This window comes from Ranitomeya variabilis, chromosome 5 (assembly GCF_051348905.1).
Source record: "Ranitomeya variabilis isolate aRanVar5 chromosome 5, aRanVar5.hap1, whole genome shotgun sequence".
Taxonomy (NCBI): Eukaryota; Metazoa; Chordata; class Amphibia; order Anura; family Dendrobatidae; genus Ranitomeya; species Ranitomeya variabilis.
This window is the reverse complement of record NC_135236.1, coordinates 19,399,596-19,471,684: the sequence shown is the minus strand read 5'-3', so window position 1 is coordinate 19,471,684 and position 72,089 is coordinate 19,399,596. Positions and strand designations below refer to the sequence as shown.

The following is a 72,089-nucleotide window of genomic DNA, read 5'->3' as shown; positions in this document are numbered from 1 at the left end:
TTCAACTATAACATTCCATGATTCTATGATATTAAAACCTGAAACGTTTTATAATTATTCTTCAGTAGAGCATCTAGAACTCTTTTCCTGGATGAGGTGCTAAAAAAAAAAAATTAATAATATTTTGAAGAAAAAGATAGAACTGCACCAGGTTCAGTGGCAGCTAATAAACCATGAATGCATAGTCCATCTGACCATTTCGCAGGTGGTAATTCACACTTGTATTGTGGTGCTCAACATCATATATCAAATTGCACACTATACTTAGAAGAGAAAAATTGAAGATGTGGCACTCACCAAGTTGTGTTACTTTAAAAGTCCTTTAATTTCCCCATATCTTGGGCCGAGGACATTACATCAAAGACGGCAGGTACATTTGAGGGTGCAGGGTAACAGAGTAGGACGAAGGCGGTTTTGTGCCGTCTGCGCTTCAACGGGTCCAGGTGCGTGATTAAAACTGATGTAATTTCCTTTATAGGGAATGCTTAACATCTTGTATACAATAAAATCTTAATTCTACACAAAATTTGCAAATTAAAAAATAATCATGTTATACATGCAGAGCAATTCAATACCAGATTATTATAAAAAGGCTGACATATCCAATTTATCATTCAGACCTATTGGACCTTGTGCGTTAGTTTTCATGATCCATTTAGCTTCATGCTGCAAAATAATTTTATTGTGGTTTCCTCCTTGCGGGGGGGGGGGGGGTTAACTATTTCTAATCCTGCAAATCTCAATAATCTTGGGTTTGCATTATGCTTTTCATGCATATGTCTAATAAGTCTCAATGAGCCTTTCCCAGAAGTTATTGAATTGAAATATTCCCTAAATCTAGTGGACATCGGATGAATAGTTTTCCCTATATAATAGAAAAAGCAGGGACAATACAATATATACCACATATTTACTTTTACATGAGATGAAGACTCTAATTCTATGTTTAACCCCTTCCCGACGCCGGACGTAATAATACGTCCGGCGTCGGCTCCCCTGCTTTGATGTGCGCTCCGGCGGTGAGCGCACATCAAAGCCGGGACATGTCAGCTGTTTTGAACAGCTGACATGTGCCCGCAATAGGCGCGAGCAGAATCGCGATCTGCACGCGCCTATTAACTAGTTAAATGCCGCTGTCAAACGCAGACAGCGGCATTTAACTACCGCATCCGGCCGTGCGGCCGGATATGAGCGCATCGCCGACCCCCGTCACATGATCGGAGGTCGGCGATGCTCCTCCATTGTAACCATAGAGGTCCTTGAGACCTCTATGGTTACTGATCGCCGGTGGCTGTGAGCGCCCCCCTGTGGTCGGCGCTCACAGCACACCGGCATTTCTGCTGCATTGCAGCGATCTAATGATCGCTGCAATGTAGCAGAGCCGTTCGGGTTGTGCCTGCTTCTAGCCTCCCATGGAGGCTATAGAAGCATGGCAAAAGTAAAAAAAAAAAGTAAAAAAAAATGTGAGAAAAATAAAAAATATATAAAAGTTTAAATCACCCCCCTTTCGCCCCAATCAAAATAAATCAATAAAAAAAACCCAACCTACATATATTTGGTATCGCCGCGTTCAGAATCGCCCGATCTATCAATTAAAAAAAAGCATTAACCTGATCGCTAAACGGTGTAATGAGAAAAAAATTCGAAACGCCAGATTTACGTTTTTTTGGTCGCCACGACATTGCATTAAAATGCAATAACGGGCGATCAAAAGAACGTATCTGCACAAAAATGCTATCATTAAAAACGCCAGCTCTGCACGCAAAAAATAAGCCTTCACCTTACCCCAGATCATGAAAAATGGAGACGCTACGAGTATCGGAAAATGGCGCAATTTTGTTTTGTTTTGTTTTTTGCAAAGTTTGGAATTTTTTTTCACCACTTAGGTGAAAAATAACCTAGACATGTTAGGTGTCTATGAACTCGTACTGACCTGGAGAATCATAATCGCAGGTCAGTTTTAGCATTTAGTGAACCTAGCAAAATAGCCAAGCAAAAACCAAGTGTGGGATTGCACTTTTTTTGCAATTTCACTGCACTTGGAATTTTGTTCCCGTTTTCTAGTACACGACATGCTAAAACCAATGATGTCATTCAAAAGTACAACTCGTCCCGCAAAAAAAAAAAGCCCTCACATGGCCAAATTGATGGAAAAGTAAAAAAGTTATGGCTCTGGGAAGGAGGGGAGTGAAAAACGAAAACGGAAAAACGGAAAAAGCTCCGGGGGTGAAGGGGTTAATAGGACCTATTTGCAGAGGATTCTCTGTCATGTGGAATTGACAATAGTTGCAATTTCCACACTCATAATTGCCTTTCTCTTAATTTTGAAAGATATAGACTGGCAGACCAGCTTTTCCCTAAAGTCCATAGATGTTGTTAGCTTATATACCAGAATCCCCCAAGACGAAGGTATAGAAGCTATTAATAAAATCTTGAAAAATTGCAATATTGATCAGGATTCAGTCTCTTTCATTTTGGAGGGACTACGATTTGTTTTGTCACCTAATACCTTCAAGTTCTTAGACAAATGGTATTTACAAAAGACCGGTACCGCGATGGGTACCTCTGTCGCATGTGTATTTGCGAACCTCTTCCTCGCGGTATTTGAAGAAGAATATATTTACAATATCTCAAACCCATATCTCAAATACATCTGCAGTTTTTTGAGATTTGTTGATGATGTATTTATCACATGGGATGGCCCAAAAAAAGAATTTGAGGATTTCGTGGAATATCTAAATCAGGTGAATAATGAAAATATGCAATTCACATCATGCTTTGGGGTACTAGTCTAGAGTTTCTTGATGGAAAGATTAACACTCAGGTCCATAGAAAATCCTCTACATACAAAGAAAGGATTACCTTTCAGCCAAATGTTAAGATACCAAAAAATTATTAATAAACAGAATATCTTTAAAGAACAAATAAATGATTTAAAAACACGCTAAATAGAGGCTATCCAAGATCTTTATTACATGAAGCAGAAAAACGGACTGAAAACATTACACAAATGGACCTCCTTAAAAACAAAAAAATAAAGAGATTAAAAAGTGTACTAATAAAGAAAATTCGGAACAGAAATTTATTTTTAGTTTTAAACATAGTCCCATGGATAAGGCGAGTCACACAGCCATTAGAAAAGACTGGCACATTTTGCAGTCTGATAGAGACTTATCTAAAATAAGCATCAGCAACCCACAATTTGCATATAGAAGATTGGAAAATCTAGCTTCTAGTTTACATAAATCATCCTGTAATACAAAATTGTCCTCCTCTGTATTAATTACCCTGCAGAGTTTAGTGTCTTCTGCAAATATTGAAATTCTAGTCTGTATGCCCCCTACAAGGTCATTAATAAATATGTTAAAAAGAAGAGGGCCCAATACTGACCCTTGTGGTCAGGGTCGGACTGGGGTGCCTAGGGCCCACCAGGGGAATTAACTCCAGGGGCCCACTCTACAGCTACCATACACTTTTTTTAATATAATATAAGGACAGGAATGTTAAACAAATTTGTAATATACCTCACTGTGAAAATAAGCTTCTGGCAGCAGCAAATGATGAGTCCTGATTGAGATTTGTCACTAGGTTGCTACCCTTAGTTAGGATACCATAAAATCAGTGATATATTCCCTTTAACAGAAACCCTGGATACTACCTTTAGGGTAGTTTCCCACTAGTCCACTGCAGGATGCCCGCTGTTTGTATCCCACAGTGGACCTGCTCTGGAGGAGGATCATGCCGAGATTATACGAATATATACTCACATATAATGCTGGGTGCATTATATACAATGTTATGAGTCAGAGTGAAATCCTTCAGGTGTATTGGACACCTCTATAAAGGTTGTCTGTCAGCAAATAATGACTGTTCAAACCAAGCAGAGGAGCTCAGATTATCATGGCGGCCAATCATTTATATACACCTTCCCACCTGCTTCTTTCCCATCCATCTCCATCCTTCTGTGACTCTATGAATCCAGAGCTGTCAGTCACATTAGAGGGGGGTGAAGAATGATGGAAAACATACAGGTGGGAAGATGAATGTACATGATTGGCCACGCCATGAAGCACCGAGCAGCAGGACCTAGTTTGAACAGTCATTCTGCACTGACTGTCCCTTTAAGAAATGCTATTTATCTGCAGATATAGGGTTAACCTGCAGGTAGATGGGGTTTAAGGCCTGGTTAGCCGGCTTAATGGAAAAGTGTTGGCTAAAAGGAGAAAATTAAGCTTTATTCTCCCTTCCGCCAGTCGCTTTCTGTCATAGGGTCGGTGCAAGGAGGGAGAAATTACAGTCACCGCTAACTACTAGGTGAGCGTGCTGGAATAACGTCCCGGCATTGTGATCGTGACATCGTCCAGGGAGCCCAACCTCAGGCTGAGCTTCACTGACGACTAACATGGCAGCAACACATGACACCCATCAGCAACCTGCAAGTGCATCACAGGAGGCTGATGGGTGCAGGTGAATGCAGGCAGCGCCATCGTGCCATCTAAATATTGTTCAGTGATTGACAAGGGCATTTAAATAAAACAGCAACAATCAAGGCGAGCTCAGATCACTGCTGTTACAGGCAGATGCTGGCTGCGTACACACAGGCATACAGGCATATGCATTCACACACATACAGCAATATACACACAACAATATAAACACGCACACAGGCATATACACACAGCAATATACACACGCACACAGCAATATACACACATCAATATACACACGCACACAGCAATATACACACAGCAATATACACACGCACACAGCAATATACACACAGCAATGTACACACGCACACAGCAATATACACACAGCAATATACACATGCACACAGCAATATGCACACACACGCAGGCATATATACACACACACAAGCATACGTAGACACACACATACATGCGCACACAAACATACACGCATATACATACAAATACACACACAAGCATACACATACAGGCATATATAAACACACAGGGATATATACAAACACAGGAATATACACACACACACAGGCATATATATACACACAGGCATATACACACACAGGCATATATATATACACACACAGGCATATATACACACACACAGGCATATACACATGCACGCAGGCATATACACACACAGGCATATACACACACACAAAGGCATATATACACACACAGGCATATACACACACAGGCATATATATATACACACACAGGTATATATATATACACACACAGACATATACACATGCACAGTTATCTCGAGCTCCGCTTGCAGAACACATTACCTTAATTTTTCACAACTTCTACATTACACCACATGAAGAAAAAGAGGCGACATAGTGTCACTCTGCACAGTAACAGGACCGCCCCCCATTTAAGATAGTGTCCTCAAAAAATAAAATAAATACATCATTGCAGTAATAATATCCCTTAATTAGCCCCTATGGTAATAATAATATCCCCCATCCTGGCCCCGTGTATCTCATTCCTGGTTTCTGCCATATGTTCTCCCATCCTGCCCTCATGAGTATCCATCCTGCCCCATATGATCTCCCCATCCTGCCCCATATGATCTCCCCATCCTGCCCCATCAGTCTCCATCATATCCATCCTGCCCCATGATCCTGCACGATCTGTCTCCAATCCTGCCCCATGTTTTTCATTCTGCCCCGTGTCTCCAATCATGCCCCATATCTACATTCTGCCCATGTCTCCAATCCTGCCCCATCTGTCTCCAATCCTGCCCCCAGTGTGTCGAGCATCTCTGCCCCCAGTGTCCAGCATCTCTGCCCCTAGTGTCCAGCATCTCTGCCCCCAATGTGTCCAGCATCCTGCCCCCAGTCTGTCCAGTATATTGCCCCCAGTGTGTCCAGAATTCAGCCCCCAGTGTGTCCAGCATTCAGCCCCATGTCTCCAGCATTCAGCCCCTAGTGTGTCCAGCATATTGTCCCCAGTGTGTCTAGCATTGCCCCCAGCATGTCCAACAATCTGCCCCAATGTCTCCAGCATATTGCCCCCAGTGTGTCCAGCATATTGCCCCCAGTGTGTCCAGCATATTGCCCCAGTGTCTTCAGCATATTGCCCCCAGTGTCTCCAGCATATTGCCCCCAGTGTGTTCAGTATTCAGCCCCCAGTTTGTCCAGCATTCTGCCCCAGTGTCTCCAGCACATTGCCCCCTATGTGTCCAGCATATTGCCCCCAGTGTGTCCAGAATTAAGCCCCTAGTTTGTCCAGCATATTGCCTGTTATGGTTCTCAATGGCAAGAGAACATAGCCCAGCAAACATAAGAACTAGCTCTTGGAAGGATGGAAACTAAACTGACCATGAACTAAACCTGCCGCACAACTAACAGTAGCCGGGTAGCGTAGCCTGCGTTTTATCCCTAGATGCCCAGCGCCGGCCGGAGGACTAACTAATCCTGGCAGAGGAAAATATAGTCCTGGCTCACCTCTAGAGAAATTTCCCCGAAAGGCAGACAGAGGCCCCCACAAATATTGGCGGTGATTTTAGATGAAATGACAAACGTAGTATGAAAATAGGTTTAGCAAAATTGAGGTCCGCTTACTAGATAGCAGGAAGACAGAAAGGGCACTTTCATGGTCAGCTGAAAACCCTATCAAAACACCATCCTGAAATTACTTTAAGACTCTAGTATTAACTCATAACATCAGAGTGGCAATTTCAGATCACAAGAGCTTTCCAGACACAGAAACGAAACTGCAGCTGTGAACTGGAACAAAATGCAAAAACAAACAAGGACTAAAGTCCAACTTAGCTGGGAGTTGTCTAGCAGCAGGAACATGCACAGAAAGGCTTCTGATTACAATGTTGACCGGCATGGAAGTGACAGAGGAGCAAGGCTAAATAGCGACTCCCACATCCTGATGAAAACAGGTGAACAGAGAGGATGATGCACACCAGTTCAATTCCACCAGTGGCCACCGGGGGAGCCCAAAATCCAATTTCACAACAGTACCCCCCCCTCAAGGAGGGGGCACCGAACCCTCACCAGAACCACCAGGGCGATCAGGATGAGCCCTATGAAAGGCACGGACCAAATCGGAGGCATGAACATCAGAGGCAGTCACCCAAGAATTATCCTCCTGACCGTATCCCTTCCATTTGACCAGATACTGGAGTTTCCGTCTGGAAACACGGGAGTCCAAGATTTTTTCCACAACGTACTCCAACTCGCCCTCAACCAACACCGGAGCAGGAGGCTCAACGGAAGGCACAACCGGTACCTCATACCTGCGCAATAATGACCGATGAAAAACATTATGAATAGAAAAAGATGCAGGGAGGTCCAAACGGAAGGACACAGGGTTAAGAATCTCCAATATCTTGTACGGGCCGATGAACCGAGGCTTAAACTTGGGAGAAGAAACCCTCATAGGGACAAAACGAGAAGACAACCACACCAAGTCCCCAACACAAAGCCGAGGACCAACCCGACGCCGGCGGTTGGCAAAAAGCTGAGTCTTCTCCTGGGACAACTTCAAATTGTCCACTACCTGCCCCCAAATCTGATGCAACCTCTCCACCACAGCATCCACTCCAGGACAATCCGAAGATTCCACCTGACCAGAAGAAAATCGAGGATGAAACCCCGAATTACAGAAAAAGGGAGACACCAAGGTGGCAGAGCTGGCCCGATTATTGAGGGAAAACTCCGCTAAAGGCAAAAAAGCAACCCAATCATCCTGATCTGCAGACACAAAACACCTCAAATATGTCTCCAAGGTCTGATTCGTCCGCTCGGTCTGGCCATTAGTCTGAGGATGGAAAGCAGATGAGAAAGACAAATCTATGCCCATCCTAGCACAGAATGCTCGCCAAAATCTAGACACGAATTGGGTACCTCTGTCAGAAACGATATTCTCCGGAATACCATGCAAACGGACCACATTTTGAAAAAACAGAGGAACCAACTCGGAAGAAGAAGGCAACTTAGGCAGGGGAACCAAATGGACCATCTTAGAGAAACGATCACACACCACCCAGATGACAGACATCTTCTGAGAAACAGGAAGATCCGAAATAAAATCCATCGAGATGTGCGTCCAGGGCCTCTTCGGGATAGGCAAGGGCAACAACAATCCACTAGCCCAAGAACAACAAGGCTTGGCCCGAGCACAAACGTCACAAGACTGCACGAAGCCTCGCACATCTCGAGACAGGGAAGGCCACCAGAAGGACCTTGCCACCAAATCCCTGGTACCAAAGATTCCAGGATGACCTGCCAACGCAGAAGAATGAACCTCAGAAATGACTTTACTGGTCCAATCATCAGGAACAAACAGTCTACCAGGTGGGCAACGATCAGGTCTATCCGCCTGAAACTCCTGCAAGGCCCGCCGCAGGTCTGGAGAAACGGCAGACAATATCACTCCATCCTTAAGGATACCTGTAGGTTCAGAATTACCAGGGGAGTCAGGCTCAAAACTCCTAGAAAGGGCATCCGCCTTAACATTCTTAGAACCCGGCAGGTAGGACACCACAAAATTAAACCGAGAGAAAAACAACGACCAGCGCGCCTGTCTAGGATTCAGGCGTCTGGCGGACTCAAGATAAATTAGATTTTTGTGGTCAGCCAATACCACCACCTGATGTCTAGCCCCCTCAAGCCAATGACGCCACTCCTCAAAAGCCCACTTCATGGCCAAAAGCTCCCGATTCCCAACATCATAATTCCGCTCGGCGGGCGAAAATTTACGCGAGAAAAAAGCACAAGGTCTCATCACGGAGCAATCGGAACTTCTCTGCGACAAAACCGCCCCAGCTCCGATTTCAGAAGCGTCGACCTCAACCTGAAAAGGAAGAGCAACATCAGGCTGACGCAACACAGGGGCGGAAGAAAAGCGGCGCTTAAGCTCCCGAAAGGCCTCCACAGCAGTAGGGGACCAATCAGCAACATCAGCACCCTTCTTAGTCAAATCAGTCAATGGTTTAACAACATCAGAAAAACCAGCAATAAATCGACGATAAAAGTTAGCAAAGCCCCCTGCTTAATTCGCACCAAATTATACGCCCCACGGAGATCTATCTTAGAAAACCACTTGGCCCCCTTTATGCGAGCAAACAAATCAGTCAGCAGTGGCAACGGATATTGATATTTAACCGTGATTTTATTCAAAAGCCGATAATCAATGCACGGCCTCAAAGAGCCATCTTTCTTAGCCACAAAGAAAAAACCGGCTCCTAAGGGAGATGACGAAGGACGAATATGTCCCTTTTCCAAGGACTCCTTTATATATTCTCGCATAGCAGCATGTTCAGGCACAGACAGATTAAATAAACGACCCTTAGGGTATTTACTACCCGGAATCAAATCTATGGCACAATCGCACTCCCGGTGCGGAGGTAATGAACCAAGCTTAGGTTCTTCAAAAACGTCACGATATTCAGTCAAGAATTCAGGAATCTCAGAGGGAATAGATGATGAAATGGAAACCACAGGTACGTCCCCATGCGTCCCCTTACATCCCCAGCTTAACACAGACATAGCTTTCCAGTCAAGGACTGGGTTATGAGATTGCAGCCATGGCAATCCAAGCACCAACACATCATGTAGGTTATACAGCACAAGAAAGCGAATAATCTCCTGGTGATCCGGATTAATCCGCATAGTTACTTGTGTCCAGTATTGTGGTTTATTGCTAGCCAATGGGGTGGAGTCAATCCCCTTCAGGGGTATAGGAGTTTCAAGAGGCTCCAAATCATACCCACAGCGTTTGGCAAAGGACCAATCCATAAGACTCAAAGCGGCGCCAGAGTCGACATAGGCATCCGCGGTAATAGATGATAAAGAACAAATCAGGGTCACAGATAGAATAAACTTAGACTGTAAAGTGCCAATTGAAACAGACTTATCAAGCTTCTTAGTACGCTTAGAGCATGCTGATAAAACATGAGTTGAATCACCGCAATAGAAGCACAACCCATTTTTTCGTCTAAAATTCTGCCGTTCACTTCTGGACAGAATTCTATCACATTGCATATTCTCTGGCGTCTTCTCAGTAGACACCGCCAAATGGTGCACAGGTTTGCGCTCCCGCAGACGCCTATCGATCTGGATAGCCATTGTCATGGACTCATTCAGACCCGCAGGCACAGGGAACCCCACCATAACATCCTTAATGGCATCAGAGAGACCCTCTCTGAAATTCGCCGCCAGGGCGCACTCATTCCACTGAGTAAGCACAGCCCATTTACGGAATTTCTGGCAGTATATTTCAGCTTCGTCTTGCCCCTGAGATAGGGACATCAAGGCCTTTTCCGCCTGAAGTTCTAACTGAGGTTCCTCATAAAGCAACCCCAAGGCCAGAAAAAACGCATCCACATTGAGCAACGCAGGATCCCCTGGAGCCAATGCAAAAGCCCAATCCTGAGGGTCGCCCCGGAGCAAGGAAATCACAATCCTGACCTGCTGAGCAGGATCTCCAGCAGAGCGAGATTTCAGGGACAAAAACAACTTGCAATTATTTTTGAAATTTTGAAAGCAAGATCTATTCCCCGAGAAAAATTCAGGCAAAGGAATTCTAGGTTCAGATATAGGAACATGAACAACAAAATCTTGTAAATTTTGAACTTTCGTGGTGAGATTATTCAAACCTGCAGCTAAACTCTGAATATCCATTTTAAACAGGTGAACACAGAGCCATTCCAGGATTAGAAGGAGAGAGAGAGAGAAAGGCTGCAATATAGGCAGACTTGCAAGAGATTCAATTACAAGCACACTCAGAACTGAAGGAAAAAAAAAAAAAAAAAAAATCTTCAGCAGACTTCTATTTTCTCTCCTTTCTCTGTCAATTAATTTAACCCTTTGAGGCCGGTCAAACTGTTATGGTTCTCAATGGCAAGAGAACATAGCCCAGCAAACATAAGAACTAGCTCTTGGAAGGATGGAAACTAAACTGACCATGAACTAAACCTGCCGCACAACTAACAGTAGCCGGGTAGCGTAGCCTGCGTTTTATCCCTAGATGCCCAGCGCCGGCCGGAGGACTAACTAATCCTGGCAGAGGAAAATATAGTCCTGGCTCACCTCTAGAGAAATTTCCCCGAAAGGCAGACAGAGGCCCCCCACAAATATTGGCGGTGATTTTAGATGAAATGACAAACGTAGTATGAAAATAGGTTTAGCAAAATTGAGGTCCGCTTACTAGATAGCAGGAAGACAGAAAGGGCACTTTCATGGTCAGCTGAAAACCCTATCAAAACACCATCCTGAAATTACTTTAAGACTCTAGTATTAACTCATAACATCAGAGTGGCAATTTCAGATCACAAGAGCTTTCCAGACACAGAAACGAAACTACAGCTGTGAACTGGAACAAAATGCAAAAACAAACAAGGACTAAAGTCCAACTTAGCTGGGAGTTGTCTAGCAGCAGGAACATGCACAGAAAGGCTTCTGATTACAATGTTGACCGGCATGGAAGTGACAGAGGAGCAAGGCTAAATAGCGACTCCCACATCCTGATGGAAACAGGTGAACAGAGAGGATGATGCACACCAGTTCAATTCCACCAGTGGCCACCGGGGGAGCCCAAAATCCAATTTCACAACAATTGCCCCCAGTGCATCCAGCATATTGCCCCAGTGTGTCCAGCATTCAGCTCCCAGTTTGTCCAGCATTCTGCCCCAGTGTCTCCAGCATATTGCCCCCAGTGTGTCCAGCATATTGCCCCCAGTGTCTCCAGCATATTGCCCCCTGTGTGTCCAGCATTCTGCCCCAGTGTCTCCAGCATATTGCCCCCAGTTTGTCAAGCATTCTGCCCCAGTGTCTCCAGCATATTGTCCCAGTGTGTCCAGCATATTGCCCCCAGTGTCTCCAGCATTTGCCCCCAGTGTGTCCAGCATATTGCCCCCAGTGTGCCCAGCTTATTGCCCCCAGTGTGTTTAGAATATTGCCCCCAATGTGTCCAACATATTGCCCCAGTGTATCCAGCATATTGCCCCCAGTGTATCCAGCATATTGCCCCCAGTGTGTCCAGCATATTGCCCCAGTGTCTCCAGCATATTGCCCCCAGTGTGTCCAGCATATAGCCCCAGTGTGTCCAGTATATTGCCCCCAGTGTGTCCAGCATATTGCACCCAGTGTGTCCAGCATATTGCTCCCAGTGTGTCCAGCATATTGCCACCAGTGTGTCCAGCATATTGCCCCCAGTTTGTCCAGCAAATTACCTACAGTGTGTCCAGCATTCTTCCCCCAGTGTGCGCAGCATATTGCCCACAGTGTGTCCAGCATCTCTGCCCCCAGTGTCTCCAGCATACTGGCCCAGGCTGTTGTGAATTCTGCTTTTGGGCTCCCTCCGGTGGTTGTAGGTGGTAATGCAGTAGTCCCTGAGTTGCAGTCCTGGTCAGGTGTATCTGCTGATTGCAGTTCTTACTGGGGTATTTAGGCCTGCAGGATTCATTAGTCCTTGCCAGTTGTCCATGGTTGTTGGGAGGTTTTGGTCCTGGTTTGTTCCTTCTGCCAAATCAGCAAAGATAAGTGTCTGGTTTTGTTTCTGTGGCACACATAATAATCTTTATTTTTATATAGCGCTAACATATTCCGCAGCTCTTTACAGTTTGCACACATTATCATCGCTGTCCCCGATGGGGCTCACAATCTAAATTCCCTATCAGTATGTCTTTGGAATGTGGGAGGAAACCGGAGTACCCGGAGGAAACCCACGCAAACACGGAAAGAACATACAAACTCTTTGCAGATGTTGTCCTGGGTGGGATTTGAACCCAGGACTCCAGTGCTGCAAGGCTGCTGTGCTAACCACTGCATGCTGTGTGCTTAATAATCCTGTGCTATTCAGTGTTTTTTTGTCCAGCTTAGATTGTGTCAGTATTTTCTCAGTCTTGTTGGATTCTCTGGAGTGGCAGATATACATTCCATGTCTTTAGTTAGATTGTGGAACTTTTTGTATTATCTGCTGTGGATATTTTTTGGAAGGGTTTTAATACTGACCGCTTAGTATTCTGTCCTATCTTTCCCTATTTAGCTAGAGTGGCCTCTTTTGCTGAATCCTGTTTTCTGCCTGCGTGTGTCTTTCCTCTCCTACTCACAGTCAATATTCGTGGGGGGCTGCCTATCCTTTGGGGTTCTGCTCTGAGGCAAGGTAGTATTCCTATTTCCATCTATAGGGGTATTTAGTCCTCTGGCTGTGTTGAGGTGTCTAGGGTTTGTTAGGCACACCCCACGGCTACTTCTAGTTGCGGTGTTAGTTCAGGTTTTGCGGTCAGTACAGTTTCCACCTACTCCAGAGAAAGTTCATGCGGCTCCAAAGTCACCGGATCATAACACCAGGCCCCCCGGATTGCCATTCACAGTTAAAAAAAAAAGTTCTCACCTTTTCGTGCTCCAGCGGAGTAGCTCCCTCCAGCAGCGCGCATTGACAATAACATCAGATGCCGGCGACGTGCACGCTCTGGCTGACGTAAGCTGCCAGCCTCCGATTGCTTGGTGGCTGTTAACTATTGACGTGCGGGTGCACGCCTGCACATCAATAGCGTTTAACTGCCGCAGCACCAGTAGGGGCCCGGTGAGAAGATGAGACAGGGCCCGATGCGGGCCCCCTCTGCCCAACGGGCCAATGCGTCAATCAGGGCAGTAATGCCCTGATGGCAGCTGGCAATCTCAGGGCCCCCCCACACCACTGGGCTCTGGGCTACCACGCAGATTGACCCTATTATAATTCGCCACTGGCCCCATATAATGCTTCACATATAATGAGCCCCATATAATGCTCCTTACAAAATGGGCCCCATATATTGCTCCATATATAGTGAGCCTCATAGGATGCACCAGTGTATGATTGGCTCCATATTGATGCTCAATATGATGCTTCAGTATATGATGGCCCCATATGATGCTCCAATATATGATGGCCCCGTATGATGCTCCAGTATATAATGGCCTCACATGATGCTCCAGTATATGATGGATCCATATGATGCTTCAGTAAATGATGGCCTCATATGATGCTCCAGTATATGATAGCCCCTTATGATGCTCCAGTATTTGATGCCTCATAGGATTCTCCAGTATATGTTGGGCAATATATGATGCCTCATATGATGCTCCAGTATATTATGGACCCCATATAATGCTCCAGTATATGATGGGCCCTGTTGTGAATTCTGTTTTTGGGCTCCCTCTGGTGGTTACTGGTGGTACTGGCTGACTTTTGTCTTGTGTTTCCTGTGCACCTGTTCCCATCAGGAAACTGGGAGTTTCCTATTTAGTCTGGCTTCTCAGACATTCTAGTGCCGGCAATCAATGTTACCAGAGCACCTCTGTTGCTTGCTACCTGCTCCAAGTCTGCAATTCAGCTAAGTTGGATCTTTGGCATTTTTTGTGTTTGTTTGTCCAGCATGCATTTATATTTCTCTTGCTGCTGGAAGCTCTAGTGATCTGAAATTACTACTCCGGTGTCATGAGTTGATAACGGAGTTAAAGTAATTTCAGGATGGCTGTTTAGGGTTTTGAGGTGACCGCGAAGTCCTCTTTTGTATTTTCTGCTATCTAGTCAGAGGGCCTCTCTTTGCTGAATCTATATTCATACTGCGTACGTGTTTCCCTCTTACCTAACCGTTATTATATGTGGGGGGCTACTATCACTTTTGGGGTTTCCCTGGAGGCAAGTCAGGTCTGTGTATTCCTCTGCTAGGGGTAGCTAGATCTCCGGCTGGTGCGAGGTGTCTAGGGATAAAACGTAGGCACGCCCCCTGGCTACTATTAGTTGCGTGTTAGGTTCAGCGTCGCGGTCATCTGAGATTCCATCTTCTTAGAGCTAGTCCGTTTTTGCCTGAGTGCCTGCCATTAGGAACCATGACAGTATTGCCGGCCCAAATGTATTAAAGGTATTGGCTGAAGAAAGAGAGAAAAAAGAAGTTTCTGACACTTTTTTTTTTTTTTTTTTTTACTCAGAAGTTCTGTCTAGCCATAATTGCAATCTGCTGTTTTTTTTCTCTCCTCTTAACCCCTGAATGGCTCAGATCTCAGCTGTTAAGAAATGGATATCCAGAGTTTAGCTACAAACCTGAATACTCTTGCTTCTAAGGTTCAAAATATCCAAGACTATGTTATACATGCTCCTATGTCTGAACCCAAGATTCCTATACCTGAGTTCTTTTCTGGAGATAGATCTCGTTTTTTGAATTTTAAGCACAATTGTAAATTGTATCTTTCTCTGAGATCTCGCTCCGCTGGAGACCCCGCTCAGCAGGTTAAAATTGTTATTTACTTGTTGCGGGGTGACCCCCAGAATTGGGCATTTGCATTGGCACCAGGGGATCCTGCGCTGCTCAATGTGGATGCTCTATGAGGAACCTAATTTGGAGATTCAGGCTGAAAAGGCCTTGATAGCCCTCTCTCAAGGGCATGATGAAGCTGAAATATATTGTCAAAAATTTCGAAAATGGTCTGTGCTTACTCAGTGGAATGAGTGCGCCCTGGCGGCGAATTTCAGAGAAGGTCTCTCTGACGCCGTTAAAGATGTCATGGTGGGGTTTCCTACGCCCACAGGTCTGAATGAACCCATGACTATGGCTATTCAGATTGATCGGCGTTTACGGGAGCGCAAACCTGTGCACCATTTGGCGGTGTCTTCTGAGCAGGCACCGGAGATTATGCAATGTGATAGAATTCTGTCCAGAAGTGAACGGCAGAATTATAGGCGTCAAAATGGGTTGTGCTTCTACTGTGGTGATTCTGCTCATGTTATATCAGCATGCTCTAAATGCACAAAAAAGGTTGATAAGTCTTTTGCAATTGGCACTTTACAGTCTAAGTTTATTTTGTCTGTAACTTTGATCTGTTCATTATCATCTATTACTGTGGATGCCTATGTGGATTCTGGCGCTTCCTTGAGTCTTATGGATTGGTCCTTTGCCAGACGCTGTGGGTTTAGCCTAGAGCCTTTGGAAGTTCCTATCCCTCTGAAGGGTATCGACTCCACACCATTGGCTAGGAATAAACCACAATACTGGACACAAGTGACTATGTGTATGACTCCTGACCATCGGGAGGTGATTCGCTTCCTTGTGTTGCATAACTTGCATGATGTCTTAGTTCTTGGATTGCCATGGTTGCAAACTCATAATCCAGTCCTTGACTGGAAAACAATGTCTGTGTTAAGCTGGGGATGTCAGGGGGCTCAGGGGGAAGTACCTTTGGTTTCCATTGCTTCATCTACTCCCTCTGAAATTCCGGCATTTTTGTCTGACTATTGTGATGTTTTTGAGGAGCCTAAACTTAGTTCTCTCCCCCCTCACAGGGATTGTGATTGTGCTATAGACTTGATTCCTGGCAGCAAGTTTCCCAAGGGTCGTTTGTTCAATCTGTCTGTGCCTGAGCATGCTGCAATGCGAGAGTATATTAAGGAGTCCTTGGAAAAGGGACATATCCATCCATCCTCATCCCCTTTAGGAGCAGGTTTTTTTTTCGTGGGTAAAAAAGATGGCTCCCTGAGGCCCTGTATTGATTATCACCTGTTGAATAAGATTACAGTCAAATACCAGTATCCTTTGCCACTATTGACTGATTTATTTATTAAAGGGACAAAGTGGTTCTCTAAGATTGATCTTCGGGGTGCGTATAATTTGGTGCGGATTAAGCAGGGAGATGAGTAGAAAACTGCATTTAATACGCCCGAGGGCCATTTTGAGTATTTGGTAATGCCTTTTGGTCTTTCTAATGCTCCTTCAGTCTTTCAGTCCTTTATGCACGATATTTTCCGTAAATACCTGGATAAATTTATGATTGTGTATTTGGATGATATTTTGATTTTTTCAGATGACTGGGAGTCGCATGTTCAACAGGTTAGGAAGGTTTTTCAGGTTTTGCGGGCCAATTCTTTGTTTGTAAAGGGTTCAAAGTGTATTTTTGGGGTTCAGAAGATCTCCTTTTTGGGGTATATTTTTTCCCCTTCTTCTGTTGAGATGGATCCTGTCAAGGTTCGGGCTATTTGTGATTGGACGCAGCCTACTTCCCTGAAGAGTCTTCAGAAGTTCTTGGGCTTTGCTAATTTCTATCGTCGATTTATAACTGGGTTTTCAAGTGTTGCTAAACCTCTGACTGATTTGACTAAGAAGGGTGCTGATGTTGCCAATTGGTCCTCTGCGGCTGTGGAGGCCTTTCGGGAGCTTAAGCGCCGCTTTTCTTCCGCCCCTGTGTTGCGCCAGCCTGATGTTTCGCTCCCTTTTCAGGTCGAGGTTGATGCTTCCGAGATTGGAGCGGGGGCGGTTTTGTCGCAGAGAAGTCCCGATTGCTCAGTGATGAGACCATGTGCATTCTTCTCTCGAAAGTTTTCGCCCGCCGAGCGAAATTATGATGTCAGTAATCGGGAGCTCTTGGCTATGAAGTGGGCATTTGAGGAGTGGCGTCATTGGCTTGAGGGTGCTAGACATCAGGTGGTGGTCTTGACTGATCACAAGAATCTGATTTACCTTGAGTCTGCCAGGCGTCTGAATCCTAGACAGGCGCGCTGGTCGTTGTTTTTCTCCCGGTTTCATTTTGTGGTTTCATACTTGCCGGGTTCAAAAAATGTGAAGGCAGATGCCCTTTCTAGGAGTTTTGAGCCTGACTCCTCTGGTGATTCTGAGCCTACGGGTATCCTTAAGGATGGGGTGATTTTGTCTGCTGTCTCCCCAGACTTGCGACGTGCTTTGCAGGAGTTTCAGACTGATAGGCCTGATCGTTGTCCGCCTGGGAGACTGTTTGTTCCAGATGAGTGGACCAGTAGAGTCATCTCGGAGGTTCATTCTTCTGTGTTGGCAGGTCACCCTGGAATTTTTGGTACCAGAGATTTGGTGGCCAGGTCCTTCTGGTGGCCTTCCCTGTCTCGGGATGTGCGTACCTTTGTACAGTCTTGTGATGTTTGTGCTCGGGCCAAGCCTTGCTGTTCTCGGGCTAGTGGATTGTTGTTGTCCTTGCCTATTCCGAAGAGGCTGTGGACGCACATCTCTATGGACTTTATCTCGGACCTCCCGGTTTCTCAGAAAATGTCCGTCATTTGGGTGGTGTGTGACCGTTTTTCTAAGATGGTTCATTTGGTACCCTTGCCCAAATTGCCTTCTTCTTCTGAGTTGGTTCCTTTATTTTTTCAGAATGTGGTTCGTTTACATGGTATCCCGGAAAACATCGTTTCTGACAGGGGGTCTCAATTTGTGTCTAGGTTCTGGCGAGCGTTCTGTGCCAGGATGGCATTGATTTGTCTTTTTCGTCTGCATTCCATCCTCAGACTAATGGCCAGACGGAGCGAACTAATCAGACCTTGGAGACTTATTTGAGGTGTTTTGTGTCTGCTGATCAGGATGATTGGGTCGCCTTTTTGCCGTTGGCAGAGTTTGCCCTCAATAATCGGGCCAGTTCTGCCACTCTGGTTTCTCCTTTCTTTTGCAATTCAGGGTTTCACCCTCGTTTTTCATCTGGCCAGGTGGAATCTTCGGATTGCCCTGGAGTGGACACGGTGGTGGATAGACTGCACCGGATTTGGAGTCATGTGGTGGACAATTTGAAGTTGTCTCAGGAGAAGACTCAGCAGTTTGCTAATCGTCATTGTCGTGTGGGTCATCATCTCCGTGTTGGGGACTTGGTGTGGTTATCTTCTCGTTTTGTCCCTATGAAGGTCTCTTCTCCTAAGTTTAAACCTCGGTTCATAGGTCCTTATAAGATTTTGGAGATTCTTAATCCTGTATCTTTTCGTTTGGACCTACCAGCATCTTTCACCATTCATAATGTCTTCCATCGGTCGTTGTTGCGGAGGTACGAGGTACCGATTGTTCCTTCTGTTGAGCCTCCTGCTCCTGTGTTGGTGGAGGGTGATTTGGAGTATGTTGTGGAGAAGATTTTGGACTCTCGCGTTTCCAGACGGAGACTTCAATATTTGGTTAAATGGAAGGGATACGGTCAGGAGGATAATTCTTGGGTGACTGCCTCCGATGTTCATGCCTCTGATTTGGTTCGCGCCTTTCATAGGGCGCATCCAGATCGCCCTGGTGGTTCTCATGAGGGTTCGGTGCCCCCTCCTTAAGGGGGGGGTACTGTTGTGAATTCTGTTTTTGGGCTCCCTCTGGTGGTTACTGGTGGTACTGGCTTACATTTGTCTTTTGTTTCCAGTGCACCTGTTCCCATCAGGGTTTGGGAGTTTCCTATTTAGTTTGGCTTCTCAGTCATTCTAGTGCCGGCAATCAATGTTATCAGAGCACCTCTGTTGCTTGCTACCTGCTCCAAGTCTGCAATTCAGCTAAGTTGGATCTTTGGTATTTTTGTGTTTGTTTTGTCCAGCACGCATTTATACACTCTTGCTGCTGGAAGCTCTAGTGATCTGAAATTACTACTCCGGTGTCATGAGTTGATATCGGAGTTAAAGTAATTTCAGGATGGCTGATTAGGGTTTTGAGGTGACCGCGAAGTCCTCTTTTGTATTTTCTGCTATCTAGTCAGAGGGCCTCTCTTTGCTGAACCTATATTCATACTGCGTACGTGTTTTCCTCTTACCTAACCGTTATTATATGTGGGGGGCTACTATCACTTTTGGGGTTTCCCTGGAGGCAAGTCAGGTCTGTGTATTCCTCTACTAGGGGTAGCTAGATCTCCGGCTGGTGCGAGACGTCTAGGGATAAAAACGTAGGCACGCCCCCCGGCTACTGTTATTTGCGTGTTAGGTTCAGCATCGCGGTCATCTGAGTTACCATCTTCCTAGAGCTAGTCCATTTTTGCCTAAGTCCCTGCCATTGGGAATCATGACACCTTTCATCCTCAGACTAATGGCCAAACGGAGCGAGCAAATCAGACTCTGGAGGCTTATTTGAGGTGTTTTGTTTCTGCAGATCAGGATGATTGGGTGACCTTCTTGCCATTGGCTGAGTTTGTCCTTAATAATCGGGCTAGTTCCGCTACTTTGGTTTCGCCATTTTTCTGCAACTCTGGTTTTCATCCTCGTTTTTCCTCGGGACATGTTGAGCCCTCTGACTGTCCTGGGGTGGATTCTGTGGTGGATAGGTTGCAGCGGATCTGGAATCATGTGGTGGACAACTTAAAGTTGTCACAGGAGAAGGCTCAGCGTTTTGCCAACCGCTGCCACGGTATGGGTCCCCGACTTCGTGTTGGGGATTTGGTGTGGCTGTCTTCTCGGTTTGTTCCTATGAAGGTCTCCTCTCCTAAATTTAAGCCTCGCTTCATCGGTCCTTATAAGATTTTGGAAATCCTTAATCCAGTGTCCTTTTGCTTGGATCTTCCGGTGTCGTTTGCCATTCACAACGTGTTCCATAGGTCTTTGTTGCGGCGCTACGTTGTGCCTGTGGTTCCTTCTGTTGAGCCTCCTGCTCCAGTGTTGGTTGAGGGTGAGTTGGAGTACGTGGTGGAGAAGATCTTGGATTCTCGTCTCTCCAGACGGAGGCTTCAGTATCTGGTCAAGTGGAAGGGCTATGGTCAGGAGGATAATTCCTGGGTGGTCGCCTCTGATGTTCATGCGGCCGATTTGGTTCGTGCCTTTCACGCTGCTCATCCTGATCGTCCTGGTGGTCTTGGTGAGGGTTCGGTGACCCCTCCTTAAGGGGGGGGTACTGTTGTGAATTGGATTATTTGGCTCCCTCTTGTGGTCACTAGCGACATGACACTTTGAGTTTCTTTCCCCAGCTTGGTACCCACCTGGCTTGTTAGTCCAGGGGTGTTGCTATTTAAGCTTCCTGGATTTTCAGTCTGGTGCCTGGCATCATTGTAATCAGTTCCTTTCTGTTTGCTCCTGTCTGCTGGTCCTGGTTCTTGCAAAATAAGCTAAGTCCTGCTTCCTTGTTTTTTGGTTATTTGCATTGCTCTTATTTTTTGTCCAGCTTGCACTAAATGTGATTCTTGATTTTGCTGGAAGCTCTAGGGGGCTGATATTCTCCCCCCGGGCCGTTAGACGGTTCGGGGGTTCTTGAATATCCAGCGTGGAAATTTTGATAGGGTTTTTGCTGACCGTATAAGTCATCTTACTATATTCTGCTATTAGTTAGTGGGCCTCTCTTTGCTAAAAACCTAGTTCATTCTTACGTTTGTCTTTTCTTCTTACCTCACCGTTATTATTTGTTGGGGGCTTGTATCCAACTTTTGGGGTCTTTTCTCTGGAGGCAAGAAAGGTCTATCTTTTCCCTTCTAGGGTTAGTTAGTTCTCCGGCTGGCGCGAGACGTCTAGAACCAACGTAGGTACGTTCCCCGGCTGCTGCTATTTGTGGTGCTAGGATCAGGTATACGGTCAGCCTAGTTACCACTGCCCTATGAGCTGGTTTTTTTGTGTTTGCAGACTTAGTAATAACTTCTGAGACCCTCTGCCATTGGGGTCATAACAGGCGACATCATGTATTGCACTATCCCTGGCCATCTCGAGGACCAATCTGGCCACTGGATAGCCGTTAGTATTCCCATGGATGCAGGTGACCCCGACCTTCCTACCGGGCATTTCAAATCCCTCAGGTGCAACTCTCACCAGAGTTACCGGGCTCCCAGAATCGACCAGTCCGCACATTTCCATATCATGCATCCGCAGGGCACACCCTCGTAAACTTTCACCAGGTGGATAGTTCACACAACATACCGGACACACATAACTTACACACCCTGGGTGCCCATTTGTCTGCGGTTCCTCTTTTCAGGCTACCGCCCCTTTTTGGGACTCTGCCCCCTTTTGGGCAAGTGCTCTGTTTTTTGACACCACCCCTGTTTGGGATACAGCCCCCTTTTGGGATTCCACCCCTTTTTGGGCTACTACCCCTATTCGGGTTACCGCCCCTTTTGGGGACTCCGCCCCCTTTTGGGCAACCATCTCCGTTTGGGTCATCGCTCACTATTAGGGATACTCCCTTCCCTGGGATACACCCCGTGGCCGTGGACTTCCCCACGGCACTCAGGCCCCAGTTTGCACAGTCCACCCCTATGTCCCTGGGCTTGTACTGGCCCTTTAAGAGTCTGCACGACTTGAGGGAAAAAAAAATATATATATATTTTTTTTATAGGTCACTTCACCAGCTCCAGCTGGTACCGCCACAGCTCCCGCTGCAGTCACATACAACCGGCACCTCCGGCTGCCAACCACAAGTCACAGCAGCACCTGTAGCTCTGGCTGCTGCGGAACCTCTTGCTGCAACTGCAGCTATGCTCCACAAGGCTCTGCACGGCTCCACTGCAAACTTCGTGGACCCGACGATCCACAGCAAGCCGCTTGTCACCTTCGTGGACCCGCCGATCCACAGCAAGCCACTTGTCAGCTTCGTAACCCCGCCGAGTTACAGCCAGACGCAATCTTCGTGGCCCCGCCGAGCCACAGCAATTAACTCCACGTGTGCCTTCTGGACCGTTGCCCACATTCTCCACCATATGTAAGATTGCAATTACTTACGGGTTTGGGGAATACTCGCTTGGCACGGGATTCAACACACGGGCACGTTTTTTTCCAAACAAAACAGTCTATATGGTTTATTATGGCATCATAAACCAGAGAAAATATGAACAACCAGTCTTTACATTAATCCTCACATCATAGTGTATGGCTTTAAACCGCAGTCACTAAACACACTGACCCTCTGTGTCCAGTTATCGTGGGTGACCGCACGCCATACATTTGATTAATGTTCCTGGAGCACAACAGGCACCAACGTACGACACTACGGTTGCAGCAACTAAACACGCTGGTCCTCCCTTGACCAGTTGCCGTGGGTTACCACACAGTTCATATCACAAGTACCCAGAGTCTGTACAGGTACCTGACGGGAGCTCCTGCTCCACCTGCTGACTCCTTGTCAGTCCACTGGGAAAGCTGCCTCACGGGAATCACCAACTTGTCTTTGTGGCATATCTTAGTTAGTCCAGACCCACCGGAGGATGGTAGCTTCCCCAAGTTTCACTGTGCGCTGCTCAGGGATCTGGTCCTACTCCCAGGACCTCCCACGCTGCTCAGGGATCCGGTCCTCCTCCCAGGACCTTCCAACACCAGCATGTGCTTTCAGGAAGCCTCCTCCCAGGTCTTCCAACACAGAAACCACACAGGAACATACACAGGGCCCTCAGGAACCATATGACCCACACCCTGGTCACATTATGTACCTGTAACCACACCCACAGTAATGGATCACATGGGCTGGTCACGTGATCCTGACAACATTGCAGGTCCTCAAAACACCCGCACTGCCAAGTAGGAAAAAGGGGTACAGTGAGCGCCCTCACCCAGTGGTGAGGTATGTGGGTAGCCAGACCCTCCCATCTCTCATAGCTACCCGCAACCTGGACCCAGGTGCACTAAATCACATCATCAGTGCTTACGTGCTCTAATGACAAGATACTCTGGGTTGCATCGCAGGGAGCATCCATCCCTGTGACACATACCTCCCATTAACAACAATGCCGGACACTGTCTCACTACCACATCCATGCATACTCATGGCCTCAACATGCCTCCGTGCGTATACTGGAGAGACCATGCAGCGCCCCCTACCTGTTACAGGGGTCACTGCATCACACCATCTATAGGGGTATTTAGTCCTCCGGCTGTGTCGAGGTGTCTAGGGATTGTTAGGCACACCCCACGGCTACATCTAGTTGCGGTGTTAGTTCAGGGTTTGCGGTCAGTACAGATTCCACTTCTCCTGAGAAAGTTTTCATGCGGCTCCAAAGTCACCGGATCCTAACACCCACCCCGCAAACTTTCACACCCTTACAGAAATCTTAAACATCTTGACCTACATTCTCTGAATCCCTTCTCCCTCTCACAGACATAAGTTCCTTACAAAATGCGGATGACGCTGCCGCTCTATATAACAGCCACAATAGCTGTAGCTTTGGAAACTGCTGCCCCACTTTCACATACCAAAGCTCACAAAATCAACAGACAGCCCTGGCACACCAGCCTGACCAAAGAACTGAGGCGAGCTTCCAGGGCTGCTGAGCGCAGATGGAAAAGATCCCACTCCAATGAGCACTTCATCACATTCAAACAGTCCCTCACTACTTTCAAGACCACACTCGCCACAGCTAAACAAACCTACTTCTCATCTCTCATATCCTCCATGTCTCACAACCCTAAACAGTTATTCAACACCTTCAATTCTCTCCTCTTTCCCCCAGCACCTCCTCCCTCCACACTTATCTCAGCTGAAGACTTTGCCTCATTTTTCAAGCAGAAGATTGATAACATCAGAGACAGTTTTGGTCAACAACCCCCAGAGCCCTTCCTCCCGACTTCCCAGCCCTCCACCTTCAAAACTAACTTCTCCACCATTACAGAAGATCAACTCTCCACTCTACTCTCAAGATTGCATCTCACCACCTGTGCACTTGACCCGCTCCCATCCCACTTCATCCCAAACCTCACCACAGTCTTCATCCCAACCCTAACCCATCAATTCAACCTCTCACTAACAACTGTTGTTTTCCCCTCAAGCTTTAATTATGCCACAATCACACCTATCCTCAAAAAGCCCTCTCTTAACCCATCCTCTGTATCTAGCTATCGCCCTATATCACTTCTCCCTTATGCCTCCAAATTACTGGAACAACACGTCTATCTAGAACTGTCCTCCCATCTCTTTTCTTGCTCCCTCTTTGACCGCTTACAATCTGGCTTCTGGTCACACCACTCCACTGAAACTGCCCTAACTAAGGTCACCAGTGACCTCTTAACCGCCAAGAGCAAGCGACACTACTCTGTCCTCCTCCTCCTCAACCTGTCGGCTGCCTTTGACACAGTGGACCATTCCCTATTATTACAGACCCTCTCATCCCTTGGTATCACAGACTTGGCCCTATCCTGGATCTCATCATACCTAACAAACCGGACATTCAGCGTCTCCCACTCACACACCACCTCCTCACCTCGCCCCCTATCTATCGGAGTCCCACAAGGTTCAGTCCTTGGGCCTCTGCTCTTCTCCATTTACACCTTTGGCCTGGGACAGCTCATAGAATCTCATGGCTTTCAGTATCACCTGTTAAGATCCAGTGACTTTGGAGCCGCATGAAACTTTCTCTGTAGAAGCGGAATCTGTACTGGCCGCAAACCATGAACTAACACCGCAACTAGAAGTAGCCTTAGGGTGTGCCTAACAAACCCTAGACACCTCGACACAGCCAGAGGACTAAATACCCCTATAGATGGAAATAGGAATACTAACTTGCCTCAGAGCAGAACCCCAAAGGATAGGCAGCCCCCCACAAATATTGACTGTGAATAGGAGAGGAAAGACACACGCAGGCAGAAAACAGAATTCAGCAAAAGAGGCCACTCTAGCTAAATAGGGAAAGATAGGACAGAATACTAAGTGGTCAGTATTAAAACTCTTCAAAAATATCCACAGCAGATAATACAAAAAGTTCCACAATCTAACTAAAGACATGGAATGTATATCTGCAACTCCTGAAAATCCATCAAGACTGAGAAAATACTGACACAATCTAAGCTGGACAAAAAACAATCAATAGCACTGAATTATTAAGCACACAGCATGTGTGCCACAAAAACAAAACCAGACACTTATCTTTGCAGATTTGGCAGCAAGGCAGAAGGAACCAGGCAAGGACAAAACCTCCCAAAACAATGGACAACTGGCAAGGACTAATGAATCCTGCACACCTAAATACCCCAGTCAGAACTGCAATCAGCAGATACACCTGACCTGCAACCCAGGGACAACTGCATTACCACCTATAACCACCGGAGGGAGCCCAAAAGCAGAATTCACAACAATCACCTCTATGCTGATGACACACAGATCTACATCTCTGGACCAGATATCACCTCCCTACTAACCAGAATCCCTCAATGTCTGTCCACTATTTCATCTGTTGTGAATTCTGCTCTTGGGCTCCCTCCGGTGGTTGTTAGTGGTAGTGCAGTTGTCTCTGGGTTGTAATCCAGGGCAGGTGTTTCTGCTGATTGCAGCTCTATTAGGTATTTAGGTGTGTAGGATCCAGGAGTCCCTGCCAGTTGTCAATTGTTCTTGGAGGGATTGCATCTCTGTCTGGCTCCTCATGCCCTGCTGTCAATTCAGCTAAGATAAGTGTCTGTTTTTTTGTCCCTGTGGCATACTTGCAGTGTGCTTTACTGTTCAGTGCAATTTATTGTGTTTTTGTCCAGCTTAGACTTTGTTTGGATTTTCCTGTCATGCTGGATTCTCTGGAGATGCAGATATACATTCTATGTCTTTAGTTAGATGTAGAATATAGTATTATCTGCTGTGGATATTTTTAGGGTTTTAATACTGACCGCTTAGAATTCTGTCCTATCCTTTTCTATGTAGCTAGAAGTGCCTCTTTTGCTAAATCCTGTTTTTCTGCCTGCGTATGTCCTTCCTCTTAAACTCACAGTCAATATTTGTGGGGGGCTGTCTATCCTTTGGGGTTCTGCTCTGAGGCAAGATAGAATTCCCATTTCCAACTTTAGGGGTATTTAGTCCTCCGGCTGTGTCGAGGTGTCTAGGCCGTGTTAGGTACACCCCACGGCTACTTCTAGTTGCGGTGTCAGTTTAGGGTTGCGGTCAGTACAGGTACCACCTACTCCAGAGACAGTCTCAGGCGGCTCCAGGGTCACCGGATCATAACATTCATCCTTCTTCTCCGCTAGATTTCTGAAACTTAACATGGACAAAACAGAATTCATCATCTTTCTCCCATCTCACGCGACCCCCCCAACGAACCTATCCATTACAGTACATGGCTGCCCACTCTCCCAAGTCCCACAAGCTCGCTGCCTCGGAGTAATCCTTGACGCTGATCTCTCCTTCAAACCACATATCCAAGCCCTTTCCACTTCCTGCCGACTTCAACTCAAAAATATTTCACGAATTCGTACATTCCTCAACCAAGAATCTGCAAAAACCCTAGTGCATGCCCTCATCATCTCTTGCCTTGACTACTGCAACCTCCTGCTCTGTGGCCTCCCCTCTAACACTCTCACACCCCTCCAATCTATTCTAAACTCTGCTGCCCGATTAATCCACCTGTCCCCTCGCTATTCCCCGGCCTCTCCCCTCTGTCAATCCCTTCACTGGCTCCCCATTGCCCAGAGACTCCACTACAAAACCCTAACCATGACGTAGAAAGCCATCCACAAGCTGTCTCCTCCATACATCAGTGACCTAGTACTTACCTGCACGCAACCTCCGATCCTCACAAGATCTCCTTCTCTACTCCCCTCTTATCTCCTCTTCCCACAATCGAATACAAGATTTCTCTCGCGTATCACCCCTACTCTGGAACCCTCTACCACAACACATCAGACTCTCGCCTACCATCGAAACCTTCAAAAAGAGCCTGAAGACCCACCTCTTCTGACAAGCCTACAACCTGCAGTAACCACCGATCAACCAAACCGCTGCATGACCAGCTCTATCCTCGCCTACTGTATTCTCACCCCTCCCTTGTAGATTGTGAGCCCTCACGGGCAGGGTCCTTTCTCCTCCTGTACCAGTCGTGACTTGTATTGTTTAAGATTATTGTACTTGTTTTTATTATGTATACCCCTCTTCACATGTAAAGCGCCATGGAATAAATGGCGCTATAACAATAAATAATAATATAAAAATAATAATAATAATAACCACACATATTCTAGCAATCAGCATGCCATGTTCTCCACCACAAGCAATTGAGCTCCCTTTTGATTCACTCACCCAACTCATTTTTTGAAAGTGTGTATCAAGCTTCATTCCCACGATGAGTGACTGGAGAGTTTTTCATGTTACAGATGGTACGCACCAAAAGCTCTTTATGGGAACGTAGCCTTAATCATCTATTTCACATTAACTGACAGTCTTGTTCCCATTCTGTGTCTCTCTCCTTATCTACTTATTGCTGCTTTTCCTGCTCCTCCTTTTTTGCCATAACCGAGGGCCTAGTTGGTTCATTCCTTAAATTGCTACTTTATAGACAAAACTCTTCCCTAAAAGCATGCTATATAACAAATGAGAATAATAAAAAATCCATCTTTATCTAGAGAATATCATATTGTTGTTAAATTTGCACATTTCTTTATCATTTTCTGTAGAGATATTTTGATGTCCTTATTTCTCAGACTGTAGATAATGGGGTTAATCAACGGGGTGAATACAGTATATAGAAGTGATAAAAGTTTACTAAAGTTTAAGGTCTCTTCTCCTTTAGGAAACAGATAAACACTTAATATAGTGAAGTAGAAGATGGAGACTACAGTGAGGTGGGCGCTACAGGTGGAGAAGGCTTTATGTCTACTGATATTGGACTGGAACCGTACGATAGTGACAATTATATTAATATAAGTTATTATAATCACTGTGAGAGGGATGAAGAGGACCGGGAAACACATTACGAAGACCTCTAACTCAATAGCATAAGTGCTAGAGCAGGCTCCTTCTAGTAAAGGACCAAGATCACAGAAAAAATGGTCAATGATATTAGGTCCACAAAACGTCAGCATCGATATTGTTATACAGTCCATCAGTGCAACAGAAAAACTCAACATCCAACACATGGCGGCCATTATGGCACAGCGGTCACTTGTCATTGTAGACGTGTAACGGAGGGGATTACAGATGGCCACATATCTGTCATAGGACATCACCGTGAGGAGGAAACATTCAAATACTCCCGAGGCACTAAAAAAATAAAACTGAGTGATACAACCATTAACAGTAATGGAACCCCCATTATTCAGTAGGATTTGGAACGTGTTGGGGACAATATCTGTGGTCAATATGATGTCACTGATGGACAGTTGTGAGATGAAGAAGTACATTGGAGTGTGGAGGTTCTTGCTGGTGGACACCAGGGTGATGATCAGGAGGTTCCCACATATTGTCCCACAGTAAATCACCAGGAGAAAACAGAAGAAGAAATAAGTTAAATGTTGGTCATTTTGAAATCCTAAGAGGAAAAAGTCCACAGTCAGATTGTTCATCTGAAGAAAGAGTAAAAAATATATATTAAGTAAACAGTGCAAGACTAGGAACACTGTAAATTTGAATGAATAAAACTAAATGAAGATATCTTTTTGTGAGTAGGTGAGTAAAGCGGCATCTACAGCACACAAAGTGGTTTCATTTTGCTAAAATATATCATGTTTTGTTCCTCTGATCCCACCAAAGATCCTGAGTATTAAGGGGCTACGTTGTATTTCACTGCAGAATGAGTGACAAAGGTGGTGACAAGGTGAATATTAGGGGGGTTTAAGTATATTTAAGCTGCCTTACTTCCTCTTAGGCTATGTGCACACGTTCAGTTTTTTTATCGTTTTTTCACAATAAAACGCATTGCGGTAAAAAAATGAGCATGTTCATTAATTTTGCTGATTTTCTGCGTTTTTCCCGCAATTTTATGTATTTGGGAAAAAACGTACAAAAAACGCATCAAAAACGCATAAAAAACGTGAAAAAAGCGCATTCGGATTTCTGGCAGAAATGTCCGGTTTTTGTCAGGAAAATTTCTGCAAGAAATCCTGACGTGTGCACATACCCTTACACACAAATATTGATTTCAGGATCTTTCTCTAGTATCAAAATAAGGGAGAGGGCTCTTAACTTGCCCTCCTTGTTTTCAATGTGAAAGAAGTAAGAAATGCTGCTCTTAGGCAATGTGCACATGTCAGGATTTCTGGCAGAAATTTTCCTGACAAAAACCGGACATTTCTGCCAGAAATCTGCATGTGTTTTTACAGCGATTTTACCACTTTTTTACCGCGTTTTTACCGCGTTTTTTGATGCGTTTTTATTGCGTTTTTTTCACAATGCATAGAATAGCAGGAAAAACGTGAAAAACCGCAAAATTAATGAACATGCTGCTTTTTTTACCGCGATGCGTTTTTCGCATCATGTGCACTGGACGAGATCTGAATCTGATCATGCGCCACCCACAGGGGCCATTTTCCCGGAGGCCACCGCATCACAGCAATGGAGCTGTCGGTGCCTCCGGGCTTTGAGGAGATGCCGGAGGAGCCTCGACTCTGCACTAAGATACGCCACCGCCGCCACCCCACAGCACAGAGCCCTGACGCTGCACAAAGAGGAGCCGCCGCCGCCGCTCACCAGCACAGAAACCCCACGCTGCAACAATGAGGTAATAGGGGGATACTCCACTCACACTTTCCTGTGAGATGCCCCCTCTCTTCGTCATCGGGACCACTCCCCCCCACCCACCATATACACATTGGTCTGCACCTGGCGTACAAGACGACCCTCGACTTTTAAGAAGATTTTCAGGGGTTAAAAAGTTGTCTTATACGCCGGAAAATACGGTATATGAAATATATGTCTCCATTAAACTTGAGTGTGACTTTTCTGTCTGTGATCAGAAACACTAATGCCCACAAATGAATGTTCAGTTCTAAACTTGGTCTGATCCTTTCCCTATAACTCCTCATCCAAGTACAATACTGCACATCAGATATTTACCACTGCCCATCAGCTCTCCCACCTCCACCTATAAAGGTTTTGTACAACCTCTCTTCTAACTCTTCTACCATTTATTCATCAGTGTCTCCACCACCCTCAATTTTACACCTTCATTGACGGCTACGTAACAAGTAAATATGATATTAGACGGCCCGATTCATCAAACCTTTAACTCCAGACTTCTGGCGTACAAAGCTTTGAAAAGTCATAAAGCTTTGGAGTAAAGTGAAATTGCACAAAACATTTGGAACTTTTTCACATTCTGATGTCATTTTTGGCCAGCTCTGACAGCGTAGGCGGACCTGGGGTAAGACATTGGCATGGCAACCCCTGTTTGACAAATTTATGACATGGGGTGGTATTCGATACTCCACAATTCTTACTTCCGCTAATGACTGGAGTGTGATTCATGGCGGGGCACACATAGTTAATTAATATGTGCTTGTCTCTTAATTAGTCAAGATTATATGACTCCAACGTGCTCCTCATCAAGACCGGCGTGGAAACTTCCAATCTTAATGAATCTGCACCAAATTTTATATAAAACTCTTCATAAGCCATGCCATCTCCTTTTGTGTAATCTATTACAACATTACTGAAAACCATGGTATTTTAAAAAGCAGAAATTAAATAATAATATTAACAGCAACAACAAATATAAATAATATTCATTATTTTAAAATATCTAATTATATGCTAGATATTATATTATGTGAAATTATAATAATATATTACATAATTTACTGAGATAATGACTTTGGGGTTATCATTGGCTGTAAGCCATAATCATCAACATTAGCAGAAATAAAACCGTGAAATAGATCACTCTGTTTGTAATGACCCTATATAATATAGGAGTTTTACTTGTTGTATTGAAGAACAGAAATAAATTAACTTTTTGATGATATTCTAATTTTGTGAGAAGCACCTGTATTATTATAAAATATATAAATATATATATATTAGACATTATAAGATATACGTTAATCATTATTATAATATGAATATATTATAGAATAATCCCAATATAAAAACACTATCACTTCTACTATAAATAATAATAATAATAATATTAACAGTTGCACAAAATGATATCTAAACTCAAAAATTCAAATTCAAACACTATGACACACAGCAGCACCTGTGGTACCAATGGTCATGACCACACCGGGTTTTATCCTCAATAGCCACGGGATGTCCTTACAACAAGTCAATGTTGACAACTGCAGAAAGTAGCTCTGCTCAGGTCTGACCGAATCTAATCTGATACATTACAACATCTTAGGTACTTGGAAAGAACTCGATATGTAATGCAGGTCAACAACAAGTAGTGATCTGACAGCTGTGATTTGTGATCGATAAATAATAATAATAATAATACAGCAATGACCAATTGTAAAAAGAAAAAAAACAACATTAGTGTAAGATTTCTCACAATGAAAATGTTTTTACTTAAGATGTGATCATTTCCTACATATTCAATCTTTCATTAATTAGAATTATGCTGCATTCTACCGTTTGCTCCAAAACCTTTCTGCAAATAAATAGTTAAAAGAATGAATAATCAAGCGGATATAAAATAGGACAAAACAGCTTTCTTAGGGATCCTCCATGAGAAAATCAGACATAAAGTACCTGGATGTACTGTACATAAACACGTTACGGGAAGAGTCAGAAGGCCGTATATCTCAGCCTGGACCGCAGCACAATGATTGGACTGGCGGTTCTCCTGACCTGAGTGCGACAGCTACATAGAAATACATGCTGTCATGCTTGGATTGTGACAGTCACTGGCCAGCCCGAGCATTGCGTTGCCATTCTCATTTAAGTTACATGGCCACCTGACTCTTCCCTAAGGAGAAAAGAGTAAAAAAAACTCCTAGGACAAGTAATTTCCTCACTTGTCTCCTTGTTTCTAGATCACTGAGTAGGAATACTCCTAAGATTAATTAGGCATTGGAAAAAGTCCTCAGTTGTTGAAAAATTAGAGCAAGTTCAATGAAGAGATACCAGGATGGTGAGCTGACTGCAAAGTATGTCCTATGAGGAATGGTTAAAGCATCAGAGAATGTTTAGCTTTCAAAAAAGAAGACTAAGAGGAGACTTAATTGAGGTCTACAAATATCTGAAGGGCTGTCACAGTGTAGAGGGATCATCATTATTCTCATTTGCACATGGAAATAGGGGAAGCAATTAACTGAAACTGAAAGGGAGAAGATATACACTCACTGGCCACTTTATTAGGTACACCATGCTAGTAACGGGTTGGACCCCTTTTGCCTTCAGAACTGCCTCAATTCTTCGTGGCATAGATTCAACAAGGTGCTGGAAGCATTCCTCAGAGATTTTGGTCCATATTAACATGATGGCATCACACAGTTGCCGCAGATTTGTCGGCTGCACATCCCTGATGCGAATCTCCCGTTCCACCACATCCCAAAGATTTCATGTTGTTTACGCCAAATTCTGACCCTACCATCCGAATGTCGCAGCAGAAATCGAGACTCATCAGACCAAGCAACGTTTTTCCAATCTTCTACTGTCCAATTTCGATGAGCTTGTACAAATTGTAGCCTCAGTTTCCTGTTCTTAGCTGAAAGGAGTGGTACCTGTTGTGAATTTGCTTTTTGCTCCCTCTAGTGGTTACTAGTTTTTTGACTCTGGTTTTTCTGTCATTCCTTTTATCCGCACCTGGGTCGTTAGTTAGGGGTGTTGTTATATATGGTCAACCCAGTTACCACTGCCCTATGAGCTGGATTTTTGTATTCTGCAGACTTCCACGTTCCTCTGAGACCCTCGCCATTGGGGTCATAACAGTTTGCCAGGCCAGTATTAAATGTTTAATGCATTGCAGAAGAGGGATTATAAGAAAGAAGATTCTGAGTTTTTTTTTTTTTTCTTCTTTTTCCCCTTTACCTCAGAGTGGCTATGCTTGCTGCAGACATGAATGTCCAGACCTTGATTACAAGTGTGGACCAGCTGGCTACTCGTGTGCAGGGCATACAAGACTATGTTATCAGAAATCCTAGGTCAGAACCTAAAATACCGATTCCTGAACTGTTTTCCGGAGACAGGTTTAAGTTTAGGAATTTCGTGAATAATTGTAAATTGTTTTTGTCCCTGAGACCCTGTTCATCTGGAGATTCTGCTCAGCAAGTAAAAATTGTTATTTCGTTCTTACGGGGCGACCCTCAGGATTGGGCTTTTTCGCTGGCGCCAGGAGATCCGGCATTGGCTGATCTTGATGCGTTTTTTCTGGCGCTCGGTTAACTTTATGAGGAACCCAATCTTGAGATTCAGGCAGAAAAGGCCTTGCTGGCTATGTCTCAGGGGCAGGACGAGGCTGAAGTGTATTGCCAAAAATTTCGGAAATGGTCCGTGCTGACACATTGGAACGAGTGTGCACTGGCCGCTAATTTTAGAAATGGCCTTTCTGAAGCCATTAAGAATGTTATGGTGGGTTTTCCCATTCCCACAGGTCTGAATGATACTATGGCACTGGCTATTCAAATTGACCGGCGGTTGCGGGAGCGCAAAACCGCAAATTTCCTCATGGTGTTGTCTGAACAGACACCTAATTCGGTGCAATGTGATAGAAAAACCGCAAATTCCCTCATGGTGTTGTCTGAACAGACACCTGATTTAATGCAATGTGATAGAATCCTGACTAGAAATGAGCGGAAAATTCATAGACGCCGGAATGGCTTGTGCTACTACTGTGGTGATTCTACACATGTTATCTCAGCATGCTCTAAACGTATAGCTAAGGTTGTTAGTCCTGTCACCGTTGGTAATTTGCAACCTAAATTTATTCTGTCTGTAACTTTGATTTGCTCACTGTCATCTTATCCTGTCATGGCGTTTGTAGATTCAGGTGCTGCCCTGAGTCTCATGGATCTCTCATTTGCTAAGCGCTGTGGTTTTACTCTTGAACCATTAGAAAATCCTATTCCTCTTAGGGGTATTGATGCTACACCATTGGCAGCAAATAAACCGCAGTATTGGACACAGGTTACCATGTGCATGACTCCTGAACACCGCGAGGTGATACGTTTCCTGGTTTTACATAAAATGCATGATTTGGTTGTTTTAGGGCTGCCATGGTTACAGACCCATAATCCAGTCCTGGACTGGAAGGCTATGTCAGTCTCAAGTTGGGGCTGTCGTGGTATTCATGGGGATTCCCTGCCTGTGTCTATTGCTTCCTCTACGCCTTCGGAAGTTCCGGAGTATTTGTCTGATTATCAGGATGTCTTCAGTGAGTCTGAGTCCAGTGCACTGCCTCCTCATAGGGACTGTGACTGTGCTATAGATTTGATCCCAGGCAGTAAATTTCCTAAGGGAAGACTGTTTAATCTGTCGGTACCTGAACATACCGCTATGCGTTCATATATCAAGGAGTCTCTGGAGAAAGGACATATTCGTCCGTCTTCTTCCCCTCTTGGTGCGGGATTCTTTTTTGTGGCAAAAAAGGACGGATCTTTGAGACCTTGTATTGATTATCGGCTCTTAAATAAGATCACTGTCAAGTTTCAGTATCCTTTACCGCTGTTGTCTGACTTGTTTGCCCGGATTAAGGGTGCCAAGTGGTTCACCAAGATAGACCTTCGTGGTGCGTACAACCTTGTGCGCATTAAGCAAGGTGATGAATGGAAAACCGCATTCAATATGCCCGAAGGTCATTTTGAGTACTTGGTGATGCCTTTTGGGCTCTCCAATGCGCCTTCAGTTTTTCAGTCCTTTATGCATGATATTTTCCGGAAGTATCTGGATAAATTTTTGATTGTTTATCTGGATGATATTTTGGTTTTTTCTGATAATTGGGATTCGCATGTGGAGCAGGTCAGGTTGGTCTTTAACCCCTTCCCGACATGTGACGGTATAGTACGTCACATGTCGGGACCCCCGCTTTGATGTGCGCTCCGGCGGTGAGCGCACATCAAAGTCGCGACATGTCAGCTGTTTTTTACAGCTGACATGTGCGCGCAATAGCGGCGGGTGAAATCGCGATCACCCGCCGCTATTAACTAGTTAAATGCCGCTGTCAAACGCAGACAGCGGCATTTAACTACCGCATCCGGCCGTGCGGCCGGATATGAGCGCATCGCCGACCCCCGTCACATGATCGGGGGTCGGCGATGAGTCAGGAAGGTAACCATAGAGGTCCTTGAGACCTCTATGGTTACTGATTGCCGGTGGCTGTGAGCGCCCCCCTGTGGTCGGCGCTCACAGCACACCTGCAAATCTGCTGTGTAGCAGCGATCTTATGATCACTGCTGCATAGCAGAGCCGATCGGGCTGTGCCTGCTTCTAGCCTCCCATGGAGGCTATAGAAGCATGGCAAAAGTAAAAAAAAAAAGTTTTTAAAAATGTGAAAAAAATAAAAAAAATATAAAAGTTTAAATCACCCCCCTTTCGCCCCAATCAAAATAAATCAATAAAAAAAACCGCAAACCTACACATATTTGGTATCGCCGTGTTCAGAATCGCCCGATCTATCAATAAAAAAAAAGCATTAACCTGATCGCTAAATGGCGTAATGAGAAAAAAATTCGAAACGCCAGATTTACGTTTTTTTGGTCGCCACGACATTGCATTAAAATGCAATAACGGGTGATCAAAAGAACGTATCTACACCAAAATGCTATCATTAAAAACGCCAGCTCGGCACGCAAAAAATAAGCCCTCACCTGACCCCAGATCACGAAAAATGGAGACGCTACGAGTATCGGAAAATGGCGCAATTTTGTTTTGTTTTGTTTTTTGCAAAGTTTGGAATTTTTTTTCACCACTTAGGTGAAAAATAACCTAGTCATGTTAGGTGTCTATGAACTCGTAGTGACCTGGAGAATCATAATGGCAGGTCAGTTTTAGCATTTAGTGAACCTAGCAAAAAAGCCAAGCAAAAAACAAGTGTGGGATTGCACTTTTTTTGCAATTTCACTGCACTTGGAATTTTTTTCCCGTTTTCTAGTACACGACATGCTAAAACCAATGATGTCGTTCAAAAGTACAACTCGTCCCGCAAAAAATAAGCCCTCACACGGCCAAATTGACGGAAAAATAAAAAAGTTATGGCTCTGGGAAGGAGGGTAGCGAAAAAGGAAAACGGAAAAACGGAAAAAGCTCCGGGGGTGAAGGGGTTAAAATTTTGCGTGAAAATTCTTTGTTTGTCAAGGGCTCAAAGTGTCTCTTTGGTGTACAGAAGGTTCCCTTTTTGGGGTTCATTTTTTCCCCTTCTGCGGTGGAGATGGACCCAGTCAAGGTCCGAGCTATTCTTGATTGGACTCAGCCCTCGTCAGTTAAGAGTCTTCAGAAGTTCTTGGGCTTCGCTAACTTCTACCGTCGTTTTATCGCTAATTTTTCTAGCATTGTGAAACCTTTGACGGATATGACCAAGAAGGGCTCCGATGTAGCTAACTGGGCTCCTGCTGCCGTGGAGGCTTTCCAGGAGTTGAAACGCCGGTTTACTTCGGCGCCTGTTTTGTGCCAGCCTGACGTCTCACTTCCCTTTCAGGTTGAGGTGGATGCTTCGGAGATTGGGGCAGGGGCCGTTTTGTCGCAGAGAGGCCCTGGTTGCTCTGTTATGAAACCTTGTGCCTTTTTCTCTAGGAAGTTTTCGCCTGCCGAGCGAAATTATGATGTGGGCAATCGGGAGTTGTTGGCCATGAAATGGGCATTTGAGGAGTGGCGTCATTGGCTCGAGGGTGCTAAGCATCGTGTGGTGGTCTTGACTGATCACAAAAATCTGATGTATCTCGAGTCTGCTAAACGTCTTAATCCGAGACAGGCCCGCTGGTCATTGTTTTTCTCCCGCTTTGATTTTGTTGTCTCGTATTTACCAGGTTCAAAGAATGTGAAGGCCGATGCTCTTTCTAGGAGCTTTGTGCCTGATGCTCCTGGAGTCGCTGATCCTGTTGGTATTCTTAAAGATGGAGTTATCTTGTCAGCTATTTCTCCGGATCTGCGACGTGTGTTGCAGAGATTTCAGGCTGATAGGCCTGAGTCTTGTCCACCTGACAGACTGTTTGTCCCGGATAAGTGGACCAGCAGAGTCATTTCCGAGGTTCATTCCTCGGTGTTGGCAGGTCACCCGGGAATTTTTGGCACCAGAGATCTGGTGGCCAGGTCCTTTTGGTGGCCTTCCTTGTCAAGGGATGTGCGGTCATTTGTGCAGTCCTGTGGGACTTGTGCTCGAGCTAAGCCTTGCTGTTCTCGTGCCAGCGGTTTGCTCTTGCCCTTGCCTGTCCCGAAGAGACCTTGGACACATATCTCCATGGATTTCATTTCTGATCTTCCGCTATCTCAGGGCATGTCCGTTATCTGGGTGATATGTGATCGCTTTTCCAAGATGGTCCATTTGGTTCCTTTGCCTAAGCTGCCTTCCTCTTCCGATCTGGTTCCTGTGTTTTTCCAGAACGTGGTTCGTTTGCACGGCATCCCTGAGAATATTGTGTCAGACAGAGGATCCCAGTTCGTTTCCAGGTTCTGGCGATCCTTTTGTAGTAGGATGGGCATTGATTTGTCGTTTTCGTCTGCTTTCCATCCTCAGACTAATGGACAGACGGAGCGAACTAATCAGACTTTGGAGGCTTATTTGAGGTGTTTTGTCTCTGCTGATCAGGACGATTGGGTGACATTCTTGCCGTTGGCTGAGTTTGCCCTTAATAATCGGGCTAGTTCCGCCACCTTGGTTTCGCCTTTTTTCTGCAACTCTGGTTTCCATCCTCGTTTTTCTTCGGGTCATGTGGAGCCTTCTGACTGTCCTGGGGTGGATTCTGTGGTGGATAGGTTGCAGCAGATCTGGAATCATGTGGTGGACAACTTGAAGTTGTCACAGGAGAAGGCTCAGCGCTTTGCCAACCGCCGCCGCGGTGTGGGTCCCCGACTACGCGTTGGGGATTTGGTATGGCTTTCTTCCCGCTTTGTTCCTATGAAGGTCTCCTCTCCCAAATTTAAACCTCGTTTTATTGGGCCTTACAAGATATTGGAAATCGTTAATCCTGTATCTTTTCGTCTGGATCTTCCTGTGTCGTTTGCTATTCACAATGTATTTCATAGGTCCTTGTTGCGGCGGTACATTGTGCCTGTAGTTCCTTCTGCTGAGCCTCCTGCTCCGGTGTTGGTTGAGGGCGAGTTGGAGTACGTGGTGGAGAAGATCTTGGATTCTCGCCTCTCCAGGCGGAGGCTTCAGTACCTGGTCAAGTGGAAGGGCTATGGTCAGGAGGATAATTCCTGGGTGGTCGCCTCTGATGTTCATGCGGCCGATTTAGTTTGTGCCTTTCATACCGCTCATCCTGATCGCCCTGGTGGTCGTGGTGAGGGTTCGGTGACCCCTCACTAAGGGGGGGGTACTGTTGTGAATTTGCTTTTTGCTCCCTCTAGTGGTTACTAATTTTTTGACTCTGGTTTTTCTGTCATTCCTTTTATCCGCACCTGGGTCGTTAGTTAGGGGTGTTGTTATATATGGTCAACCCAGTTACCACTGCCCTATGAGCTGGATTTTTGTATTCTGCAGACTTCCACGTTCCTCTGAGACCCTCGCCATTGGGGTCATAACAGGTACCCGGTGTGGTTTTCTGCTGCTGTAGCCCATCTGCCTCAAAGTTCATCGCACTGTGCGTTCAGAGATGCTCTTAGGCCTACCTTGGTTGTAACGGGTGGCAATTTGAGTCACTGTTGCCTTTCTATCAGCTCGAACCAGTCTGCCCATTCTCCTCTGACCTCTGGCATCAACAAGGCATTTCCGCCCACAGAACTGCCGCTCACTGGATTTTTTTTCTTTTTCGGACCATTCTCTGTAAACCCTAGAGATGGTTGTGCGTGAAAATCCCAGTAGATCAGCAGTTTCTGAAATACTCAGACCAGCCCTTCTGGCACTAACAACCATGCCACGTTCAAAGGCACTCAAATCACCTTTCTTCCCCATACTGATGCTCGGTTTGAACTGCAGGAGATTGTCTTGACCATGTCTACATGCCTAAATACACTGAGTTGCTGCCATGTGATTGGCTGTTTAGAAATTAAGTGTTAACAAGAAGTTGGACAGGTGTACCTAATAAAGTGGCCAGTGAGTGTAGATTAAATATTAGAAAAAACGTTTTGACAGTGAGGATGGTCAATGAGTGGAATGAGAGTTGGTGATCTCTCCTTCATTCAATGGAAGTCTTCAAACAGAGGCTGGACAATCATCTGTCTGAGATAGTTTAATGAATCCTGCACTGAACAGGAGGTTGGACACTATGACCCTGGAGGTCACTTCCAATTTTAACATTTTATTATTATATGACTATGCAAACTGTAAACCTTTCCCAAATGTATGTAAGACAAAGATAATCCATTGGAAAAGTAAAATAATGTCAATCAACACTGTGTGACAGGGTCACCGGCACAGTATATGGAGGGAGATAAGTGTCACAGCGTAAACTACAGTCAGTGATGTAGAAACAGATTATTTTTGCCTCCAGCATGCTAAATACTGAGAGGGGTAATCATAAAGTTATAATGGGCTTGTTTTATGGGTGGGAGGGTGCTTACTGTTTCTCCTCTTGCAGGCATGTGTATTAGCAGGACCTGCGGTGAGTTCACAATCATGTGATCATCACATGGTCCTGGTTAAATACCAGACAAGATAGTATTCCACTACAGATGGATCTGGATAAGTTGGAAACTTGGGCTGAAAGGTGGCAGATGAGGTTTAACAATGGTAAATGTAAGGTTATACACATGGGAAGAAGGAATCAATATCACCATTACACACTGAACGGGAAACCACTGGGTAAATCTGACAGGGAGAAGGACTTGGGGATCCTAGTTAATGATGAACTTACCTGGAGCAGCCAGTGCCAGGCAGCTGCTGCCAAGGCAATTAGGATCAGGGGGGCATTAAAAGAGGCCTGGATACACATGATGAGAGCATTATACTGCCTCTGTATGAATCCCTGATTAGACCGCACATGGAGTACTGTGTAAAGTTTTGGGCATCGGTGCTCAGGAAGGATATAATGGAACTAGAGCGGTTACAAAAGATGGCAAAAACAATAATAAAGGGGCTGGGGGAACTACAATACCCAGAGAGAGTGAAAGAAGTAGATTTTTCACTATTGAAGTGTACCTGTGTCTACTTGAAGATGTAGCTAAGCATGTCAACCCCTCACAAATAAAATAATCAGCGGATAAATGGGGAGAAAATAGAAAAAAGCATAACAATAGTGAGCATCCAATAGTATGACACCAATCAGCAAGTAAAGTCTAATACCTCTGCATGGCATCAGGAGAAGCGGCCATTCATGACTGAGATGGGAATATCTATTCCTATGTTTCAGGCTCTGGAGCCATTGGACTGTAAAAGTAGTGAGTCAGTGATACCATCTGTGCTGTTTGGGTTACTTCCTTAGCAGTGACTATGGAGGCTGTTATGACCCCAATGGCGAGGGTCTCAGAGGAACGTGGAAGTCTGCAGAATACAAAAATCCAGCTCATAGGGCAGTGGTAACTGGGTTGACCATATATCTACTCCTAACGCCAACACTAGAAGTAGCCGGGGATCATTCCTACGTTGATTCTAGATGACACGCGCCAGCCGGAGAATCTAGCTACCCCTAGTAGAGGAAAACAAAGACCTTTCTTGCCTCCAGAGAAGGGGACCCCAAAGCTGGATAGAAGCCCCCCACAAATAATGACGGTGAGGTAAGAGGAAATGACAAACACAGAAATGAACCAGGTTTAGCACAGAGAGGCCCACTTACTAATAGCAGAATAAAGAAAGGTAACTTATATGGTCAACAAAAACCCTATCAAAATCCACACTGGAAATTCAAGAACCCCCGAACCGTCTAACGGTCCGGGGGGAGAACACCAGCCCCCTAGAGCTTCCAGCAAAGGTCAGGATATAGATTTGGAACAAGCTGGACAAAAATACAAAACCAAAACAAATAGCAAAAAGCAAAAGGCAGACTTAGCTGATATAACTGGAACCAGGATCAGTAGACAAGAGCACAGCAGACTAGCTCTGATAACTACGTTGCCAGGCATAGAACTGAAGGTCCAGGGAGCTTATATAGCAACACCCCTAACTAACGACCCAGGTGCGGATGAAAGGAATGACAGAAAAACCAGAGTCAAAAAACTAGTAACCACTAGAGGGAGCAAAAAGCAAATTCACAACAGTACCCCCCCCCTTAGTGAGGGGTCACCGAACCCTCACCACGACCACCAGGGCGATCAGGATGAGCGGCATGAAAGGCACAAACTAAATCGGCCGCATGAACATCAGAGGCGACCACCCAGGAATTATCCTCCTGACCATAGCCCTTCCACTTGACCAGGTACTGAAGCCTCCGCCTGGAGAGGCGAGAATCCAAGATCTTCTCCACCACGTACTCCAACTCGCCCTCAACCAACACCGGAGCAGGAGGCTCAGCAGAAGGAACTACAGGCACAATGTACCGCCGCAACAAGGACCTATGAAATACATTGTGAATAGCAAACGACACAGGAAGATCCAGACGAAGAGATACAGGATTAAGGATTTCCAATATCTTGTAAGGCCCAATAAAACGAGGTTTAAATTTGGGAGAGGAGACCTTCATAGGAACAAAGCGGGAAGAAAGCCATACCAAATCCCCAACGCGTAGTCGGGGACCCACACCGCGGCGGCGGTTGGCAAAGCGCTGAGCCTTCTCCTGTGACAACTTCAAGTTGTCCACCACATGATTCCAGATCTGCTGCAACCTATCCACCACAGAATCCACCCCAGGACAGTCAGAAGGCTCCACATGACCCGAAGAAAAACGAGGATGGAAACCAGAGTTGCAGAAAAAAGGCGAAACCAAGGTGGCGGAACTAGCCCGATTATTAAGGGCAAACTCAGCCAACGGCAAGAATGTCACCCAATCGTCCTGATCAGCAGAGACAAAACACCTCAAATAAGCCTCCAAAGTCTGATTAGTTTGCTCCGTCTGTCCATTAGTCTGAGGATGGAAAGCAGACGAAAACGACAAATCAATGCCCATCCTACTACAAAAGGATCGCCAGAACCTGGAAACGAACTGGGATCCTCTGTCTGACACAATATTCTCAGGGATGCCGTGCAAACGAACCACGTTCTGGAAAAACACAGGAACCAGATCGGAAGAGGAAGGCAGCTTAGGCAAAGGACCCAAATGGACCATCTTGGAAAAGCGATCACATATCACCCAGATAACGGACATGCCCTGAGATAGCGGAAGATCAGAAATGAAATCCATGGAGATATGTGTCCAAGGTCTCTTCGGGACAGGAAAGGGCAAGAGCAAACCGCTGGCACGAGAACAGCAAGGCTTAGCTCGAGCACAAGTCCCACAGGACTGCACAAATGACCGCACATCCCTTGACAAGGAAGGCCACCAAAAGGACCTGGCCACCAGATCTCTGGTGCCAAAAATTCCCGGGTGACCTGCCAACACCGAGGAATGAACCTCGGAAATGACTCTGCTGGTCCACTTATCCGGGACAAACAGTCTGTCAGGTGGACAAGACTCAGGCCTATCAGCCTGAAATCTCTGCAACACACGTCGCAGATCCGGAGAAATAGCTGACAAGATAACTCCATCTTTAAGAATACCAACAGGATCAGCGACTCCAGGAGCATCAGGCACAAAGCTCCTAGAAAGAGCATCGGCCTTCACATTCTTTGAACCTGGTAAATACGAGACAACAAAATCAAAGCGGGAGAAAAACAATGACCAGCGGGCCTGTCTCGGATTAAGGCGTTTAGCAGACTCGAGATACATCAGATTTTTGTGATCAGTCAAGACCACCACACGATGCTTAGCACCCTCGAGCCAATGACGCCACTCCTCAAATGCCCATTTCATGGCCAACAACTCCCGATTGCCCACATCATAATTTCGCTCGGCAGGCGAAAACTTCCTAGAGAAAAAGGCACAAGGTTTCATAACAGAGCAACCAGGGCCTCTCTGCGACAAAACGGCCCCTGCCCCAATCTCCGAAGCATCCACCTCAACCTGAAAGGGAAGTGAGACGTCAGGCTGGCACAAAACAGGCGCCGAAGTAAACCGGCGTTTCAACTCCTGGAAAGCCTCCACGGCAGCAGGAGCCCAGTTAGCTACATCGGAGCCCTTCTTGGTCATATCCGTCAAAGGTTTCACAATGCTAGAAAAATTAGCGATAAAACGACGGTAGAAGTTAGCGAAGCCCAAGAACTTCTGAAGACTCTTAACTGACGAGGGCTGAGTCCAATCAAGAATAGCTCGGACCTTGACTGGGTCCATCTCCACAGCAGAAGGGGAAAAAATGAACCCCAAAAAGGGAACCTTCTGTACACCAAAGAGACACTTTGAGCCCTTGACAAACAAAGAATTTTCACGCAAAATTTTAAAGACCAACCTGACCTGCTCCACATGCGAATCCCAATTATCAGAAAAAACAATCAAAAATTTATCCAGATACTTCCGGAAAATGTCATGCATAAAGGACTGAAAAACTGAAGGCGCATTGGAGAGCCCAAAAGGCATCACCAAGTACTCAAAATGACCTTCGGGCGTATTGAATGCGGTTTTCCATTCATCACCTTGCTTAATGCGCACAAGGTTGTACGCACCACGAAGGTCTATCTTGGTGAACCACTTGGCACCCTTAATCCGGGCAAACAAGTCAGACAACAGCGGTAAAGGATACTGAAACTTGACAGTGATCTTATTTAAAAGCCGATAATCAATACAAGGTCTCAAAGATCCGTCCTTTTTTGCCACAAAAAAGAATCCCGCACCAAGAGGGGAAGAAGACGGACGAATATGTCCTTTCTCCAGAGACTCCTTGATATATGAACGCATAGCGGTATGTTCAGGTACCGACAGATTAAACAGTCTTCCCTTAGGAAATTTACTGCCTGGGATCAAATCTATAGCACAGTCACAGTCCCTATGAGGAGGCAGTGCACTGGACTCAGACTCACTGAAGACATCCTGATAATCAGACAAATACTCCGGAACTTCCGAAGGCGTAGAGGAAGCAATAGACACAGGCAGGGAATCCCCATGAATACCACGACAGCCCCAACTTGAGACTGACATAGCCTTCCAGTCCAGGACTGGATTATGGGTCTGTAACCATGGCAGCCCTAAAACAACCAAATCATGCATTTTATGTAAAACCAGGAAACGTATCACCTCGCGGTGTTCAGGAGTCATGCACATGGTAACCTGTGTCCAATACTGCGGTTTATTTGCTGCCAATGGTGTAGCATCAATACCCCTAAGAGGAATAGGATTTTCTAATGGTTCAAGAGTAAAACCACAGTGCTTAGCAAATGAGAGATCCATGAGACTCAGGGCAGCACCTGAATCTACAAACGCCATGACAGGATAAGATGACAGTGAGCAAATCAAAGTTACAGACAGAATAAATTTAGGTTGCAAATTACCAACGGTGACAGGACTAACAACCTTAGCTATACGTTTAGAGCATGCTGAGATAACATGTGTAGAATCACCACAGTAGTAGCACAAGCCATTCCGGCGTCTATGAATTTTCCGCTCATTTCTAGTCAGGATTCTATCACATTGCATTAAATCAGGTGTCTGTTCAGACAACACCATGAGGGAATTTGCGGTTTTTCTATCACATTGCACCGAATTAGGTGTCTGTTCAGACAACACCATGAGGGAATTTGCAGTTTTGCGCTCCCGCAACCGCCGGTCAATTTGAATAGCCAGTGCCATAGTATCATTCAGACCTGTGGGAATGGGAAAACCCACCATAACATTCTTAATGGCTTCAGAAAGGCCATTTCTAAAATTAGCGGCCAGTGCACACTCGTTCCAATGTGTCAGCACGGACCATTTCCGAAATTTTTGGCAATACACTTCAGCCTCGTCCTGCCCCGGAGACATAGCCAGCAAGGCCTTTTCTGCCTGAATCTCAAGATTGGGTTCCTCATAAAGTAAACCGAGCGCCAGAAAAAACGCATCAAGATCAGCCAATGCCGGATCTCCTGGCGCCAGCGAAAAAGCCCAATCCTGAGGGTCGCCCCGTAAGAACGAAATAACAATTTTTACTTGCTGAGCAGAATCTCCAGATGAACAGGGTCTCAGGGACAAAAACAATTTACAATTATTCACGAAATTCCTAAACTTAAACCTGTCTCCGGAAAACAGTTCAGGAATCGGTATTTTAGGTTCTGACCTAGGATTTCTGATAACATAATCTTGTATGCCCTGCACACGAGTAGCCAGCTGGTCCACACTTGTAATCAAGGTCTGGACATTCATGTCTGCAGCAAGCATAGCCACTCTGAGGTAAAGGGGAAAAAGAAAAGAAAAACTCAGAATCTTCTTTCTTATAATCCCTCTTCTGCAATGCATTAAACATTTAATACTGGCCTGGCAAACTGTTATGACCCCAATGGCGAGGGTCTCAGAGGAACGTGGAAGTCTGCAGAATACAAAAATCCAGCTCATAGGGCAGTGGTAACTGGGTTGACCATATATCTACTCCTAACGCCAACACTAGAAGTAGCCGGGGATCATTCCTACGTTGATTCTAGATGACACGCGCCAGCCGGAGAATCTAGCTACCCCTAGTAGAGGAAAACAAAGACCTTTCTTGCCTCCAGAGAAGGGGACCCCAAAGCTGGATAGAAGCCCCCCACAAATAATGACGGTGAGGTAAGAGGAAATGACAAACACAGAAATGAACCAGGTTTAGCACAGAGAGGCCCGCTTACTAATAGCAGAATAAAGAAAGGTAACTTATATGGTCAACAAAAACCCTATCAAAATCCACACTGGAAATTCAAGAACCCCCGAACCGTCTAACGGTCCGGGGGGAGAACACCAGCCCCCTAGAGCTTCCAGCAAAGGTCAGGATATAGATTTGGAACAAGCTGGACAAAAATACAAAACCAAAACAAATAGCAAAAAGCAAAAGGCAGACTTAGCTGATATAACTGGAACCAGGATCAGTAGACAAGAGCACAGCAGACTAGCTCTGATAACTACGTTGCCAGGCATAGAACTGAAGGTCCAGGGAGCTTATATAGCAACACCCCTAACTAACGACCCAGGTGCGGATAAAAGGAATGACAGAAAAACCAGAGTCAAAAAACTAGTAACCACTAGAGGGAGCAAAAAGCAAATTCACAACAGGAGGCTACACCTCTCTTATTGGCATGCCTCTAAACATCTTCTATAAGGACAGAACTATTATTATTATTTATTTTCAGAGCATCATTGATTCCATGGTGCTGTACATGAGAAGGTGTAACATACAAAATACAGATATAAATTACAGGGAGCAAACTATCAATGATAGACTGGTACAGAAGGCCCCTTTTGAAAAAGCAAACTGCGAAACGTGCGTCAAGGGGCGGTGTGTGGAGCGGGGTGATACATCCGGACCTGATGGGTAAGCTGCTATTACCAGTATGAGCTGTTCAGTCTACGGCGCACTGTGGCACTTTAACTGGAGATATAGGTCTTTGCACTATTGCACTTTTTTCTTATGTTTTGAATAACTGCTATGTAAGTGCCCTTTTACTATGTATTCATGTCAGCATTCCCCGTGATGTGATAGGTTTCTTGCCTGCTCCGCCATTGTCATCTGGTTCCTCCTTCACTTGTCCTGCAACAGATGTATTTGTATTATGGACTCATTTGAGTAGTACTATTTCGATAAATAAAAATTGCATATCTTAAATTAAAATGTGTACTGGGATTTATATACTCCGTTTTTCGGTTGTTTATGGTACAGAAGGCAGAGGACCCGCCATTGTGGCCTTACATTATATAGGATGGTGGGGAAGGAGGAGACAGTAGGTTGGGGGGTGTCACAGCAGTTCTGGTTTCGGTGAGGTGGCGGCGGGGTTAGTGCAGGCTGTAACTTTCTCAAAGTAATGGGTTTTCAAGTTTCACATAAAAAATCTGATTTTGGCAGATAATCCGTCATGTTGAGGCACTGAATTCCAGAAGGTGGGAAATACTCAGGAGAAGTGTTAGAGGAGTGACTGAGTGAGGAGCGTATAAGTGTGGAGAAGGTGATCCTCATTCTCTTCTGAGCAGAACACAGACTCGACAGAATGTTAACATTAAGACTCCTCTTTATAGAAACAGTCTATGGCAACAGCACAGCTGTACCATAGAGATTTCTGTACAAGTGGGACATATTTCATGTAAATACAGAATTACATAATTAACTTCTACTAATATGAAAATGAATAATAAAATTGAACAGGTAAAATATATTATTGGTCCCATCACTGAAACAATGAATGCAAACACAATGATCAACCTGTTGAATTTCCTTTCTTCCAAATCAAAATCTCCAACATACACACACCCAAGAAGTTTAATCCCAAGTTCAAGCAAGAGCCGTGATTCCAAATATATCACCAAAAATAATAATCATAGACATTTCAAAGATTAGATCCTCAAACAAGCACTCCTTCCCTCAAAGTTGTTATTCTCTTAATATATTGCAATCAACATGTTATATGAATCTGTGTATTTACAATTGCTCATTTTGCTTTTCTACCCATTTAATTTTTCTCTTTTCCATTAGGTCTAGAACATCCACATGATTAAAAATGGACTAGCTGAATCTGTCTGAGCTCATTGTACAAGCAAGGTGCCTATTTTCTCCTTACAGAGTTATGAGTCACTGCAAAAGTCCCTTGTAGGGAAGAGGAGGAAGCAGCTCGGTCAGGGGTTGAAGAGGGGCTGATGAGTGCCGAGAAAAGAGAAATTTTGTTCCCACATGAAGCCCTTTATATTGCAATATCTCCTAATTAAGCACAATCCAATATAATTGGGATGAAGAGGTTGCACCTTTACCTCTTGGACCCCTTTGCAGCTGCACAGGTTGCTTCAATGATATGTCCACTCCTGGTATAAGGTGGTCCTCATAGGTGTCTAAATTGTAGTGATATCAGGGATAAGACTTTCATAGAAAACTAGCTGTAAAGGTGGAAAAGCCAAAAAGCAATGTTTGACAAAATACAGTGTATGTAGCAGGAGATTGCCTGGCTGGGTACAGGTCACAGAAGTTCTTGCCTCTCTACTACTGCTAAAAATATTCTTACAAAGTGCAAGACTATAGGGGGAAGCAGTCAGACACTTGTCCAAGCGCATGAGGGTGGTGATGGGTCCAAATGCTACATAAGAAAACACGTAGTGCAAAAATGGTTGCTCTATTACAGAACTTACAGCTCTATTGTGTAGGATCTTCTAGTTGCTTTGACACTGACCACAGCCTTTGCTAGATGATGCTAAACATGGTTTATACCAAAGTGAAGGAGGAAGGAGGAATTTCATGAAGGAGGCTTGGCAGATAGATGAAATAAGAATTATATTGAAAAAGCTCAGGATATTTAGGTGTCCTTGTGCCTGATATTATCATAAACATTTTCCGAAAGAACAACATGTACAAAAGGTATAATAGTAAAATAGTAACAAACTAGCAAAAAAGATTAACATTTTTACAAAAGACTTTTCACTGGATTTTAGATTATTTAAATAGAGTTTCACCTCCAATTGGTGCTACTCTCTTAATTCTGGAGGAGTTTTTATTTTATTTATTTTTTTTCTTCACACCCCCTCAATTCCAAAGTTATTCCCCCTGGAAATAAAGATGACAAATTTCCCTTAAACTATCTGGACATATAGCACATAACCTCTTTCTGAGTATAAACATATCTATATAGGCCAGTGTTACAAGATAAACTGTCCACAGAGATGTTGTACGTCCGTTTGTGTTAAAGGAAAACGAGTGATTGCGCGCCCTTCAGATGCGTGCGGTGATTACGAACCTCGCAATGGGGTGTACCCACGCACCAGACTGGCATATGTGCAGACTAATGGCAAACATAAATACCTGGTGCACCTCTCCTGCCACTCCAACCTTGTGTATGAAAAAGCTCTGTAGTTAGTACTGTTCGGGTAGAGCTATCCGATAGCACTATCCATGAAGAAAGCGAGCGGGTAGAGCTATCCCATAGCCCTATTCCTAAAGGAAATGAATTGGTAGAGCTATCCGATAGCGCTATTCCTCAATGTTCCTGAGCGTAAGCTATTTCACATGGTTGAGCGCCCTTGGGATCTGCCCCCAAGGCCCTGCACATGCCCAATGTTTTTTGGCATTTACAATTGTTAAAAAGCTTATCAAAAGACTTCTTTGTACACACAGTTGACAGTAAACCATTTGTCAACATTAGGAATAAGTTTACCTTGCTTCTGTGTCTCAAATATATTGACCCTTATTTGTTGGCTTTTCCTTTCCCTGGAAAAAAGCCACATATAACTGCCCGTGTCAAAACACCGGGATAGGCAAATAAATTCCTAGAATATGCAAGGACTGTCCCTGAGATTTATTGATGGTCATTGCAAAAGCCAAAATGATAGGATACTGACGCAGTCGCATCTGAACTGGCAAGTTTTTATCTTTGGAAATCAGGTCAATTCTTGGAATAAGAACTGTCTGACCCTTTGCTTTTCCATTTAAAGCAACAGCACGAATAACGTTTGCTTTTAAGCTTTCCACATAAAGCCTTGTGCCATTACAAAGGCCACACTTTCTGTTAAGATTACGCAGGAGCATAATTACAGCTTCTGGTTTCAGCTTTAGTTTATGAGAAGGCATCCCAGTGGCATTCAAAGAGTTAAGAAACTCTACAGGGTAATCTGTGAGAATCACATCCTCCTCGTCAGCAATTGTGTCCACTGAGCGATAAGTTGAGTGTTCACCTTGAACTTGACTAAAGGTACCTTCACACTAAGCGATATCGCTAGTGATCCGTGACGTTGCAGCGTCCTGGCTAGCGATATCATTGAGTTTGACAGGCAGCAGCGATCAGGATCCTGCTGTGATATCGCTGGTCGTTGAACAAAGTTCAGAACTTTATTTGGTCGTCAGATCGCCGTGTATCGTTGTGTTTGACAGCAAAAGCAACGATGCCAGCGATGTTTTACAATGGTAACCAGGGTAAATATTGGGTTACTAAGCACAGGGCCGCCCTTAGTAACCCGATGTTTACCCTGGTTACCATCGTAAAAGTAAAAAAACAAACAGTACATACTCACCCTCTGATGTCTGTCACACGTCCCCGCCGTCCGCTTCCTTCACTGACTGTGAGCGCTGGCCGTAAAGTAAAAGTACAGCACAGCGGTGACGTCACCGCTCTGCTGTTAGGGCCAGCGCTCAGTCAGTGCAGGGAAGCGGACGCCAGGGGACACGAAGGTGAGTATGTACTGTTTGTTTTTTTACATTTTACACTGGTAACCAGGGTAAACATCGGGTTACTAAGCGCGGCCCTGCGCTTAGCAACCCGATGTTTACCCTGGTTTCCAGGGGGCTTCGGCACCATTGGTCGCTGGAGAGCCGTCTGTGTGACAGCTCTCCAGCGACCACACAGCGACGCTGCAGCGATCGGCATTGTTGTCGATATCGCTGCAGCGTCGTTTAGTGTGAAGGTACCTTAAGAATTTTGTTATTCAAGACGTAAACGTCATCATTCAGTGGCATAACAATTGCTTTATTGACAATTGCTTCTACTGTTGCATCAGTAATCTGAATTGAGTCACCAAAATAGCTGTAATTAAATCACCCTCTTAAATAAAAGAATTCGGGATTGCAATTGTGTCTTCTGGTAGACCATATACATTTAACAACTCTCCATTGCCAAGTTTCAGTAACCATGAGTTGTACTCAACTTCATCCTGAGACATTCTCATATTCTGTTGTAACTGGAACAGTGAAAAGTGATTCTAGGATTTTGAATATTTAATGGTTAACTGTACAATTTGGGCTATTTTTCCACCTTCCACTATTGGTAGGGTTTGATGAAAGTAACCACCATTTATGAAAGCTTTTCCACCAAATGGTCTTTTTTTTCCACATGTCTTGGAACAAATTATCCACAGCGTTCATATTAAAACAGGGAGTCATTGTTTCTTCATCGCAAATATCGAAAGACCACTCTCTAAGTTCCTTTGCTTGAAGTGAGATTGGCTTAATTTTTGACACTGTGGTTGCATTTGTTGTAATTCCAAGGCCATATAAGATGGACTATATGGTGGTATAATGTGGATACACACACGGGATAGCTTCACCCAGTATGAAGGAAGTGAACCATGTTGCGTCACAGGTCCATGGTACTGCACAAAGAGCGCAAGCAAAGAGTCACAGAACTCTGTCTCAAGACTCAGGGAAAGAGTTCCTCTAGACCTCTTGCACTAGACACCACTACTGGGGTGTCAGAGATTAACAGAACTAATAATTTTCTGCACAAGAGTGTGTGCAGTGTCACTCTGGCATATGCCACAAACCACCAAGACTTGGGTCAGGAAAGCGCTCTATTAGCACACGACGCCGCGCTGGTGGTCGCTGCTGTCAGATGCTGTATTGTGTGCTAGCTGTCTGGGATAGCACTGTCTGGTAGCTTCCTGTTATGTTCCGGTGACTTTGGAGCCGCATGAATCTTTCTCTGGAGTAGATGGAAACTGTACTGACCGCAAACCCTGAACTAACACCGCAACTAGAAGTAGCCGTGGGGTGTGCCTAACAAACCCTAGACACCTCGACACAGCCAGAGGACTAAATACCCCTATAGATAGAAATAGGAATACTATCTTGCCTCAGAGCAGAACCCCAAAGGATAGGCAGCCCCCCACGAATATTGACTGTGAGTAGGAGAGGAAAGACAAACGCAGGCAGAAAACAGAATTCAGCAAAAGAGGCCACTCTAGCTAAATAGGGAAAGATAGGACAGAATACTAAGTGGTCAGTATTAAAACCCTTCCAAAAATATCCACAGCAGATAATACAAAAAGTTCCACAATCTAACTAAAGACATGGAATGTATATCTGCAACTCCTGAGAATCCAACAAGACTGAGAAAATACTGACACAATCTAAGCTGGACAAAAAACAATGAATAACACTGAATTATTAAGCACACAGCATGTGTGCAACAAAAACAAAACCAGACACTTATCTTAGCTGACTTGGCAGCAAGGCAGAAGGAACCAAGCAAGGACAACACCTCCCAAAACCATGGACAACTGGCAAGGACCAATGAATCCTGCATGCCTAAATACCCCAGTCAGAACTGCAATCAGCAGATTCACCTGCCCAGGACTGCAACCCAGGGACAACTGCATTACCACCTACAACCACCGGAGGGAGCCCAAAAGCAGAATTCACAACAGTCCCCCCCCTTGAGGAGGGGTCACCGAACCCTCACCAGAGCCCCCAGGCCGATCAGGATGAGCCAGATGAAAAGCATGAACCAAATCAGCAGCATGGACAGAGGCAAAAACCCAAGAATTATCCTCCTGGCCATAACCCTTCCATTTGACAAGATACTGAAGCCTCCGCATCGAAAAACGAGAATCCAAAATCTTCTCAACCACATACTCCAACTACCCATCAACCAACACAGGGGCCGGAGGATCAACAGAGGGAACAATGGGTACCACTTATTTCCGCAATAAAGATCTATGGAAGACATTATGGATAGCAAAAGAGGCCGGAAGCGCCAATCGAAAAGACACCGCATTAATAATCCCAGAAATCCTATAAGGACCAATAAACCGAGGCTTAAACTTAGGAGAAGAAATCTTCACAGGAACATGACGGGAAGACAACCGGACCAGATCCCCAACCCGAATCCGGGAACCAACACACCGACGACGGTTAGCAAAACATTGAGTCTCCTCCTGAGACAACACCAAATTGTCTACCACTTGAGCCCAAATCTGCTGCAACCTGTCAACCACAGAATCTACACCAGGACAGTCAGAAGGCTCAACCTGCCCAGAAGAAAAACGAGGATGAAAACCAAAATTACAAAAAAAAGGCGAAACCAAAGTAGCCGAACTAGCTCGATTATTAAGGGCAAATTCGGCCAATGGCAAAAAGGCCACCGAATCATCCTGATCAGCAGACACAAAGCATCTCAAATAAGTCTCCAAGGTCTGATTAGTTCGCTCGGTTTGGCCATTTGTCTGAGGATGAAATGCAGAGGAAAAAGATAAATCAATGCCCAGCCTAGCACAAAAGGCCCACCAAAACCTAGAAACAAACTGGGAACCTCTGTCAGACACAATATTCTCCGAAATACCATGCAAACGAACCACATGCTGAAAAAACAACAAAACCAAATCTGAAGAGGAAGGCAATTTAGGCAAAGACACCACATGAATCATCTTAGAGAACCGGTCACAAACAACCCAGATAACCGACATCCTCTGGGAAACCGGAAGATCAGAAAAAACATCCATAGAAATATGCGTCCAGGGCCTCTCAGGGACCGGCAATGGTAAAAGCAACCCACTAGCACGGGAACAACAAGGCTTGGCCCGCGCACAAGTCCCACAGGACTGCACAAAAGAACGCACATCACGTGATAAAGTAGGCCACCAAAAGGACCTACCAACCAAGTCTCTGGTACCAAAAATACCAGGATGACCAGCCAACACAGAACAGTGAACCTCAGAAATCACTCTACTAGTCCATCTGTCAGGAACAAACAGTTTCCCCACTGGACAGAGGTCAGGTCTGTCAGCCTGAAATTCCTGAAGAAACCGTCGTAAATCAGGGGAAATAGCAGAAAAAAACCACCCCTTTTTTCAGAATTTCGACCGGTTCAAGGACCTCAGGAGAATCAGGCAAAAAACTCCTAGAAAGGGCATCAGCCTTAATATTCTTAGAACCCGGAAGATACGAGACCACAAAATCAAAATGGGAAAAAAACAAAAACCATCGAGCCTGTCTAGGATTCAGCCATTTGGCAGACTCGAGGTAAATCAGATTCTTATGATCGGTCAAGACCACAATACGGTGCTTAGCTCCCTCAAGCCAATGTCGCCACTCCTCAAACGCCCACTTCATAGCCAACAACTCCCGATTACCGACATCATAATTGCATTCAGCAGGCGAAAATTTACGGGAAAAGAAGCAACACCGGAGCAGAAGTAAATCGATGTTTAAGCTCCTGAAAGGCAGAAACAGCCACAGAGGACTAATTCGCCACATCAGCGCCTTTTTTTGTCAAATCGGTCAAGGGTTTAACCACGCTGGAAAAGTTAGCAATGAAACGGCGATAAAAATTTGCAAAACCCAAAAATTTCTGAAGGCTCTTTACGGACGTGGGTTGAATATAATCATGAATGGCCTGAACCTTAACCGGGTCCATCTCAATAGATGAAGGAGAAAAAATAAAACCCAAAAAAGAAACCTTCTGCACCCCAAAGAGACACTTAGACCCCTTCACAAACAAAGCATTGTCACGAAGGATCTGAAATACCATCCTGACCTGTTCCACATGAGACTCCCAATCATCAGAAAAAATCAAAATATCGTCCAGATATACAATCAAGAATTTATCAATATAAGTCCGGAAGATATCATGCATGAAAGATTGAAAAACAGATGGAGCATTAGTGAGCCCGAACGGCATCACAAGTTATTCAAAATGGCCTTCGGGCGTATTGAATGCAGCTTTCCATTCATCACCCTGCTTAATACGAACAAGATTATACGCCCCCCGAAGGTCAATCTTTGTAAACCAACTAGCCCCCTTAATCCTTTTAAACAAATCAGAAAGCAAAGGTAAAGGGTATTAAAACTTGACCGTGATCTTATTCAAGAGGCGATAATCAATACAGGGTCTCAAGGAGTCATCCTTTTTAGCAACAAAAAAAAACCTGCTCCCATAGGTGAAGAAGATGGCCGAATATGCCCTTTGTCCCAAAACTCCTTAACATAACTCCGCATAGCGGTATGTTCAGGCACAGACAGGTTGAAGAGTCGGCCCTTAGGAAACTTACGGCCTGGAATTAAATTAATCGCACAATCACAGTCCCTGTGCGGTGGAAGAGAACTGGACTTTGGCTCATTGAATACATCCTGAAAATCAGACAAAAACTCTGCAATTTCAGAAGAGGAAGAAGAGGAGATGGACATTAAAGGAACATCATTATGAACCCCCTGACAACCCCAACTAGTCACAGACATACACTTCCAATCCAACACAGGATTATGTACCTGCAACCACGGAAAACCCAGCACGATAGCATCATGTATATTATGCAACACCAGAAATCGACAATCTTCCTAATGGGCTGGCGCCATGCGCATGGTCACCTGTGTCCAAAACTGGGGCTTATTTTTAGCCAGAGGTGTAGCATTAATGCCCCTTAAAGGAATAAGGTTCTGCAAAGGCTGCAAGGGAAAACCACAAGGCCTGGCAAACTCAAAGTCCATTAAGTTCAAAGCGGCGCCTAAATCCACAAACGCCATGACAGAAAATGATGACAATGAGCAGATCAAGGACACAGATAACAGAAATTTAGGTTGTACAGTACTGATGGTAAATGAACTTGCGATCCTCTTTGTCCGCTTAGGGCAGACTGAAATGACATGAGAAGCGTCGCCACAATAATAACACAACCTATTCTGACGTCTGAATCCTTGTTGTTCTGTTCTAGACAGCATCCTATCACACTGCATTGGCTCAGGACTCTGCTCTGAGGACAATGCCACAGCGTGCACAGTTCTGCGCTCCCGCAAGCGCCGATCAATCTAAATGGCCAGAGACATAGAATCACTCAGACAGACAGGCATGGGAAACCCCCACCATAACATCTTTAATGGATTCAGAAAGACCCTTTCTGAAAATTGCTGCCAAAGCATCATCATTCCATTTAGTCAACACAGACCATTTTCTAAATTTCTGACAATACAATTCTGCTGCCTCTTGACCCTGAGACAGGGCCAACAAGGTCTTCTCCGCTTGATCCACAGAGTTAGGTTCATCATATAATAGTCCTAAAGCCTGCAAAAAGGAATCTACATTAAGCAAAGCCGGATTCCCAGATTCCAGGGAAAATGCCCAATCCTGTGGATCGCCACGCAGCAGGGAAATAACGGTTTTAACCTGCTGAATGGAATCACCAGAGGATCGAGGTCTCAAAGCAAAAAACAGTTTACAGTAGTTTTTAAAACTGGAAAGCACCTCCAGATCTGTTTCTTTACTTGGACTTATTGTGGACTTCTCGTGAACTTGAAGGACATTATGGATATTTGATGTTGTATGCTCCCTGCTTTAATAAATCTTGTTGGATCGTCCCTCGGCCTGTTGTCCCTTCCTGCTCTGCCATACACCCCATCACAATCTGGTGGCAAGCAGTGGGATCAGAGCAGAAGGAATAGAGGACAACGGCCCAACATCGGGAACCAGCACCGCAGAGTACAACAACTGGACTGTGGTGAACTTACAAACAAAGGCCCGTGAACTGGGAGTCAGCTACAAGGGGCTCTCCAAGGAGCAGCTAATTGAGGCTTTGGAAGGAGTTCGCCTGCAAGATTACACTGAGGAAGGATCCCCACAGCAAATGGAGGAAAGACGGAAGCCGGAGGTAAATATACAAAAAAGACAGTGTGTTGTGTGGTATGAGGAGGAGTTGGCATTGCTGGAAGAAGAGGCCACCATAGACGATAAGAGAGAGGCCATTCACAGAGCTCAGGAGAGAGAGAGGGAGGCCATTCACAGAGCCGAGGAGAGGGAGAGGGAGGCCTGTTGTGAATTCCGTTCTTGGGCTCCCTCCGGTGGTTGTAAATGGCACTTTTGTGAATTCTGCCCTTGGGCTGCCTCTGGTGGTTTTGAGTGGAACTGCTGCTCCTTGGGTTTAGAATTAGCAGCTGCTTCCACTGATTGTCTCTCCTGGCTCTGCTATTTAGCCTGGCTCTGGTCTTCAGCCAGTGCCAGCTGTCAATGTTTCTTGGCTGGATTCAGATCTCTCCTTGGATTTCTCTGATAGCCTGTCCATTTCAGCAAAGATAAGTCATTGCTTGTTCTTTTGGTTGTCCACTTGCTGTGGACTTAATCGTTCAGCTCATGTTATGTTTTTTCTTGTCCAGCTTGTCAGTATGATATATTTAGCTTAGCTGGAAGCTCTGGGGAAGCAAATTTTCCCCTCCACACCGTGAGTCGGTGTGGAGATTATTTTTGTAAAATCTGCGTGGATTTTTAGCTTTTAATACTGACCGCACAGTATCCTTTCCTGTTCTGTCTATCTAGGTAGTATTGGCCTCCTTTGCTAAATCCTGTTTTCATTCTGTGTATGTCATTTAGGGTTCTTCTTATAGGGAGTGGTTGCAGGGGTGCCTTTGGGTGATCTCCGGGTCGCCCTCTACGCTGACATATGTCACAAGTTCGGCAGAAAAGCGCTATGGCTTGGGAAATCTTCGGCCAATAGAAAGTTTGAGTCAATCGTCTCTCCGTGCGAGTTTTGCCTTGATGGCCAGCCGTAGGAATGTCATGAGCAAGGTGTAATAGGGGAATTCTGTACTTCTGAGGAACAATCAGCTGTTTGCTATAAGTCCAGGGCTTATCTAGGGAGTCGGCATTGGTAACAGGATCAACAGAGGGAACAACGGGCACCACATATCTCCGCAACAAAGATCTATGGAAAACATTATGGATGGCAAAAGAGGCTGGAAGGGCCAAACGAAAAGATACCGGATTGATAATCTCAGAAATCTTATAAGGACCAATAAACCGAGGCTTGAACTTAGGGGAAGAAACCTTCATAGGAACATGACGAGAAGATAACAAGACTAAATCCCCTACCCGAAGCCGGGGACCAACACACCGACGGCGGTTAGCAAAACGTTGAGCCTTTTCCTGAGACAACGTCAAAATGTCTACCACATGAGTCCAAATCTGCTGTAACCTGTCCATTACAGAATCCACACCAGGACAATCAGAAGGCTCAACCTGCCCCAAAGAAAAACGAGGATGAAAACCAAAATTACAAAAGAAAGGCGAAACCAAAGTAGCCGAACTAGCCAGATTATTAAGGGCAAACTCGGCCAACGGCAAGAAAGCCACCCAATCATCCTGGTCAGCAGACACAAAGCATCTCAAATAGGTTTCCAAGGTCTGATTAGTTCGCTCAGTTTGGCCATTTGTCTGAGGATGAAACGCCGAAGAAAAAGACAAATCAATGCCCATCCTAGCACAAAAGGCCCGCCAAAACCTAGAAACAAATTGGGAACCTCTGTCAGACACAATATTCTCCGGAATGCCATGCAAACGAACCACATGCTGAAAAAACAATGGAACCAAATCAGAGGAGGAAGGAAATTTAGGAAAAGGTACCAAATGGACCATTTTAGAGAACCGGTCACAAGCCACCCAGATAACGGACATCTTCTGGGAAACAGGAAGATCCAAAATAAAATCCATGGAAATATGCGTCCAGGGCCTCTCAGGGACTGGCAAAGGCAAAAGCAAGATCCTGGAAGATACGAGACTACAAAATCAAAATGGGAGAAAAACAGGGACCATCGAGCCTGTCTAGGGTTCAGCCGCTTGGCCGACTCGAGGTAAATCAGATTCTTATGATCGGTCAAGACCACAACGTGGTGCTTGGCTCCCTCAAGCCAATGTCGCCACTCCTCAAATGCCCACTTCATGGCCAACAACTCCCGATTGCCGACATCATAATTGCGCTCCACAGGCGAAAACTTTCTGGAAAAAAAGGCACACGGTTTCATCAAAGAACCATCAGAACTCCTCTGAGACAAAACGGCCCCTGCCCCAATCTCAGAAGCGTCAACCTCAACCTGAAAAGGAAGAGAAACATCCGGCTGACGCAACACAGGGGCAGAAGTAAATTGGCGTTTAAGCTCCTGAAAGGCCTCAACAGCCGCAGAGGACCAATTCGTCACATCAGCACCTTTCTTCGTCAAATCGGTAAGGGGCTTAACCACACTGGAAAAGTTGGCAATGAAACGGCGATAAAAATTAGCAAATCCCAAAAATTTCTGAAGACTCTTCACAGATGTGGGTTGAATCCAGTCATGAATGGCTTGGACCTTAACAGGATCCATTTCTATAGACGAGGGAGAAAAATAAAACCCAAAAAAGAGACCTTCTGAACTCCAAATAGGCACTTAGACCCCTTCACAAATAAAGCATTATCACGAAGGATCTGGAATACCATCCTGACCTGCTTCACATGAGACTCCCAATCATCGGAAAAAATCAAAATATCGTCCAAATACACAATCATGAATTTATCAAGATAATAGCGGAAAATATCATGCATGAAGGACTGAAATACAGAAGGAGCATTAGAGAGCCCGAAAGGCATCGCAAGGTATTCAAAATGGCCTTCGGGTGTATTAAATGCAGTTTTCCATTCGTCACCCTGTTTAACACGAACAAGATTACATGCCCCTCGAAGGTCAATCTTAGTAAACCAACTAGCCCCCTTGATCCGAGCAAGCAAATCAGAAAGCAAAGGTAAAGGGTATTGGAATTTGACCGTGATCTTATTAAGAAGGCGATAATCAATACAGGGTCTCAAGGAGCCATCCTTCTTGGCAACAAAAAAGAATCCCACTCCCAATGGTGACAAAGACGGCTGAATATGCCCCTTCTCCAAAGATTCCTTAACATAACTCCGCATGGCGGCATGCTCTGGCACAGACAGATTGAAAAGTCGGCCCTTAGGGAACTTACAGCCAGGAATCAAACTAATAGCACAATCACAGTCCCTATGTGGAGGAAGGGAACTGGACTTGGGCTCATCAAATACATCCTGGAAATCCGACAAAAGCTCAGGAACTCCAGAAGAGGGGGAAAAGGAAATTGACATCAAAGGAACGTCACTATGTACCCCTTGACAACCCCAACTAGTCACAGACATAGATTTCCAATCCAGCACTGGATTATGTCCCTGTAACCATGGAAAACCCAGTACAACAACATCATGCAAATTATGCAATACCAGAAAATGGCAATCTTCCTGATGTGCTGGAGCCATGCACATGGTCAGCTGAGTCCAATACTGAGGTTTATCCTTGGCCAACGGCGTAGCATCAATGCCCCTCAATGGAATAGGGCTCTGCAAAGACTGCAAGGAAAAACCACAGCGCCTGGCGAATTCTAAGTCCATCAAGTTCAGGGCAGCGCCTGAATCCACAAATGCTATGACAGAAAAGGACGATAATGAGCAAATCAAGGTCACAGATAAGAGAAATTTAGGCTGTACAGTACTGATCGTAACAGACCTAGCGACCCTCTTAGTACGCTTAGGGCAATCAGAAATAACATGAGCAGAATCACCACAGTAAAAACAGCCTATTCTGGCATCTGAATCCCTGCCTTTCTGCTCTAGTCAAAATCCTATCACATTGCATAGGCTCAGGACTCTGCTCAGGGGATACTGCCATATGGTGCACAACTTTGCGCTCGCGCAGGCACCGATCAATCTGAATGGCTAGAGACATATATTTGCTCAAACAAGAAGGCGTGGGGAACCCCACCATAACATCTTTAAGGGCTTCAGAAAGACACTTTCTGAAAATTGCTGCCAGAGCCTCCTCATTCCATTTAGTGAGCACAGACCATTTTCTAAATTTCTGGCAGTATACTTCTGCCACTTCCTGACCCTGACACAGGGCCAACAAGGTCTTTTCTGCATGATCCACAGAATTAGGTTTGACATACAATAATCCGAGCGCTTGAAAAAATGCGTCTACATTAAGCAATGCCGGATTCCCTGATTCAAGGGAGAATGCCCAGTCCTGAGGGTCACCACGCAGCAGAGAGATGACAATTTTAACCTGCTGAATGGAATCACCAGAGGAACGGGGTTTCAAGGCAAAAAACAATTTGCAGTTATTTTTAAAGTTCAAAAAGTTGGATCTGTCCCCAAAAAACAAATCAGGGGTTGGAATTCTAGGCTCTAAAGCCGGAGTCTGGACAACATAATCTTGGATACTCTGTACTCTTGCAGCAAGTTGATCCACACGAGAAAACAAACCCTGAACATCCATGCCAGCGCCAAAATCCTTAACCACCCAGAGATTAAGAGGAAAAAAAGACAAAACAGGCTGCAGAAAGAAAAATGGCTCAGAACTTCCTTTTCCTTTTTTTGAGATGCATTTAATTCATTTTTGGCCAGTTGTACTGTTATGACCTGGTGGTTAAGGAGCAACATGGGATGTGCTCTGGAGGAGGTGGTACCTGTACTGACCTCAGTTCCTGAGCTTAACACAACACTAGAAGTAGCCGTGGGATGTTCCTGTCACTCCCTAGACACCTTGTCACAGCCGGAGGACTAACTACCCCTAAAGATAGAAACAGGAAAGCTATCTTGCCTCAGAGAAAATCCCCAAAGGATAGGACAGCCCCCCACAAATATTGACTGTGAGTGGAGAGGGAAATGACATATGCAGAATGAAACCAGGATGTAGCAAAGGAGGCCAGTCTGGCTAGATAGATAAAACAGGACAGAATACTGTGCGGTCAGTATTAAAAACTAGAAAAATCCACCACAGAGTTTACAAAAATCTCCACACCTGACTAAAGGTGTGGAGGGTAAATCTGCTTCCCAGAGCTTCCAGCTTAACTGAATAAATCCATACTGACAAGCTGGACTAGAAAAAACATAGAAAGTGCAGAAAGATTAAGTCCACAACAAGTGGACTGCAAAAGAACAAAGCAAGGACTTATCTTTGCTGAACTGGTCAGAATATCAGGGAAATCCAAGCAGAGATGTGAATCCAACCAGGAACCATTGACAACTGGCACAGGCTGAAGGATAGAACCAGGCTAAATAGCCGAGCCAGAAAGACAATCAGTGGAAGCAGCTGCTGACTACTAAATCCAAGGAGCAGCAGTACCACTTAAAACCACCGGAGGGAGCCCAAGAGCAGAACTCACAAAAGTGCCACTTACAACCACCGGAGGGAGCCCAAGAGCAGAATTCACAACAGTGGACTATGCCAAACGATATCCAGAAGCTGTGGCCTTGTCAAGTATTTCTGCAGCCAAAGTGGCCGAGGCCTTGGTTACCATCTTTACCCGAGTAGGATTCCCCAGTGAGATCTTGTCAGACCAAGGCTCCCAGTTCATGTCAGAGCTGGTCCAGTGCCTGTGGCGCACTTGTAGAGTACGAGCGATCCGAACGACCCCGTATCATCCCCAAACAAATGGACTTTGTGAACGATTCAATGGCACTCTGAATAATATGCTAAGGGCCTTTACTGACAGAGATTCAGACTGGGAGAAGTACCTACCCCATCTCTTGTTTGCCTATTGGGAAGTTCCCCAGGAGTCCACTGGGTTTTCCCCCTTTGAACTACTCTATGGAAGAAAGGTCTGAGGACCCTTAACCCTGCTCAAGGAATACTGGGAGGGGCAAGTTGAGCATACAGGAGCCCCTGTTGTCCCTTATGTCCTAAAGCTGTGAGAAACCCTGGCTCAACTTGCTAGTTTTGTCCAGAGTCATGTGCGGATGGCTCAAACCAGACAGAAGACATGGTATGACCGTAAAGCACGCTGTCGGGAGTTTGTAGAAGGACAACAGGTCTTAATGATTGTTCCCCATCGGCAGAATAACCTGCAGACCACATGGGAGTGTCCCTTCCGGGTTCTCAGAAAACTAAATGACACCAATCTTCTTGCTTTAGATGATCAGGGGCTAAGACAAAAGACTGTCCATGTGAATATGATTAAGGAGTACCATGACCGGAACATTCCAATGATAGCAAGCTGCCGGCTGGCTTCAGAAGACAGTCAAGAGGATGAGGACTCCCTACCTGACCTCGTGGAAGCAGCGAGAGCCCCATCCACTGTGGAACAGGTTCCACTGGGAGACCACCTGGATTCCTTACAGAAAAAACAGATGCTGTGAGTGCTTCAACAGAGACAGGCTGCTTTCTCATCCCAACCAGGTCGAACCACCATCACCCAACATCATGTAGACACTCAGGGTATCCGTTCCATACAACAGGCTCCTTACTGGGTACCTGAATCAGTTCGACACACCATGCAGCACGAACTGGAGGAGATGTTACAGCTTGGGGTAATCCAGGCCTCCCATAGCCCTTGGACCTCTCCTGTGGTGTTAGTACCCAAGAAGGATGGGAGTACTCGGTTTTGTGTGGTCTATCGATGACTAAACGACCATACCGTCAGTGATCCATACCCAATGCCCCGTATTGACGAACTTCTAGACCACCTGGCTGGGTCCCGATATGTCACTACCTTGGATCTCAGTAAGGGATACTGGCAAATCCCTCTGACGGAGGAAGGGAGAGAACGGTCCGCTTTTATAACCCCCTTTGGTCTGTATGAATTTCTAAACATGCACATTGGAATGAAGAATGCCCCTGCAACCTTCCAGAGAATGGTGGAACAGATCCTCCGGGGATGTGGTGACTTTGCTTGTGCCGACTTGGATGAAATCGCAATCTTCAGCCAGATGTGGGAAGAACATCTGAACCAAGTAGCCGTTATTCTTGACCTGCTTCTTGCAGCAGGCCTAACCATTCGACCAGATAAATGCCAATTGGGGATGGGTGAAGTTCAGTACCTAGGGCATAGAGTGGGAGGAGGGAAGCTCCGTCCTGAACCTGCCAAAATCCAAGCTATTAGAGACTGGCCTGTACCCCAAACTAAGAAACAAGTTATGGCTTTTTTGGGCACTGCCAGTTATTACCGAAAATTTGTTTCTCATTTCAGCACGGTGGCCAAGCCTCTTACCGACCTGACCAAGAAAACGATGCCCCGGCTGGTGGTCTGGACTCCAGCCTGTGATGAGGCTTTTAACCGGCTAAAGGACGCTCTGGTCTGCGACCCTGTTCTGGCTGCTGCAGACTACAAGAGGAGATTCATTGTGCAGACTGCCGCCTCTGCTTATGGACTGGGAGCTGTACTCAGCCAGGTGAATGCAGCTGGGGATGAGCACCCCATTGACTACCTCAGCCGGAAATTGCTGGACCGAGAAGTGGCCTATGCAACTGTTGAAAAAGAATGTCTGGCTGTAGTGTGGGCCCTCAGGAAACTAAGACCGTATCTGTATGGACGAGAATTCACTGTGGTTACTGATCTCTGGGGACAATGGACGCTTACTACAATGGAGCCTGGCTCTGCAGCCCTAGAACTTTACCATACAGTATAGAAGAGGCAGCCAACACCAAAATGCAGATGGACTGTCAAGGCAAGAGGAGCCCTGAGTCTGGTCAGCCATGCATGTGTGTACTTAACCAGCAACCTGCAGAGGTCCCTAGTACATACACAAACTGGGAGGGGAAGGGATTGTCATGATATGTACTTTTGCCCTGTCCTGTATTTGAATAATATGCCATTTGATGTATGCAACTGTTCTCTGGTTTCTATTAGCTGTAATTTATGTATTTTCTTGTGCTGGAAGTCACCTGTAACAATGTCTCCTTCCCCCAATACTTGCAGCCCTAAGCTTTAATTTAATTAAGCTTTGTCAACTAGTGAAGGAATAGCCATTCTTCCTCACAGCAAGTGGCTAGTCAAATGTACATACTACATAGACTAAGCGGAGCCGACCAGCATAGAATCTTCTGGTGGACCCAACCATTGAACAGAAGGTGTGACCCCTACCCCCCTTCATGGGCGGATCCCAGGAGCTCAGACAATCCATTCTTATTTTTGAGATCAGATGTGAGTTGATCCTAAAAGGAGAAGGAGTGGGGATTCTTAGCTAAGGCAAGACCCCACGTCCATCTGTGACTGCGGAAGCGAACGGGGCGAGACTTGAGCTGAGGACATATCTCGTCATTCGTGAGATTGTTTTGGGATCTGTTGGACTCGTGGAAAGACTATTGTTTCGTTTATCGGGTGCGGGATTACTGGAAAGCACCTCCAGATCTGTTTCTTTACTTGGACTTATTGTGGACTTCTCGTGAACTTGAAGGACATTATGGATATTTGATGTTGTATGCTCCCTGCTTTAATAAATCTCGTTGGATCGTCCCTCGGCCTGTTGTCCCTTCCTGCTCTGCCGTACACCCCGTCACAGGAGTGATGAGACCAAAATTGAAATTTTTGACCACAACCATAAATGTTACATTTGGAGAGAGGTCAACAAGGCCTTTGATGAAAGGAACACCTTTCCTACTGTAAAGCATGGAGGTGGATCTCTGATGTTTTTGGGATGTGTGAGCTGCAAAGGCACAGGAAACTTGGTTAAAGTTGAAGGAAAGATGAATGCAGCATGTTATCAGCAAATACTGGAGGCAAATTTGTGCTCATCAACCCGGAAGCTGCACATGGGACGTAATTGGACGTTCCAATGTTACAACAATTCAAAACACAAGGTCAAGTCGAGCTATCATTGGCTACAGCAGTACAAAGTGAAAGTTTTGGAGTGGCCATCTCAGTCTCCTGACCTCAATATCATTGAGCTACTCTGGGGAGATCTTAAGCGCGCAGTTCATGCTAGACAGCCCAGGAATTTACAGGAACTGGGGGATTTTTGCCAAAAAGAGTGGTCAGCTTTATCATCTGAGAAAATAAAGAACCTTGTTCACAACTACCACAAAAGACTTCAAACTGTCATTGATGTTAGAGGAGGCAATACATGGTTTTAAGAAATGGGGCATGTGAACTTTTGATCAGGGTCCATTAGATGAAACACAGTAGTATGACAATAAATGGCTTCACCCAACCACTAACCTTGAAAGGAGAAAAAGTTTTGTTGTTTTCACTCATATTCTCTGATAAACGGCCAAGAAAGCTAAAATTCTGCAAGGGTATGTAAACTTTTGAGCACAACTGTGTCTATGTAGCCTCCCAAGGGCAGGTGTCTGAACAATCGGGCCCCCGTCCTGCTCTGTCCTATCTATATTGAGGTTTGCTAACACAAGGTGAGGTTTTAAAACTAGAGACAGGATATGACTGACCAGACTAGGTACACCTTGTAGCGGTGGGAAGCCTTTTATCCTTTTTTTAACAAAATAGTGTTGCCTAATTACTGTATGTTATTTAAATGTATTATTACTATTTACCTATTTACTTACTACAAGGTATATGCTCATTTCATTTTTTTCTTGAGGTTAGTCTGTGAACTAGCCAGAGTGTGATCTTACACACTGCACACATACCAGCTTATGCTCCTGCTCATTTCTTTGTTTTTAATATGTAAGTGTTTGTATGAAAAGCATTTTGTGGTGATAACCTGAAGTGTTGTTTTGGCTCACACAGCTGTTAAATTTGACTATTTACGCCTTGTTCACATGTTCAGTATTTGATCAGTATTTTACCTCTGTGATTGTAAGCCTAAACCAGGAGTGGCGGAAACATGCAGAAGTGGTGATGAGTTTCTATTAAACTTTTCCCCTGATTGTTCCTCTCTTGATTTTGGCTTACAAAATCTGATGTAAAATACTGAACGTGTCAACGTGGCATTAAACATTTCTAAAATGTTAAACTTCTTTTTATTGTATATACTTTGAATGTAATCCCCCTGAACAAAATATAGCCTAATAATAATAATAATTTTATTTCTATAGCGCCAACATATTCCGCAGCACTTTACATTTCAGAGAGGACTTGTACAGACAATAGACATTACAGAATAACATTAATCACATAAAGAACAGATGCCAAGAGTAATGAGGGCCCTGCCCCCAAGCTACAATCTATGAGACCCAAAGTGCTACTTTGGAATATATACTAATGCCTGAAAACAAAAATATGGCAACAGCATGCAGCACGGTCATGAGGTGTATGGTTAATACATGTGATTATTAAATAGATTTTAGATAAATATAAGTTTGTCCATTATATAATTTTTTTCAAAAAATGCATTTAACAATTTCCAACAAAAAAAGATTTGGACAAGAAAAACTTATTAGTTTTGTGCCTCAAAAATGAGCAGCTGTTTTCGAATGTCACGTAAATTGTGACCACAGGCATACTGTGAGATAGACAGTTGAATTGAAATGTCTGGATTTCGGACTTGTTTTTAAAGGACTCTTCTTTACCAGCAAAATAAGTACACAGGGTTTTTGTTTGCACATGCAGTTGGTGATGATTAACAATATTGCTGTTACTGCGTCGCCGGAACAAGGCAAACAAAGAAACGCGCATAGAGGACCTGGTGCACGCTCTTAGCCTGGGTAACTATACATTTCCTACTTCCATTGCAGTTGCAGTTTGTTTTCTCCATGCCTGTTTAGCTAGAACCAGGAATTTATTGGGGTTAATGCATTTACGATGTCCTATGTACTACTTATTATGTTGCACATTCACAATATCTATCTTATGTCCTTCAAACAATGCCTGGCATTTATTATACTAAATGTCTATTCATACAAGCTGGATACTACTGACTAGCATTATATATGTATACCCTTCATGTGCAAATCAATCATGGAAGCAATGTGACTCCCCCTATTGAAATACCCAGTGCTGTGACGTGTTCCACTTCTTTTGATTCCGCTGTTCTTCAGTCACTATTTTTTAGTATTTTCTTAATATTTTTTTTTTGTTTAAAATAATCCTTTTCTAGTAAGTATTAATTTGAACCATTTAGTTATATGATCTACAAATATTATTAGTAAAGAAAATGATATCAATTTATATTCATATAATAATAATGTTTTATTTATTAATGTTATGTTTTACCCTTTAGCATTATTTTACAATAATGTAGTAATTATTATTATTTTAATTTTTAAGCTTTGTACTGTCAGTCAACAGTTAATCAAATGTCAAACAATCTTTCTCTATTTCAGTTACATGAATCTCATTTTACGTTTTTTTTTTTTACAGTGATAAAAGAGAAATGACTTCATCTGTTCATTAGGGATATTCGGAACGCAAACAAAGCAATTACTGATGTCTGGAAGTTCAGCTGCCGACACCGATGGGATTAATGCTTCTCTATTGAACAATGTCACTATATGTGGACGTATTGTGCAATAATATCAATTATATGTACATAGAGAATATTAATACATTGTAACAGGATGTGATAGGAAAGGCTCGGATCCGATGTCAATATTGCCCTTCATTACAATATTACTTTGTATACAACAAAACTTCCTTGTCATTCATTTTCTGTTGTGTAATTAAACTTCTGTGATTTTCCATAGTTCTTATTTCTCTGTGACTGTTTTTCCCCAGGAGGAATATGAGGCACAAAGACATCACAGAATTGTCCCTCAGCTAATTATTAGATTTCTAGGCTTTTCTTCTATTACTGCACAGAAACTTTTTTGTTCCAATCTTCTTGATTGCAAGATGGTATACAGAGTCATGATCGTAAATGTCAGCATAAAATGAACATGACATGGTTAATTTAAAAAAATCCATAATTTTTATAATAATAATCAGTAAATATCGATCATGAAAAATAAATATGTTAAATGTTAGGTATTATCATTATTACTATTTCTTAGGTTTTTTTTTTGTATAAACAACTTTAGGCCAAATTCATCATTTGCATTTTATTGACTCCCATTCATTGACAGTTTTTGTATAAAGTTTGCACAAATAAAAAAAGATTTTTATTTTGGTATTCAGCCAATTTTGTGACGTTTTAGCAAAATGATGATTCAGGTGAAAGTATCTGTAAATCTTAAACCTTGACCACAGTAATAAGCATAAATAAACTTTTACATGTCAAAAATGATTTTAATATGGCACAAAGTATGAGAAGAATTTGAAGCAAATGAAAAACAAGCGAAAAACTAAAAATTAAACAAAAATGTGAAAATTCCATAATAAATTGGGACCGTTTGTTTCCAATGTTCCTTAATTTTAGTGAAACAAATGTCATAAAAAGTGCACACTAATATATTATAAACATATTGACAAAACAATCATGCAATAATTAATATATTATATATATATATAAATAAATACTATATATATATATATATATATATATATATATATATATATATAATAATTGTAACAATAATCATCGTCATACACTGTAAAAATTAGGCAAAAAAATTTAAATTCGATCTGTCAGAAAGATTTCACCCCCAGACTATGTAAATGCACATGTAGCTCTTTCAAACACGGTCCTGCAATCCATTAATCTCTTTACATGGTCAGTCCTTTTTTCCATTACTGAGAAATCAGTACTTGACTTATAAGGCCCCGTCTCACATAGCGAGATCGCTGCTGAGTCACAAGTTTTGTGACGCAACAGCGACCTCAGTAGCGATCTCGCTATGTGTGACACGTACCAGCGATCAGGCCCCTGCTGTGAGATCGCTGGTCGTGTCGGAATGGCCTGGACCTTTATTTGGTCGTTGAGGTCCCGCTGACATCGCTGAATCGGTGTGTGTGACACCGATCCAGCGATGTCTTCACTGGTAACCAGGGTAAACATCGGGTTACTAAGCGCAGGGCCGCGCTTAGTAACCCGATGTTTACCCTGGTTACCAGCGTAAATGTAAAAAAAAACAAACAGTACATACTCACCATCTGATGTCCGTCAGGTCCCTTGCCGTCTGCTTCCTGCTCTGACTGAGTGCCGTACAGTGAGAGCGCAGCACAGCAGTGACGTCACCGCTGCGCTCTGCTCTCACTGTACGGCCGGCAGTCAGTCAGAGCAGGAAGCAGACGGCAAGGGATCTGACGGACATCAGATGGTGAGTATGTACTGTTTGTTTTTTTTGGTAACCAGGGTAAACATCGGGTTACTAAGCGCGGCCCTGCGCTTAGTAACCCGATGTTTACCCTGGTTACCCGGGTGCTGCAGGGGGACTTCGGCATCGTTGAAGACAGTTTCAACGATGCCGAAGTCGTTCCCCTGATCATTGGTCGCTGGAGAGAGCTGTCTGTGTGACAGCTCCCCAGCGACCACACAACGACTTACCAACGATCACGGCCAGGTCGTATCGCTGGTCGTGATCGTTGGTAAATCGCTATGTGAGACGGGGCCTTTAGTTTACATATGAAGGTGAAGTGCTATTTGTAGACCTGAAGCCTTTATGACTCACTCGCAGACTCTATGTTGGGTGACTTCAAGAATAGGAGCTGTCATTCTAGCAAGAGGAAGCAGCCCTGGTCAGGGAATAGAGCTGGAGTGACAGAGGCTTCAGCTCTTGTTAAGAATGGTGGAATGCACTAAATAAAATATAATAGTAAAGGGTGTTCAGTGTTCACCACAAGGGGTCCACCGTGCAGAGATGTAAAACTGCAGCTAATGTGAACAATGGCGGAGAAGAGCAGTGAGTGATTGCTAGCTCTCACTGAGTTAGACATCGCTCAGTGAACAACACACGCTGTAGTGTCACTCGTACACAGTAATGGAGCAGATGGTCTGCAATAGAACTGAATCAATCGCACACAGTAACGAAATATATAATGCTAGACATGATCCCTGTTAACCTTACAGAGAATCAAAGTATTTATTCTTCACCATTGACTTCTAAAATACCTCTCATCTGCTTTTCTATGCATTTTTGCTTGGGGACAAGGCAACAAGTGCATTACTAAACCTTCTAGTATGCCTCCATTAGATCTGCCAACCTTCTCTTTGAAGCCACCTGTCAATCAGGCTGACATCAGCCATGATAAACCATTGACAGTCCAGAGCAGGAGACAAGAGACTCCTCTATCGATGGGACATCAAAGGAAGTAGAAAAAATGCTGGGTAGAGTGGTCATATGATCCCAATGAGCAGGAGAGGTTCACCACTGAATTATAAGGAAAAGATAAATAGACATTACTTGTACACATACTGCATATAATTATAAAATAGTTAAATATTGAAATAAAAATAAAAAACCCACAATATATACTCACCTAACACATAATCCCTGAAGCTCTTGTCTCCTGTAAAAATACAAAAATGAAAAAACACGATATACTTGCCTTAATAATACACAAATTGCATTTAAAGTTAAAAGGGAGATTGGAGATTCATATGTTAAAAAGTAACTTTTATTTATAAAGATTAAAATGCAAAAATAAAAAATAACAGAGCAATGTGCCTCACATAGAGGACAATTCAGGCTGCCAGAAATTAACACTCCATTCAAATACAGTATATAAAAGCTAAGTAGACCAAAATCACTTACTAGCAAGTAAGGTAAGATAACCTGCATATATGAAATAATGACAAGCCAAGAGAGCCTCAATAAAATGTCCAGTGCTTCATATGTAGCAGTATCCAACCTATAAGATCATTAGCTTAGTAGCTACCCCAAAATGAGGAATAAATGAAACAAATCACTCATATGCAAATTGCCTCTTCTAAGAAAAAGAGGACTTAACTCTATAGTGCCACCTATTGGAGGTAGCGATCCTACAAGTCACAATCAACCCTTTAACGAGTCGTGCAATATGACTTAGGATTAAAGCCAAATCAGTATCTCAATTCGCAGAAACGGTGTTTCGGGCTGTTGGCCCTCGTCAGTGCGAAGCATGAGAACTGATTTGGCTAGGTGAGAGGCTCTGGAGTGGGGTCGAGAAGAGGCAATTTGCATATTTAAATTCCCAGAGGAGCATTGCACGGCGAATAAGCCTCCTTACCTTGACAAGCCAGAGATGGTATGTCACTCTCCATAAGGAGAAACGTTACCCTTTAGACCACAAATCACTCAAAAACTCATTGAATTCATAGGGGTTTGGATAAGTTCGGCAAACTTTTGGGAGAACATCGGGAAGTTCATCAATCCAAGCCGAACTGAACTGTAGAAGGTTCGCTCATCTTTAATTAACACTGTAGGTGAGCAAACTTCTTCCTAAAACATTTGTCAATATCAAATTTGGCATGCACGTTGCACATTTGAATTCATGTTTGGAGTTCTGAGCATTTTCCTGAAAATTCACCACAGTTAGCTAAATGATCGAGTTTCCACGAATGCTTTTGTTAAGATTTTGGCTTGGATAGTGGTTCTGTAGG

At 44.5% G+C, this 72,089-nt stretch overlaps 1 protein-coding gene across 1 annotated transcript; it reads right to left on the bottom strand.

The window, feature by feature from the left end:
* Window positions 1-27,965: 27,965 nt before the first annotated feature.
* LOC143774678 (olfactory receptor 1500-like) lies at window positions 27,966-29,859 on the bottom strand. Its single transcript, XM_077262429.1, has 2 exons — window positions 29,851-29,859; window positions 27,966-28,898 (listed from the first exon to the last, which is right to left on the bottom strand). The coding sequence occupies exons 1-2, from the start codon at window positions 29,857-29,859 to the stop codon at window positions 27,966-27,968; spliced, it is 942 nt and encodes a 313-aa protein (XP_077118544.1).
* Between the last annotated feature and the right edge of the window lie 42,230 nt (window positions 29,860-72,089).